General features: G+C 39.8%; 8 protein-coding genes across 14 annotated transcripts in view; 4 read left to right on the top strand and 4 right to left on the bottom strand.

Annotated features, from left to right (window-relative positions):
- Positions 1-2,195: 2,195 nt before the first annotated feature.
- On the bottom strand, positions 2,196-10,659 carry LOC132989374 (transcription initiation factor TFIID subunit 4-like). Its single transcript, XM_061056969.1, has 16 exons — positions 10,337-10,659; positions 9,461-10,183; positions 8,377-8,531; positions 7,838-7,957; positions 6,635-6,790; positions 6,374-6,496; positions 6,122-6,211; positions 5,332-5,559; positions 5,068-5,203; positions 4,557-4,671; positions 3,664-3,833; positions 3,434-3,564; positions 3,220-3,345; positions 2,956-3,012; positions 2,746-2,865; positions 2,196-2,647 (listed from the first exon to the last, which is right to left on the bottom strand). The coding sequence occupies exons 1-16, from the start codon at positions 10,575-10,577 to the stop codon at positions 2,480-2,482; spliced, it is 2,859 nt and encodes a 952-aa protein (XP_060912952.1). The 5' UTR covers positions 10,578-10,659; the 3' UTR covers positions 2,196-2,479.
- Positions 10,067-13,965, top strand: LOC132989375 (protein LSM14 homolog B-like). Of its 4 annotated transcripts, none has more exons than XM_061056972.1 (8): positions 10,067-10,201; positions 11,397-11,560; positions 11,644-11,773; positions 11,891-12,082; positions 12,239-12,322; positions 12,425-12,580; positions 13,046-13,178; positions 13,261-13,965. In XM_061056972.1, the coding sequence occupies exons 1-8, from the start codon at positions 10,165-10,167 to the stop codon at positions 13,412-13,414; spliced, it is 1,050 nt and encodes a 349-aa protein (XP_060912955.1). In that variant the 5' UTR covers positions 10,067-10,164; the 3' UTR covers positions 13,415-13,965. The 4 variants fall into 4 exon arrangements, with proteins under 4 accessions (XP_060912955.1, XP_060912954.1, XP_060912953.1 ...); XM_061056971.1 differs by lacking the exon at positions 10,067-10,201 and adding an exon at positions 10,655-11,299 and having other exon boundaries at positions 11,906-12,082; XM_061056970.1 differs by lacking the exon at positions 10,067-10,201 and adding an exon at positions 10,655-11,299.
- A 480-nt stretch (positions 13,966-14,445) lies between these two features.
- On the top strand, positions 14,446-23,377 carry LOC132989890 (calcium-responsive transactivator-like). 3 transcript variants are annotated; one of them, XM_061057817.1, is made up of 11 exons: positions 14,447-14,789; positions 15,584-15,660; positions 15,746-15,830; positions 16,094-16,226; positions 16,683-16,946; positions 17,805-17,969; positions 19,509-19,610; positions 20,141-20,233; positions 20,409-20,528; positions 20,620-20,747; positions 21,249-23,377. In XM_061057817.1, the coding sequence occupies exons 1-11, from the start codon at positions 14,721-14,723 to the stop codon at positions 21,273-21,275; spliced, it is 1,263 nt and encodes a 420-aa protein (XP_060913800.1). In that variant the 5' UTR covers positions 14,447-14,720; the 3' UTR covers positions 21,276-23,377. The 3 variants fall into 3 exon arrangements, with proteins under 3 accessions (XP_060913802.1, XP_060913800.1, XP_060913801.1); XM_061057819.1 differs by lacking the exon at positions 16,683-16,946 and having other exon boundaries at positions 14,446-14,789; XM_061057818.1 differs by lacking the exon at positions 19,509-19,610 and having other exon boundaries at positions 14,454-14,789.
- Positions 23,378-23,793: 416 nt separating this feature from the next.
- Positions 23,794-27,093, top strand: mtg2 (mitochondrial ribosome-associated GTPase 2). Its single transcript, XM_061057925.1, has 6 exons — positions 23,794-24,304; positions 25,513-25,660; positions 25,785-25,900; positions 26,012-26,230; positions 26,327-26,465; positions 26,592-27,093. The coding sequence occupies exons 1-6, from the start codon at positions 24,071-24,073 to the stop codon at positions 26,981-26,983; spliced, it is 1,248 nt and encodes a 415-aa protein (XP_060913908.1). The 5' UTR covers positions 23,794-24,070; the 3' UTR covers positions 26,984-27,093.
- Positions 27,094-28,620: 1,527 nt separating this feature from the next.
- LOC132989451 (uncharacterized protein SCO4629-like) lies at positions 28,621-30,530 on the top strand. The gene is made up of 5 exons (XM_061057099.1): positions 28,621-28,692; positions 29,147-29,270; positions 29,753-29,905; positions 30,103-30,285; positions 30,412-30,530. The coding sequence occupies exons 1-5, from the start codon at positions 28,621-28,623 to the stop codon at positions 30,528-30,530; spliced, it is 651 nt and encodes a 216-aa protein (XP_060913082.1).
- Positions 30,531-32,925: 2,395 nt separating this feature from the next.
- LOC132990014 (cadherin-2-like) lies at positions 32,926-39,753 on the bottom strand. Its single transcript, XM_061058020.1, has 17 exons — positions 39,611-39,753; positions 38,835-38,954; positions 38,585-38,731; positions 38,285-38,429; positions 38,012-38,184; positions 37,745-37,876; positions 37,472-37,654; positions 36,615-36,916; positions 36,366-36,508; positions 36,034-36,258; positions 35,668-35,895; positions 35,306-35,427; positions 34,933-35,016; positions 34,725-34,811; positions 34,466-34,522; positions 34,246-34,329; positions 32,926-34,139 (listed from the first exon to the last, which is right to left on the bottom strand). Exons 1-17 carry the CDS (start codon positions 39,644-39,646, stop codon positions 33,927-33,929), a joined length of 2,481 nt encoding a protein of 826 aa, XP_060914003.1. The 5' UTR covers positions 39,647-39,753; the 3' UTR covers positions 32,926-33,926.
- A 2,735-nt stretch (positions 39,754-42,488) lies between these two features.
- cdh26.1 (cadherin 26, tandem duplicate 1) lies at positions 42,489-53,032 on the bottom strand. Its single transcript, XM_061057787.1, has 19 exons — positions 52,936-53,032; positions 50,854-50,910; positions 50,270-50,362; positions 50,015-50,170; positions 49,765-49,912; positions 49,408-49,577; positions 49,158-49,286; positions 48,884-49,069; positions 48,488-48,756; positions 48,091-48,239; positions 47,743-47,973; positions 47,423-47,644; positions 46,357-46,475; positions 46,142-46,216; positions 45,261-45,326; positions 45,033-45,107; positions 44,023-44,061; positions 43,770-43,838; positions 42,489-43,268 (listed from the first exon to the last, which is right to left on the bottom strand). Exons 1-19 carry the CDS (start codon positions 52,960-52,962, stop codon positions 43,059-43,061), a joined length of 2,490 nt encoding a protein of 829 aa, XP_060913770.1. The 5' UTR covers positions 52,963-53,032; the 3' UTR covers positions 42,489-43,058.
- A 4,840-nt stretch (positions 53,033-57,872) lies between these two features.
- The window catches only part of LOC132989370 (dysbindin-like), a 63,543-nt gene continuing 60,467 nt past the window's right edge, over positions 57,873-60,948 (bottom strand). For both annotated transcript variants that reach the window (XM_061056965.1, XM_061056963.1), the window contains 3 exons: positions 60,427-60,576; positions 58,921-59,852; positions 57,873-58,440 (listed from right to left, as the gene is read on the bottom strand). In XM_061056965.1, the coding sequence (XP_060912948.1) occupies positions 59,542-59,852; positions 60,427-60,576 (461 nt within the window). In that variant the 3' untranslated portion in view covers positions 57,873-58,440; positions 58,921-59,541. The remainder of the gene's footprint in view (positions 58,441-58,920; positions 59,853-60,426; positions 60,577-60,948) is intronic.

Raw genomic sequence — 60,948 nt, 5'->3', positions numbered from 1 at the left:
GGTCCCTGTATGACCAAAGTGGGAGCTGTGTCCGCATCCTCGGCACAAAGTCAGACACGTTCCCAGTGCGGGGTTGGCCTCCGCCAGGGTTGCCCCTTGTCACCGGTCCTGTTTGTGATCTTCATGGACAGGATCTCAAGGAGCAGCCGGGGGGGAGGAGGGTTTGGGGACCTCAAAATCTCGTCTCTGCTTTTTGCAGATGACGTGGTTTTGTTGTCTTCCTCATGCTGGGACCTCCAGCAGGCATTGGGGCGGTTTGCAGCCGAGAGCGAAGCGGCTAGGATGAGGGTTAGCACCTCCAAGTCCGAGGCCATGGTTCTCTGCCGGAAAAAAGGTGGATTGCTCTCTCCGGGTGGGGAGTGAGTCCTTGCCCCAAGTGGAGGAGTTCAAGTATCTCGGGGTCTTGTTCACGAGTGAGGGTAGGATGGAGCGTGAGATCGACAGACGGATTGGCTCGGCGTCAGCAGTAATGCAGGCGTTGTGCCGGACCGTTGTGGCGAAGAGGGAGCTGAGCCTGAAGGCAAAGCTCTCGATTTACCGGTCGATCTACGTTCCAACCCTCACCTATGGTCATGAGCTATTGGTAGTGACCGAAAGAATGGCGCGGATACAAGCGGCCGAAATGAGCTTCCTCCGGAGGGTTTAGAGAGCCTTAGAGATAGGGTGAGGAGCTCGGAGTAGAGCCAGCTGAGGTGGTTTGGGCATCTGTTAAGGATGCCTCCTGGACGCCTCCCTTTAGAGGTTTTCCAGGCACGACCAACTGGGAGGAGACCCCGGGGCAGACCCCGAATGCGCTGGAGGGATTATATATCCTGTCTAGCCTGGGAACGCCTCGGAATCCCCCAGGAGGAGCTGGAAAACGTTGCTGGGGAGAGGAAAGTCTGGGTTGACTTACTGCGCCTGCTACCACCGCGACCCGACCTCGGATAAGCGGAGGAAAATGGATGGATGGACAAACGTGCCCGATTAGTAGCTGTGACCTGATACATCTACAAAAAGCAAATGTCAGTATGTTCTGAAGATAATCAGTCTTTCATTTGACAACAAAAATGTATTCAAATCAAAATAGTTAAAAAAAAGTTATAAAGTGGTTATGTTTCCATCGATCGACCTGTTCTTTAAAAGCTGATCTGTCAATGTGCCTCGTTCTTCATTTCATGCCGATATTTCCCCCAACATGAACCTCATCTTTCATTCATATAAAATTATGGACACACAACTTATTGACATGTTCTGATTCACATAAATCTCTACCATCTGTAACATCATTGGTATTCATATCTCCAAACCCTCTTTTTAAAAATCATATTATGATTACAACATCCCAGGTTTGATTTTCTTAAGATACACAAGGCAGAGAAAAAAAAAAAACAATTACACTATAATGTGTCCGACAAAGTAACCACACACGGTAAACATCCTCGCCTAAAGTGACTGGAACATGGCACACTCTTCTCTGTTATCTCTTATCGTAGGGCAGCGACAGCGGCTGCTGCTGAGAGGATGTCAACTCAGTCAGAAGTGGAATCTCTTGAAGTTGAATTTGACTTTGTCCGTCAAGACATGATTCTTGAAACCAGGACGATTTGTCTGCAGTAGAGAGGATTGGTAGGAAAGTATCTGCAGCCTTCATGTTCAATGTGCTAGAATCTGAATAAATGCGGAGTTCCTCTTTCAGGCATCGTGTGAGGGACTCTCACTGAAGGAGTGATACTGCAGCAAGTACTCAAACACCAACCACTGTGGTTAAATCATGCCCATAACAAAAAGCACCTTTTTTTTGGATTCCTATGAAGCAATGACAGAGAGAGAAAGCATGTAATAAAACAATAAAGCACACATCCTGATGTGGAGAGAGCCGTTAGAAAAGAGGACATTACGGCTAGGTTTCTGCTCTATATGGCTTGATTTGGTAAGAAGGCAACTCAGCACATGAGAAGAATTTCAAGGTTAGTCTCCGTAAAAAAGAAAAACTCTGACATTTAAACTTTGCAGAAAAATACAACAAACATGTAATATATTAAACTCTCAGTTAAGGAGTTAAGTAGAGAGTTTATGTAAAAAAATAGTTAATACTGCAGTTTGTGTGAAATCAGGCTCTTCATGTTAATCTGAAAGTGAACCGCTTCACAGAGATTGCTGCTGCAACACAGATGCAAGTAAAATGGCCCTGATCCAAAGTCCATCTAGTTCAGTTAAAAGCAGTTTTGCTTGTGTGCAGCAATGAGGCAGTGCCTGATTAAAGTGTAGTCGGGGGCGACTGGTCTCTAAAAAGGCAAAGCATCAGAGCCAAAAGTTCCTCCATCTTTGCCCCAAACATACCAAATTCCTGTGCTTCAGGAGGTTTTCCAAGTTCCAAGTGAATCTCTTCCCACTTATAAGTCAGGGGTCTACAGGAGGTACCTGCAGCAAGGGGTCTGAGCTGACACTCTGCATCCTTACAGCCACCGAGGGAGGCGAGTCATTTTACACCAGGGTGCTATTTGAGGAAGCATTTATAGAGCAGGTGTGAATGACTGGTCCCTCTTTCGTTCTCCATGCAAAAGAGCAGGTCCCTGAGGTTGACTCTGGTGATTCTCTGCCGTGTAAACTGTCTGGAGCCTGATCTGCTGGATGCTCCAGGCTGGGAGGGGCCTGATCCTGAGCCCTAGTGTGTAAGACAGATCACAAAAAGAAAAAGAAAAAAAAGATGTGACAAGTCTTCTCCTGCAAGTACATTTGAAATAAACATCCCATACTCCTCACCTCTGCGCTGGCACCCCTAACTGGAGAGTCCATTTTCCGTTTTTTCCTTGGGCCGATTGCTGCCAGCGCTGTAAGGTTTGCTTCCCTCTGTCTTATCTGAGCCAGCTCCTGCTGCTGCATCTGGAATACAAACATTAGCACACGGATTAATCTCATATAAAAAATGCCACACAGAGCAGAGTCACTTATCATTGCATGCACTTACTGTACCTCTTTGGCTTTCTGTTTAAGTCTGAGCTGCTCTGGGTCTTCTTGCCGTGACCGAGACTATGGTGAGGGAGAAGACATTTGAATGTGTCAGGATGATCCATTTAATCAATCTTTTTTTCATTCACTCTCTTATGAAGAAGATCTATTCTCTTTAGACAACAGTAGAGGAAACGTTACTAATGACCTTACTTTCCTTGTCCATGCAATTTGAGATAGTGTGCAAGATTCTCCCTGCCAATGATGAAGCGTGTTTTGTTATGTTACCTTGGCAGCCTTCAAGAGAATCTCCCTCTCCTGCTCTTCCTTCCTTTGCTTCTCTATCTGATCCAGCTGCTCGAAGAATTTAAGCTGTGCTCGCACGTCGCTGACCTGCTTGTACCGCTCGTCCTCCTGTGGGATGAATAAAGATCAAAGAATGTCATCACACTCAAAGGCAATGGGTCTCAACTGCTCTCAAATGCCTGTATTTACTAATCACCTTGAAGGTCATGTTCTTTTGCTGTGCTACTTGTGACACCTTTTCCAGCAGGTTTTGTAGCCGCTGCTGCGTAGCGTAAGAAATGTAGTTTATCACATCTGAACCCAGCTCGCTGACACCGAACTTCTTACCTGTAACAAAATGTGGGAAAAAAAAGATGGAAACAGTTATACATGGGCTTTAGTGGCAAAAAAAAAAAGGCAGATCTTGGAAGATTGTATTGATCTCACCGATCCCTAGGGCTCTCTGGGTGAGCAAAGAGGTGGAGAGAAAGCTCTCATCCTTACAGGAACGCGTCACTGCACCTACAAGCTCCGAGTTGGTTGCTAAGATGCGGGCGCTCTCCTCCGACAAGTTGACTCCAGCCATGGACGCCACATCATTGATATCATCATCATCCCTGGATAAAAAAAATGTAAAAGTCACAAGACATACATGAACATCAACTCAATATAAACCTTGTTGCATGTAGAAGGGAAATCTTTGATTTTTGGTTATTACAAAATAAATCCCAATACTTTGCTGTCGTCTTAAAACCCCAAAACAGATCATCAGTACTGAGTCTGACCACCCTGATGAGAGCAGTAAATAAATATGACATCTGACCAGTATGTTTTTATTATAGACAAACCACTATATACATTTTTACTTTTGCAGATCTGTTACTAAGTAAGAAGGAACACATTCCTCTCAAACTTCTGATCAGTCAATAAAAACCTTTATACCTTTATATTGATTTATCACAAAAATGACTTATCCAACAATTTCAGTACAGGACCGTGGCTACTCCTCATCGGTTTTAAGCAGATGGAATCCAAAGTTTTGATTTTCCGTTCAAGAAAAGTAAAAAAAAAAAAAAATTGTAAATTAATTAATTTACTTTCTGTCTTAGACTAATTATTGTTTCAACTAATTGTTCCAGCGCTGAATATATGCAACACAACTAAAATCATTTGAAATGGATGCAGTTCCATGGATCAAATATTTAAAACAAAAAAAACAAAACAGTCTTCTGGTGTTTTGAAAATATTAAACTATGGATCTTTAACCGTCTAAAACGCTGGCTATCTGGAGAACAGGACTTCAGATGCACGGGAGATATTCATCTGAAATGGTCACAAACCTAAAGGTTCCACCTCCTGCTTCCTTCTGCTTGTGATTCTGAGCAACAGCCAGTGCAGACTGACTGACTATTTGTACCACCCCCTTGACACCTGGAGCCAACGTCTGCTTCACTCCTGGAGGAAACAGAGGAACAGAGACAGAAAAACTTTTTTTTACATCTTTGTGTCAATTTAAGAGGAATTAATGTTAGTGACTGTAAATAATGTTGTGCATATTTTGTTAAAAGAGCAACATGATGGGAATCTGATAAATGATGCAATCACATAAAATATCCACAAGATGGCAGCACTAGCTTTTTTTGTTTTTCCTTGACATTTGCATTTATTTTAAATAAATCTGTCTGTCCACAGACACCCATTGGACATTTTATGATCTATCAAATGAAGAAAATAAACTACAACATTAAGAACATTAGTCTGATTTTACATGTCTATTGAGAAACAATAAACAGCCTACTGAGTTCATTGATGGGCGAAACAAACGAGTGTAAGTGACAAATAAACACACACCTGCGTGCAGCTGTTTGACCACCTGTGGCTGGCTCACAATGATTCGGTTGTGAGGCTGTCCTCTGAGCGTTACCATGGGAGACTGAGCTAGTGTCATCTGAGGCCTCAACACAGTGCCCTGTTGCTGGGGGACTATCTGTGCACATTTAAGGACAACTAATGAGAAACAGAATTAAAGCACAGCCCAAAATAAAAAATAAAAAAACCACTTCTGTGAGCATTGCAATGACTGAATTCAGGTAATCATCTAGCTTCAAAACTTACCAGTCCGGGTTTACTGTGTGTTGTCTGAGTGAGGTTGATGACTGTGGTTTTGGTTGCAGCGGCGCTGGTGGTGGTAGTGGCAGCTGTGGAGAGAGGAGGTCGGAGCACCACAGCAGTGAGGGCGGTGGAGGCTGCTGCGGTGGGCTGACTGCTGGGCTGAGGTGGCAGGCTCTGCTGGATGAAGGCCTCTGAGTCTGGGGTCAACTGACGCAGTGCTGGGAGGCTTCTCTGCAGGCGGAAAAGGACAGGAGGAGTTCAAACTGGGTGCATGAAACATGATGGGGAAATTAACCTACCTCTCAACTGACTCATTACAACAGTTAACATTGTTTTTGAGTTAATGCTCTCAATAGCTAGATTTGGGAGTCCCCACCTGAGGATAGAGATGTAATAATGCCACCCTCTCTTCCAAATGTGGTTCCAAAAAACACGATGGGAAAGGCTAAAAAAAATGCAGAGCTCTGGAGCAGTGTAACTGGGTTCATATGCAGAGTGTCTGAATGGGAGTGGACAGTTGTGATTGTTGAGGAGAGGTCCTAAGAAAGTTGTGTGATGGTGGGATTGCTACAGTCTGGTTGCAAATAAACTCAGTTTGGTTTACAGAGGAAGAAAGTTGCCTTAAGTTTGAATGTGGCACAGAGAGAGGAAAGTTCTTGACCAGGTCTGAAATCCAGCTGCAAGCAATGTCCTCCTAGGTTAGTGGACATGTGGCAACCCAACAAGGTCTGCGTTTACACGGCCTGAACATGCAGCATCATCTGCGTATCTGCTACTATGCGGCTTGTCTCACCTTGAGGAAAGGCACAAGGTACGGCTGTGGTGAGGAGTTGAGCTCCCGGTATAACCTACTGGTGAAATCTTCAGGCTCGAGCTTTGCTTCCTGTTTAAGAATATGCACAGAGACATGGATCAGAATCTAAAATAAGGAACAAAACAAACTGAAGGAAAGATACAAAAAAAAAGCCATAAAGATGCGGAGAGAGGGATCAAGTTTAAAACCAGAGAGTGAAAGGAAAGGAGATTGAAGAGGTGAGACATTCACCAGCAGGTTCTTGACCAGCTCCTTTACGTTGGCCGTGGTCTCAGACGACTGTTTTCCACTTGATGCCAGCTTGATCAATGTAGACAGAAAGTTTCGACACTTTTTTACGTTCTCCAGTGTCTCCTGCAACCACATACATACAAAACAAGATTTTATTTATAATCATGCACATCAGATATATAGCAGATATATGGTATCCTTATAGGTAGCTTTAAAAGATTACAAAGAGAACAGCACTCAAGGTTAGTAATTTTCTCTTACAGCGGTGACAGCTATTGGAGTGACAGGGGTCCCAGTGGCTGCAAGCGACCCTACCCTCTGTGTAACTGCTGTGGCTGCAGAACCAGGCTGCACTGTGCTGGGCGTGACGAGCGTCTGTCCTGGAGTGGTGGCACTTCCTCCCAGCATCATGGTGTTCTATAAAAGTCAGTGGATATGCAGTCGTGACATGAGGCTACGGAAAATGACAAGGTCAGAATAACAGTTTTGACATGTCTGCTCCAGGGGCACAGTACACAGGCGACTTTATTACCAACACATTTCCCCCCAGGCTTATAATATCAACAGCTGTTGATATTGTTACAAAATGTATAAAACATTAACTCTTGCAAACTTTTGTGACTGCTTTGTTCCCCCCCTGACTAAACTTTTTTTTTTCATTCACAATTTTTTGCACTCAATGTCATGATGAAAGACGCAGCAATGGAGGGCTAACATGTGAGGGTCGGGGAACAGGGGGACAGATGGTCGATGGTCGCTCTGAATCAGACGAAGGGCGGAGCTAGCTATGCACTGTACACTGGGATAAAAATCCATTATATCAATGAAGGACAGTTTGTGGGAAAAGTTGATATAAAAAAAAGCTCCTCAGTCATTTCAAATGATTCAGATCGGCAGCAGTATAATGTGTTCAAAGTCAGTGGCAACTACGAGTGGGAACAGTAAGTAATTAACTCACTACACCATCTGAAACAGAAGAAAACAGCCTAGTGTAAGAAATGTGTGGCACTGTATGTTTGCAGAAGACAGCAGTAGCCTGAAAACGCCGAGTAAAAACCATGTAACATTCTGTAAGCAGCATCGAATTGATCAAGTTGTAAATTGAATGCAGAGTTGTGTCAGGCCAAATGGCCAAACCCTTATCCACTTCTTCAGAAGAGAAAGTAGAAAATGTATCTACTTAACACAGAGGCTGTAAGTTTTTTTTATTACATCTTGTAAAACATATTTTATGATTTGAGAATATATTTAATCCAGAAGAATTACTCTGAAAATCTAACGTGTAGCCAATGGATAACCTGTTTCATTCAAAGCACATGGTTTGCCTGAGTTTAGTCTGCCAGTTAAAGTACGACGTCTTGACAAATAGGAAATTCAATGAAAGTTTTCTGTCATTTTGCTTGACAACATCATACACTGCACAGAAGATTAAATACATAAAAAGGTACATGTGGTGGAAGTTACCTGCAGCACCGGAGGCCTCTGCAGAGTGGTAGTGGCTGTTACGCTGGTTTGAACTGGTGAGGCTTGTTTAATAATGGTCGTGGGGGTTACTGGACGAGGAAGCAGAGATGTGCCTGGAGCCTGCAGATGAGAGAAATTTAGAGTTTATAACCATCAATTCTAATTTTGGGCAGTTCTATCCATCTCTATGCTTATTCTAAAGTTGATGCAAAAGTCTACAAAAGTTTAAGAAAAATAGTATATATGCAAACAAAAAGTATTACTGGTACATCAGACTGCATGCTTAAGTGTATCAGAATGACTTGGTTGTTACAATTTGTCACAAAAATATATACAAAATGATTGCATTTCTTTCAGAATAACAATAATGACAAAAAAAAGGGATTCAAAGGGCCCCACTCAGATCAGGAGAGTAGCTGTTCTATTAAATTAAGTGATTTTACACCTAAATACTGGTATATTATATCACTGCTCTGCATCACAACCTAACATCTAAGGTCTCATTTACAAAGTGTCCATGTGTCCAGCATTTCAGGTACCTTTAGAGAGTTGATCTGGAAAGGTGGAGTGCTGGTCGGGGCTGCTGGTCGTGGTGTCATGGCACTTTGGGACTGTGACTGAGCCTGCATCTGAGCCAAGGTCTGCTGGTGAATCATAAGCAGCTGCCCGCTCTCACTGCGGACCAGAACCATGCCTGCAAGAGGCAAACATCAGGGGGAGTAAGAAGTCAAAAGTCATGGCTTTTCTGTTCAACAACAACAATATACTGCATGTATGCACAGAGTTTCTAACATGAGTAGGTATGTATTATTTATCTGTAGGTCCATTGATGCATTGGTTTAACCTCAGCTGGGAGGTGACCAGTCAGGCCAAAATGAGTTAGAAACATGATGTCATGTAACAAGATCTTGTGAGTACCTCAGTAGAGTCTTTTTTCTGCTGATCATAATTTGTTTAGGCAAGTGTATTAGAAGACACAGTAACCTTGTGTCATAGCCAATTCTTCATTAAACAGGTAACTGGATGTGTGATAAGCACTGGGGCTTCCTCACATAGCGATACTATGGTCTACAAAAAAGACATAGTGAGTTACAGAGAGCTCTGACAGGAAAAGTAAGCCGCAAAAGTGACCTTTTTTTTGGTTGGCTGAGTTGTACATAAACATACAAATAGCACACATGCTGTTATTATTAATGGCGTGGCTAAATTCCATGCAGTTGACATTAATGTTTTTTTTATCAATTCTTTCTCATATAGAAAACCAAGGGTAGAACCAAGAGTTAGAAAGATAAATAAAGTCTAACAATTATTAGACAGAAATTGTAAAAAAAAAGACAGAGTAATACGAAACATAATGTTATGTTCTAAAGGAGAAATATGCAGTTTTGACTGCACTCAAGACTTTTAATCTGGTTTGCTGTTAGAAACTTGCCCATCTCTTATCTGTTATTTGTGGACTTTAAAGACAATCAACTATGCTCACTGCTGCTGTCTAAAACCCACAGCTTGTCCATAAACACAGGAGCACCTGAAACCTGCAGCCTGACGCCGCCCTAAGAGACAACCTCAATAAGTAACATGGGAGATAAAAAAAAATAATTTGTTAACTTTACTCAAGGTTACCTGGAGGGAGCTGAATGTTTTGGATGTTTGGGGCGTTTTGTTGAGTCTGAGTAAGTCTTGGGGCCAACACCTGGGGGGCAATAGCGCGTATTCCTGCGGGAGGAGGAGTGGCGGCGGCAATGGTTGACGGAGCTGAAGTCCTCAAGTTCTGCAGAACAGTAGAGCTCCTCATGGTCCCTGTAGCAACTTTGTGTCCACTTGTGTGAAATACAGTTTTTGAGGTGTCGATTTTGTTTACTAAAGGGCCCGTCGCGCCGGTGACAGTGACGGCTGGTGACGTCAGAACTGTCGCGGGGCTCCCTCCGCTTTGCGAGGTGTTAGTAGGAGTTTGCACAGGCGCCCTCACAAGAGTGACCGTCGGTTCACTTTTCACAGAGGACACGACAGCAGTCTGAAGACGACTCGTGGAAGAAGTTCGAGTAATAGTCGAAGGTGCCGCGTGTCCGTTGTTTACAAGCGTGACGGCGGGCTGAGAGCCGCCGTCAGCGGGACCTGCAGCACCGGGGAGATGACACCTCGTCGCCACGGCACTTCCATTCAAAGTTTGAAGTTTGACAACAGTCGTAGCATCGGACGACGCCGTTTCGACTCCGCCTGCTGCTCCCGTCTTGGACTGACTCTGACCGGCTGTCAAGCTCGGTCCCGCCGCCGATGTGGTCCCGGCTGCTCCATCCCTGTTAGAATCAAGGGAACCCGTACTGCTTATGACACCTCCATGCGCTCCTGAACAAATGAAAACTAGTGGGTATCGAGCAACTCTCCTTTTCGCATTAGTTTCAGGACACTCAAAAGTAAAGCCAAGTAAAAGTACTATTAGTTAAAGAACGTGATTAAAATCAGCTAATGTTAGCTAACGAGAGTGGGCAGCTGCCTTACCTGTTTTAGCAACCTCTTGTTGTGAAAGTCCCATTTTGCTGCTCTGAACATTTGTACACGCGTTGCTTAAAACAGCGACGCTGCCGACGTGATTTTCTGCAAACTGAGTTGTGGAGTTGGTGTTGACACGACCCGCTTCGGTCACACCGCTCTCCGAAGAGCCGACCGTGTCCCCGACTACTTTTTCGTCCGCCGCTGTGTCGAGCAAAACATCGCCCAGCAAATCGGAGTCCGCCGCCATCTTTTGCACAGTTACGCTCGCTCGTTAGAACGCATGCGCCGATTGGATGCGCCGTCAGTGACGTGGCCTCGGAGGCTGTGATTGGTCATTAGAATAAAAATAAACATTGGGAGTTCGGAGCTGCTGTGTCGAATCAACCATCGCCGTCAGACTGCACGGCAGCTTCTCTTAGTGGGACATTTGGCACAGCAATAGAGATTGTATATGTTCTGAAAACATGTCTTTGATTATTCACAGTATTGCTGCATATTTTTCAATTATTTTTCGTATCGTAGACAACTCAATAAGGCACAGAGTTTTTGCTATTAGTTGTAATAGCCTATCATTTCACTGAAGAAGACATTCCCCGCCGAATAATCACAACACCTTCGATTATAGCCTACTATCAGACATCATCAATCCAACACGAAAAGAGTCATCAAGACAGACGCCTGGTAGTTAATCAGATGAACAGGTGCGTTAGCGGGTCAATCAATGGGCGTGCTTTCAAGTCACCTGCGAACGCCATTAAATAGTTTGGGATACTGTGGACTGAATGCATGGAGTTGATTTGTGTTGTTTTAGACATTAAGCCACCAATTGTTCTTAATATTCTCCAGACATGAGTTTAGCAAAGCCTTGCATTGGCTGTAAAATTGGGTTAATTTCAAAAGCCCAAAATCGTTATGAGGGTATTTTGTACACGATTGATAAAGTGAACTCAACAGTGGTCCTTGCTAAAGGTGAGTTGTGTAGGCGTTTGCTTGACCGATAGCATCATTATTAAAACACTGTTGTCACTTAATAAAACCTTCTTTTTTTTTTTTTTTTTTCAACTAGTCAGGTGTTTGGGAACCGAGGGACGACCCACTGACAGGCCAACACCACCTAAAGATGATGTCTATGAATACATCACTTTCCGTGGAAGTGATATTAAAGATATCACACTGTGTGAACCTCCAAGAACTCACCATGGCCTTCCCCCAGATCCTGCGATAGTGCAGGTAGGCTTATACAAGAACTCCATGGTTTAGATAAACATGAAGTAGAATAATTGTGTCTAGATAATGTCTCTTGGATTGTATAGTCATCCCTTGCAGGGTCTTCTGGAGTCTACCCATCTTGTGGACCATTCAGTCCTGCAAGGATGCCCGCCTACAACCAGCTTGCTGCCAGCTCTCTTCTTAATCAGCAGTATGCTGCGGCTCTTGGCCTTGGTAAATCAATTAATTCAGATTTATTCCTATAAACTGACCTTTAACTTACTTGAACCTGGTAGTTAAGTTCTTCAAAGAAGGCTGTTGAAACACATCAGTCATTTATTGCATTTGCAGGACCTATACTTCCAGGTTTACATGTCCGAAGGGGCCCCATGGTGGAAAAATCTGTTCAAACCCTCCATGTGGACGGATCCAGGCAAAGGAGAGCTTTGACTACATCCCATGAACAGGAGCAGCGTTGGGAAAGGAGGCCCCCGAGGACCAGACATGAGAGTCCCCAGACCAGAAGGGGTACTGGAGCCACCAGTAAGTAAAGATAATTTTAGTGATTTTAAAGGCAAAAGAAAAGACTGTTCACTTATTCACCTGAAACTGAGGATTTGGCTGAGCTTTTTGCGAAATTCCAAAATTGTAATTATAAGCAATTCAAAGAGTCATTGTTAATGTTTTTTTAATTTTAAGGGAGGACAGGTCCAGGTTTGCCAAATGCTCTGCATGAGTCTTGGCAGCGGAATAATGAAAACAGGCCGCCACCAAGGAGACAAGGTGAGTGTGGAACACATGTTTGTTAAATAAATCTGAATTTTGTTGCTAGAAATTAACTAATACATGGTTAACAGTCAATGCTTTTAATACATATAATCTCAGGACCCCGGAGGCGCAGGAACCGTAGTAGAGGCCAGCTCATGGTGGCTGATGCTCCTTCTGCTATCCTAAAGTTTGAAGAAGACTTTGATTTTGATTCCTCAAATGCTCGGTTTATGAAGGAGCAGCTTGAGAAAGAGGACAAGAGGAATGAAAAGGGTTGGTTCAGCAGCTAGTTACCACAAATATACTAACATATTCTCATCTTTCTGATGCAATTTCTATGTTTAAAAAGTACCATTTCATTTAATGTCATAGATGATGTTTACTCCCACTTGAGGGTAAACTCTGAAAAAGTTTTTGGCATTGCTCAGCCTTTGCATGAAAGGCTTATTCTAGTATCAGGATTTGGTCAGTTGTTTTGTTTATTGTTTCATGCTCATCTTGTTTCACATGTGCAGAGATTTGTTTTGCAATTCAGCACATATTTTCACAGCTATTTAAATGGGTCACATTTCTATGAAAGAATATTGCTCAGTAAGTTAGGTCAATATCTAACATAAGATCTGGGCTGGGATTCTATAGAACATGAGTTTAAAATATGTGAATTTGTCTTCCTTCAGGCCATTCGTCTACTTGTATTGCAAACTGTTTAAGACACTCATTACATGTTTCTGTCTGCAGATGGAGATCATGAGGTGGAGGAGAAAGAAAAGGAGGAATTGCACTTGACTACAGATGATCATTTTGGACCAAAATGCTACTATGACAAAGCGAAGTCTTTCTTTGACAACATCTCGTCTGATAAGAAGTTCAGGTAAACTAGTGGCCTCTTTGATTATCAATAATGTACACTTGCACATGGCGCTACAGGCTTGTGCCCTCTTCTTGTGCTTCAGACTAACATGGGCAGAGGAGCGGAAGCGCAATCTGGAGACATTCGGGGTCCCGGGACGGTTCCTGAGAGGCCAGGGCTTCAGAGGTGGATACAGTGGACGTAGAGGATGGGGAGCTTCTCAGTCTGCTTACAGAACTGCAGGTGGGCGGCTGTGAAGGTCTGAGTTTGCTATGATGGCACTAAAGCAGACCTGTCTTCAACCTATTGCCCTTTGTATATGATAATCATCCTATAAGCTCTGTCACTGTATAAAGAAGGGTCTTTTGTTGTTGTTGTTTTTTCCCCTCCTTGAGAAGTTATCCTGCCCCTATATTGCCACTATTTTTATTTGCCCCCATCAATTGGACACAATTTGAATATAAATGCATAGGATGCAAGATGGTCCACTTTGATGCCAATAGTTATTTCCTCCCTCAGAATATTTGCCAGATTTTTTTCTTTTCAGTTAAAAGGGAAGGGAGTATTTCAGTTAATTTGTTTTTGCTGCCATTTTGGTTAATGATATAAATATGTGGCTTTGCCTCTTGGGAGTTCCGAGGCTTATTTGTACTTTTATTTGTGTGGGTGTTGTATACTATAGACATTGTCAAATTCAAATGAACTAAATTAAGTGTATTTGAAAACTCAAAACTTGTGCATTGCTTAATTCTGTCATATTGAAGCAACAAGTGAGAATAACGTTAATAAACTAAAAATTGCTGATGAACTTGTCGAATGCTGAGTGAATTTTTACAATACACTGTTGTATTAGTGTGTGAGGTGCGCAGGTGAGAATTTAAAATGGGGGTTGGCATTCACGCATGTTCTGTTATATCCTATTTGTACTTCATGGGTATTAAGTTCCCTTATCTATAGGAAAAAGGTGTCCAGTATGTAGACAATATCAAAAGCTGAACATTTGGGTTGCTTTAGGTCTTTTATTGAAGGCTAGTGCTGGAAAAGGCTGCAGATGTCCGGTGCATTGTGCTATTGTAACAAATGAGACTTGACTTGGTATAATAATCTAGCATTCAAATCTCTATGAAGGTCCTTACAAGAAGTTTTGCAGCCACACTTCACAATTGCTCCAACGATCAGCCTGCACAATGTGGACTGATTGGCTCTTGTGAATCAAAGGATGCCCCGTCTACAGAGATGGAAAGAGGTAGGCTACTCACTGTCCGGGTCATACCAATATTGGAGGGAGAGGGGGGATTTCCCCTCTCGTGAATTAATCCATCTGTCATTAATTGCACGGAGATAATAAATAATCCTTTCAGAAATACGGCAGGTTATTTACCATTTAGAGAAATCGGTTTCTTTATTGAAATGTCCTCTCTTTATGACGGAGAGATGACACGTCCTCCCCCCCCTTCACTTTTTTTTTTTGAAACGGACATTCTATATAGCCGAATAGAGTGCTGCCCTCATGATTATAAATATTAGAATAAAAGAAGCGCCTTAAATTTCCCATATGACAAAATGTCGCTGGCATTCTCATCGGCTCGCCCCAGGAGTAAAGGGGAGGTGACACCGCAGACCATTCAAAAGGTAAGAATGTAAATATTTCACGGTGTGTGAGATGAAACATTGTTGTCTGGATGGGAGTGTGCGGTCCGCCGCTAGTGCAATATGAAAGTGTAGCCTGTCGTGGTGGATATCAGAAGAAATGGCAACTTGTATTGTAACGGTACAGTCAATTGAAGGTGCGAATCAAACAAAGCCATTACGGTAATTAGGTCTTAGAGCGCTTAGCTAGACGCTTTTTTTCCCCACGCTGCTCTTGTCCTGAAAATATTACCCGAATGTATTTAAAAAATACTGGCTCGAGGCTTTGTAAATTGTTTCCAAGAAATTTGAACACCATTGCTGTGTTTGGTGCCATCGTCAAAAAAAAAAAGAGTCTCATTAGGTAAAAAAAAAAAAAAAAAGGGTCACCTGTTATGCCAAAAAGCAGAAGTTTAGTGTAGAAAGATGGATGAGGGAAACTGGGCAACATATTAAGACAAAACTCTGAGATATATACAAAGCTGCTGCAATAATCCCCGACTGACCCGAGTATTTCAGGTAGACTTTAAAAAAAAAACCGCACTGAGACAAGGACTTTGAAACAATAGCCTGAATAGAAACGGAGAAGCTGCTGCTTTATTTGGCTCCTTTATGGAAAAAAGAAAAAAGTGACCCAGATAAAAATGTTATTAGGCTGGCTGAAGTTCTGAGAATCCAGGGCAGCATCAATTCAATGTCTTAATAGGACATTTTAAACGGTATAATTCACTATGCACTGTGACTCAGTGACTCATGCACACACTACATTACTAAAGTTGTGACGTTGTTTCCCAAAGATGCTGGATGAAAACCACCATTTAATACAATGTATAATGGACTACCAAAGCAAAGGAAAGACAGCTGAATGCACACAGTAAGTGTCCTTTTTTTATTCTATGTAAATGGATCATTCTGGTAACAAAATGATGCTATGTTTTATTTTCCATTTTTTTTAACAGGTATCAGCAGGTCCTGCACAGAAATCTTGTTTACTTGGCCACAATAGCAGATTCCAATCAGAACATGCAGTCATTACTACCTGCTGTAAGTCCTTTTGCAAGTCAAAAACATTGGATTTCAATGATTCACTTGAATTTGATTTGTTGCACAGCCTCTCGCGACACCTTTTAAGAAGCAAATATTCTGAACATCTATTTTGAGAGCAGAGTTTGTGGCAGACTGTTTTACATGTCACAGAAAACACACGCTTAATTAGTCTATTGATAAATATATACAGGTAGGCCAAACGGCAATTAGGAAAGTTTACAAATATATCTTTAATTGACCTAATATCATTTTCCTTCTAGCCTCCATCAGCCAATATGTCTATAGGTCCTGGAGTGATGGGGCAGAGCGGGTCACATGCTCCAAGCAACCTCAACGACAACATGGCACCAGGGCTTCCTCCCACATCAGTGATGCAGAGCCAAATAAGCAACGGTATGATCTTAACTCAAATGTGGATCTCTTTAGGTTAACTTTTGCGTTTTCTTTATTTTCCACTAAATCCAAAGCTTCATGTGCCCACATACAGCTCCACCCGGTTGTCCGCCCCCCCCTGCCTTGAGAGAGCTTTTTTGGAATCTGACTTTGCTGCATGTTTGTCTGCAGACACGATAACATGTCTTGTGTGTCTTTTTCCTTTGTTGTAGTACTGCCTGCGAGTATCTGCGGTCGTATGTCCTGTTAATGGTCGGGTAATCAGATTTGTTGGCAGCTACAGCCATTTCTACTGTTTTGCTTTCTTATTATTTTCTCACATTTGTATCACTCATAACTCAGTCCTTTTTTTTACAAAAAGCTTCCCGTAATGATGAACTGAATGTGGGTCTATGATTTACATGCACCACATGGAAGTATATGCTGGCTGCTCTGACTGTGCGTGTATGTCGTCAGGCCCCAGCCATGCCCCCATGCAGCAGCAGCAGCAGCAGCAGCAGCAGCAGCAGCAGTCTGGTCAGATGCAGTCGTCTGTTCCCTCAGCATCCCTCAGCAGCTACAGTAGCCAAGCCTCTGCCTCCGGCTACACCCATGCTGCACCCTCCTCCCAGGGCAGCACGCTCCAGGGCCCTGGGCCAGGCTATGGCTCTTGCTCCTCTTCTTCCTCATCTTCCTCTTCCTCCTCTTCCCACAGCAACCTCAACATGCAGTCTAACCAAGGTGAGCCAGGAATAGGGGAGCATTTCAGTCAGGAAGACGTCCACTTTTCTGTAAAACTTTAGAACTGAGCACACCAGTGACGCAAGTTTTGTCACTCAGAGAATGAAATGATGAGTGTAGGCGGGCTACCCGGGTTTGAATACGACCTGTGGCTCCTTTCCTGCCTGTCATTCTCTCTCTACCCAATTTCTGACCGTATTCACTGTCGTATCTCTTTAAAAAAAAAAAAAAGGGATAAAAACCCAAAAAATAACCCTTTAAGAAAAAATAAACGAGTGAATTTAAGGGTGAGGTAGAATCCATAGTGTAAAAAGAATGTGTGAATGTGCTTATACCAAACACGCCCTCAATTTTGCTTCAAACATTTTTCTAACACACATATTGGCCCTCATCACACCGTTGATTCCCTCCTCGTCCAGCGCAGCCCTCTTATAAATCAAACACATTCAGTTCATCACAGAGTTATCCTGCCTCCTCCACTCTTCGTCCTGGTTTAACCTCTCCTGATCTTTGACCCCTGGCCCTGAAATGCAGCCCTCCTCTCCTTGGATGTCCATGCATATTGACTGTACCTCTGTTTATGCACTAACTGCTTTCACTTGCTTTATTTGCATTTATACTTAAGAGTGAAAACTCTCTTCATAGAGATTTTTCTATGACCGACCCCTGACTGCTTTAAACCCATGATGGCTTTACCCTGTGCACAGATTGCTGCGGACATGTTTTATATTTGTTCATTTATCAGTTTAAGGATGCACATTTACGCCATCTCAAATCTCAGAATCATGTATTTTCTGTTTTGTGCATGCGTATAATAATGTATGAGCTCTCTCCCCAATAATCCGAACTCCTATCCAGTCACCATGATGCACCAACAGTCTGCCACTCCGCACTACTCCTCAGCCCAGGCAGGGGGGCAACACTATCAGGGACAACAAGCCATGGGCATGATGGGTCAGGGCAGTCAAGGGAACAGTATGATGCCTCAGAGGCCCATGGGATCCTACCGCTCCTCACAACAAGGTAGGTGGGGACACTTCTTCATGCTAGTGAGGTTTGGCAAAGGGCTCAGTGATTTTGTTTGTGATTGTGACTATATCATGGATGTGTGAGTAGCGTTTGGAACATCTTAGACTGAAATTGTCAGCAGGTTTTCTGTTCATTTTGACTCACAGTTTCTAGAATGTTAAAATTTTGCTGAATGCATGGTACTGTAGTGAAAGGAAGAGTGGTGTTAAAGGAAACCGGTCCAACCCGGCTGCCTCCTGCAGTGTGACTTTAAGAAGCAGTCTGGAGATGTATCTTTCTTGTCACATTTAGTTTCTGTCCTTGTAAATCACTTTTGCTGTGTCATTATGTGCCTAATAATAGCTCCCCGCTTGTCCTGCTATGCCTTTGAAGGGTGAAGGCAATGCACATTGTAACTCAAATGTATTAAAAAAGAAGGGATACTGTTTCCAGGGCAACAGGCCATGGTTGTAAGTCCTCATTCGCCTTGCTGCGCTATTATCCTTGCATGACTCGGGGGAAGTATATCCAGGTTGAAGCTCTGGGGAAATGCTCCTTGATTAGCTGTGGTGTGTGGTATCGGTTGTATGAGAAGTTTTCGGATATGTTGCAAAGATAAGATATAACAGTTCATTAATGACTTTCTCTGTATTTGGAGACTCTTGGGTCACCTGTGGTTTTCAAAAGACGTGAGACATTTTCATGGGTCTTTGATGAACCTACCAGATAGATTTTTTTTTTTCTGTTGGGTTTTGATCTGAGTTGGGTTTTTTTAGATACAATTAGTTGGGGAAAAAGGAACGAGTGAAATCTGAAGTTTCTGCACACCAACATCAAGAAGAGATTGTTTTCTCTGTCGTAACTGGCTTTTTCTTTTCTTTTCTAATTGGTTCGAATTGCTATAATTTTAAATGCATAGAAAGTAGAGCTGTCAAACCATGACATTTTTAATTGTGATTAATTGCTTAATTTGACTAGTTAATCACTATTAATCACATATTGAATCCGCTGTTTGAATTTCCTCTATTTCACATTTAGGCTTTTATTGTTGTCTTAAGGTGAGAGTACTTTACTTGCTGTTTGAATTCAACCTGCTTTTATTTTGAAATAAATTAAGGACATTCTGGTAGATCGAAGGTTTCGACTTTAACTTAACCACGGAAAAAGGAAATGGTTAAGGATCAAAAATGAAATGGACACAGCTTGAAGGAACGGTAAAAGGGTGAAATGTTACTTACTTTTATATACTTCTAGGATTTCGAAAAAGTAAATGGAGCCATTAAAAGATCGAAGAGTGTTGTGCTTTTCCATCACTGTGAGGCTTAGCCACGCTTTGCCAACAGGGACTAAACAGAATGCAATTAAACGCGATTAAAAAACCTTATTCATTCATTTTAGACCTTAATTAATTGCGATTAATTTGTAAATGCTGACAGCCAAGGTAGACAGTTACTACAGATGCATTTCTACCTCAGTGTCCTGGCACGGCCTTAACTGAGCGTCAAAATTGGTCCAACCAAGTGTTTAACAATCCTGGTGTCGCCTGTCTTGCAGGATCTGCACAGCAGTTCATGGGACAAGACGAGTTCTACGGAGAGCAGTATGGACACACTCAGAGCTCCAGCGAGCCCATAAACCAGCAATATTACCCTGATGGTAATCATGCACATCCATAAACTACAAACACACAGCTCCCAAACACACAAACTCCCATTACAGACCATTACATTCCCTTTTAGCACTATCCCATAGGTCTGAGCCACATTTACCACAACACTGAGGCTTCAGCTCTTCCTCCCAGTCATCGTCTGTTGCCTTTATTGTGGGAGATGAAAAGTTTTGAAAAAAGCACAAAAGACTGCTATTGGTCTTCATTCTGTTTCCCCCCAGTGTGTCTGTGTCCATACTGTCCCCTTTGGTGTGCCGAAATTTCAGATTTCAGAGCGTGCTATAACAGCATGTTAAGGAGAGAGTGCAAACTACCTCCAGGGTGTTTCTTGTGCTTTGTGCATAATGTAGAAGTTAGAAGCCTTTGAAAGTGTCGCCTGTTATTCTGTCCTTGCATATGCATTATGTCTCTTTTGGTTTCACACTATTTATGATAGTTTCTATTCTGCATGAAATCTAGAGGCTTTATTTCCTGTGCAGAGGATTTTTTTGTACGTCTTGAATCGTGTTCTCCACAGGTCATGGAGAGTACGCGTATCAACAGTCTTCGTATGGTGAGCAAGGCTACGACAGGTCCTTTGATGACTCATCACAGCATTACTATGAAGGAGGTAACAGTTTTTTAAGATTGTAATTGTCACTCAAATATCGTGCATTTGTTCTCTTTCTCTGTCCACGGTGTTTGGCTAAATGTATCCGACCCTACCTACATTAGAGTGTAGTACCACCTCATACTGTATGTTTCATACTGTGGATGATGCATACCTGCTGTGCATATGCCTCCAGGTAACTCTCAGTACAGTCAGCAGCAAGCTCAGTATCAGCAGGGCTCTGGCCAGCAGCAGCCCTTCAGCCAGCAGCAGTACTCGTCTCAACAAGGCTACAGCGGGCAGCCACAGGGATACGGTCAGAACAACCCCTTCAGCCTTTTGTGTTCATAGACATTAGCACAACAAGAAAGAAAACCCAACAATTGAGTCTGTTCCCTCTGCTACAGGTTCTGGACAAGGTGGAGCCTCACAGTATTCTCAGTATCAGCAGAGTCCAAGCCAACAATACGGATCATACCGCTCCTCCCAGGGAGCTCCTGGAGCACAGACGCAGAGGCCCTATGCCTACGAGCAGGTACATCAAATAAGATCATACAGCCAAGGTTTCTATGATTTCTTTGAAACTGACTTTGTTATACACCCATCTAAAGAGAAAAAGTAGAAATCACCAGTTAGTTTGTAAGTTAGAAAACTTTAATAAATAATGTTGTTGATATTTTAATGAAGGTTTTCTAAGATTTTCTTTCCCTATGCTTTACATTTTTAATGCTGATGATGCACAATGTATACTAGAGCACACACACATACAATGTATGTAGTAGCTAGAAGCAAATATTAATAGGGACCTATTACTGTAAGTACCCCTTATCTTTAAAACCTTTTATTTGTATTAAACCCGAATCTCAAATATTGATTGTGGATCATACTCTTTCAAACCCAAGAGTGTTGGGTTTGTTACTGTTACTTGATTCAGTATAAACCAACATTAAAGCTGATGTGCATGTGGGAATCATGGGGAAAAAAAGGACACCATGTTTAATCTTTTGTCTTTCTGTAAACATTTTTTACATTGCAGGGTCAGTATGGAAACTATCAGCAATAAGACACCACAATGTTTTCCATTTGGAAGAAGTGAAAAAGGCAACGATTCAACAGTGACCGACTCAGCTGTTGGGTAGAAGATCTGACTGCATCATATTTATTGTCCTGTCATTAATATTTATTCTAGCTAAGAATAGATCATCTAGTCATATGTGATGCTAACTTGATTTTTTTTTTTGCTTAACACAGGGTTGTAGTGGGTAGCTGAAGGTGTGAAGCACTACTCTTGGTCCTGACAAATATTCAGGCTGCTTGTAGAGTTAAGAAAGTTCATGTAAAACCTCCATAAGAAACAAGGGGGGCAAAAAATGAAGCAGTGAAGCCTCAGCAAATTGAACCTCCGTATCCTTCTTTCGTTTATGCCTTTGCCTTTCATTTGCCTATATCCCGCCTCCTGCATTTAATGTTTATTTTTAATTTACAAGGATCTGTGCTGGTGCACAAAACAGGTCAGTGGATCCTAAAAGCAAATAGGAAGGAAGGAAATATCCCTTTAAGTTGATCTAATTGACTAGTGAAGCTCAAGCTGAGACACTGTTATAGTTCATGGTAAGAGAAATTGATTTAATAAAGGTGAAATCATTGGTTTTAAACCTGACTTGATCAGGGAGTTTGTCTGTGTTAGTCAAAAAGTGATGTGTTGCTGTGTCTTCTAACATTTTGTGCACTCACTCTCATGTCTTACAGTGTTCATAGACACATCCAGAATTATTCATGTGTATTATTATCCATGATAACCATACACCAAGGTGGTATGTTTGACATTATGTGTTCATTGGAAATTGCTTTGCAAAGACGTATTGTTATTGTGCAGAGATTGAGAGTTTATATAAATCTCATGCCATTCACTTTACACACATAACATCATGCCACTTTATCAGCACTTTATTTTGCAGTGACAGTGTATGTATCGTCTGATATTTTGAATTGTAGTGTAATTCAGGCTGTCTCTAACAAATGATCCTCAAGAAGCCAAAGTATGACAGGGACAGAGCAGTATCGGGTCCTGCACCTCAACTTCCGTTTTGTGCAATACACTCAGTCAGTCATGTTGGACTTTGATCTTATTATGAAGGCACAATGTTTCTCATTATTTGCATTTTCTTGACAGAAAGGCCAGATATATGCTAGGGCTGGTTTATTTACGTTGTTCAAGAGGTCGACGTTTTCAACCAATACATCAAGTTTGAGGAAAATATTTTCTATATAAGTGTGAATTATGGATTGATTGTGTGAAGCTTACTTGTGTGTTTATTTCCAGTAACATTTTTAAACATCTTCTGTATTAGATTAAAAAAATATTGTTAGAAAACATAACTTTTTAAAAGTTTAGAAAAGGTATTGAAGGTTAATGTTTTAGATAAATGTACATGTACAAGCAAACCTGCCTTATTTAACACACATACATTACATTTAACATTTATCTATCTCTCTGACTATCCTCATCTGTCGGTCTGTCTTTTTTTTTCTGAGGAATCTTTCATTAATTTATTTAGACAAAAGAAATAAAGGCTAAAGCATCTCTGGACCTTCATGTAACACTGTTAGTTACAGTTTAATAAGCGTATAAAGTATTCTGTGAGAGTCCAGCTTTTCCATATATTCCATTTATCTTATCTCAAATGGGTAAAGTAGCACAATGGTTGCAGTCATTTTGCAGGGTTAATCAAGTATAGATGTCTAGTGGCTGTCAAACAGCTAAATAACTGTACCACTCAACAGTGACAATCACATGCTTTTTTATACTGCATTCATTTTGTATCTGAGTTGCATTCTACTGTGAATCTAACATGTATGACACGTTTTCACCTCTTCTATGGTCTATAGTATGTCATCACTCATGTGGGTGGTACGCCTTGTTCATGTTTTTATGTGTGTGTTTGGGTGTGTGTGTTAGTGTTTGTGTGTGTGTGTGTGTGTGTGTGTGTGTATGTGAGAGGAAGAAAGATGGACAGAGAGAGAAAGACAGTATCTGAGTGGGAGGTTTGTTGCCCATAAACATAAATATGAATGTTACATATCTATTGTAAGACTGCATTGCCTGATCTTTTCTGATGTCTTTTGTTACTGATTGTGATATAAAAAATAAAATGATATTCACCTTTAAAAGTCTGCATTTTATTTATGTACAAGGGAAGATAATCATCACTTGTTTAACTTTTATGTTTTATTTTTTTAAATGGATATTTACACGAGTCCTTTCGCATCTCATATTTCTTAATTGGATTATATCAATAGAGAGGTACGGAATTATTAATTAAAATGTAAAATAATCATTTTTATTTAACACTGTCTGTCGCTATATATGGAGACAACTTAAGTTATTCATTGAAATTGTGTTAAAAAATGAGTGATCAAGTCTTATTGCGTCCCAAAAAACAATCATTATTGGGAGATTTATTTACCTTTTACATTCCGGCACAGAAGGTGGCGGTAGAGGACCAAGTGGAGGCAGCAAAATGATACCGTAACGAAAACTCGCACACAGATTGTTCCTTCCCGGGTTCCGTAGTTTGGTCCATGAATGTCTACAGACCGTAATATTTACAGTCTACGCTACAGACTTATATTTTTGTAGGTATGCTTACAGTAGGTAGTGACTTGATAGTTTTAAACGGTACTTTAGTAGAATGGTTTTCTATCGGGAATATAACTTTTAACTTGGACAACTCATTTTTGAGTTATTTTGCCGATAGACTTAAAAGTGTATTGAAGAAAACTGTCGAGGTGACATTGTCGACCCGTCGTGAGGTAAATGACTTCAGTCAAAAGTAATGTGAGTCTGTTAACTCTACAATGTTAGCGTCAATGTGGACAGCGAGACGTCTCTGTGGGCTTTCTCCGGACACACGTGTAGTAAACATATTGTTAGGCCAGGTGGTTAAAGGAAACCACTTAGGTTGTTCTCCTGCACTGACAGCGTGGAGGTGGAGACCCCCCGGTGGTACCAGAGGTGTCAGCACCTCTTGTACACTTTGTGCCAAAGTCCGAGGGAACCCGAAGAAGACGGAGATCTCTGAGAAGAAGCTGGTGTGTGTTATAAGTGACTTTTGTCATCAATTTCACCTGTTATGTATGAAAACGTCAACTTTGATTTGAGGATGGTGTTAGTCCAGTCCTTCATGTTGAGTCTTCTTTGTAATATTGGAAATTAAACTCAGGACAAATATGTGTCCAGTTGCCTTCAAAATTACTTCAATTTTCTAAATGATCATGTCTTCCACAAAGTATTATTAAAATAACTATTTCGCATCATGTCACATTTCAGCATGTCAGACTAAAAACAGTCACTTTAAAGCATTTTGTTTAAGCCGGAGGGTCAATTCCCTGAATTAAGATCATTGCAAGCAGAAAGTGATCCACCGTCAAGCTGTCCCTCCTGGGTGTTAAATCAACAAGCCGCCTGTTAGTCCCCAAAACACCATTAAAAATGTCTTCGCCCCAGTTTACTACATGGGAAAAAATGTAAAACAATTTAAGGCCAACACCTGCAGTTGCAATGTTTTTGTTTGAATTATATAATATGGTCCAAAAAAATCTCGTCAAAGCCTAGTCTTAATTTTGCTATTTTTTATTTTTTATTTTTATTGAACCTTTATTTAACCAGGAAAGTCCCATGGAGTCCTGGCCAAGAGGCAGCAAAAGTTACAGTCACACTCACAACATACAGACAGCAATTAAAATTATAAAAAACAATTAGCAATTAAAATTACAAAAAACAGTTAGCAATTAAAATTATAAAAAACAATTAGCAATTAAAATTATAAAAAACAATTAGAAATTAAAATTATAAAAAACAGTTAGCAATTAAAATTATAAAAAACAATTAGCAATTAAAATTATAAAAAAACAATTAGCAATTAAAATTACAAAAAACAGTTACAAGTAAAGGAGGTCGTCTCAAGTGCTCTCAGCCTGGATTTAAAAGCATTCAAAGAAATCAGTTCAGTTATTTTCCAGTCTTTTTGCAGCATGTTCCATGTAGAAGGAGCAGAGTAGACGAAAGCCTTTTTTCCCAGCTCTGTGCGGGCAAATGGAACAGACAGCAACAACTGATCGATGCTATCATGTATTACTTGATAACATCCATGCTCTACTGTAGTCTATCCCTTTTTAAACCATAAAAAAAAACTCCCAAATTGTGTGTTCAATCCATCTCTGTGTTGTCTTGTATAACGTGCAAAACCATCAGTGTTTCTTGAAGCTGTCTTATCGGTGTTTCTTGTTTTGGCCCGCAGACCCGTCACTTTAAAGACCACCGTTGTGTGAAGCTGGTGGCCGGCTCGGGTGGTAGAGGAGCATGCAGCTTTCACAGCGAGCCCCGAAAGGAGTGGGGTGGACCAGACGGGGGTAATGGAGGAGATGGAGGAAGCATCGTCATAAAAGGTCAGATCAGTGCAAGGAATACGCTTCGATTCTTGCGTGTTTGCCGTGCAATACGTTGCGATTTTTCTCATCCCGTCTTTGGCACCATTTATCGAAACTGTTTTTCTTGTTTGTGTGCGTTCAGCTGACCGTGTTGTCAAATCCTTGGCGAGAGTTGTCCCGGTTTACAGAGCAGAGCACGGGCAGTCAGGAGGCAGCAAGAACTGTTATGGCAAGAATGGGAGTCCAACCTATATTTATGTGAGTCCATTCCTTTGATCATTCATGACAGGAAGCTTATGAACACTTTTGTAAAATGTCTATTCATTAACCTGTTGCATGGCCTAACTTTGATGTTTTCCCACTATAAAGGTACCATTAGGCACGGTGGTGAAGGAAGAGGGAACGACAGTTGTGGACCTTTCTGAGAATGGCCAGGAGTATCTGGCTGTATTTGGAGGGTCCGGGGGGAAAGGTAATCGTTTCTTTTTGTCAAATGAAAACCGGGCACCCATGACAGCAACCCCAGGACTGGAGGGGCAGGAGCGGGTCCTTCATTTGGAGCTCCGTACTATGGCCCATGCTGGACTGGTGAGAAAAGGCTGTTTTAAAGTCAAAAATAGTTTGTTGCCACTTGCCAACCGGCCCCACAAACGGACTGTTTGTTTTCTAACCTTAATTCATCAGGTTGGGTTTCCTAATGCTGGGAAATCCTCATTGTTGAGAGCCATCTCCAATGCCAGGCCTGCTGTTGCTGCTTACCCTTTTACAACACTCAACCCACATGTAGGGATTGTCACATACAGGGATCATGAGCAAGTTGCAGGTAGAATATTTAAAAAATAACTAATACATATTATAAATATTATTTCATCTGCATTGTTAGGTTGCATTACTCTAAATATTTCCCAAGTTTAACATATTTGCTTCACTTTTACCTTTCTATATGTAGTTGCTGACATCCCAGGCATCATCAGGGGAGCCCATTTAAATCGAGGCCTTGGAATCTCTTTCCTGCGTCATATAGAGCGCTGTCGTTGTCTCCTCTTCGTTCTGGACATGTCGTCTCCTGAGCCCTGGACCCAGCTCCAGCACCTGCGTTTCGAACTCGACCAGTATGAAGCTGGTCTCTCCCGGCGGCCTCAGGCCATCGTGGCAAACAAAATGGACCTACCTGAGGCCCAGGAGAAGCTGAAGACTCTACGGGACCTTGTTAGCCAGCGGGTCATCCCTGTGTCAGCGCTAACGGGACAGAACACAGAGGAGCTCATCCTCCACCTCAGGGAGCTGTATGACGGCTACCTCAGAGAGGAAGACCGTGGTGAAGGCAAACCCACCAGATGATGGAGAAAGCTTTTTCCTCTTGCTCTTATTGACTTTTACATACAGTAATATATACTGGACAATAGAAGATGTATTTAAAGTTTGTATTGAATAAAAAAAGGAAACTTGAATGTCTGTCTGCTCTTATGAATGCTGGGCAGAATATTGTTAAAAAAATACATTTTGACATATAGCATGTTAAGACAAAGAAAGATTCCCCTTAAAAATGTTTGGAGTATTAAAGGCCTGTTTACGCGCCACCACCTGTAGAGAGAAATGAAGTCCACTGAAGGAAGGATATTTGTGCAAAAAGATACACGGAAGCGGCGCTGGTGGTGCAGTGGTTAGCGCGCGCCCCATGTATGCGGGCTGTAGTTCTCCAAGCAGGTGGCCACCTGTGGCTCCTTTCCTGCATGTCATTCCCCACTCTCGCCCTGATTTCCAACTCTATCCACTGTCCTCTTTCTCCATTAAAAAGGCACAAAATGCTCAAAAATAAATCTTACAAATAAAAGATACAAAGGAAGTTTTTGAAGAAAGTTGAAGATTCACTTGGTAATGAAGCTAACATAATTGCTAAATGAACCAGCAGAGGGCACCTGTAACATCTTTTTAAATTGATAATATACATTTTTTTTGAATAAATGAATCCTTGTAGAGACCACACATAAGTAAGTATTGTAACCCTTACTCACTGGCTGTAGTTCAGCTCAAGCAGCAAATTTTGCTCGTTTGATTTACTCAACAGATGCACACATTTGAACATTTAATTCAGCAGGCTGGACACAAAAAGAAAACCGGAGGCAAACTGTTGTGCTTGTGCTTTCATTCCAGAGGGGAGGTTTGTTTTGTTTGAGGCTGAAAAACAACATGCCCTTTGACCCCATGTCAGCATTTACTGGCTTGCTGCTCTTAACTTGCTGCCCAGCCTTACATTTTTTTTTCATGGTTGTTGTTTTTTTCCAGCAGCCCCTAGTTGATGTGTTTGTGGTGGAAAGGCTACTGTGGCGTATTAAAGTCATTTGTATAAAAACAAAACACTTAATGTAAAGGTAGATTTGAGATAATAATGTTGTAAGCAGTAATAATGCAGCCAGTTACAAGACAGTGTAAATGAGAGGAATAATAAAACTGAGTCCCCTAACCTGCAAAGGAAAAACAGCTTGGTAATGTATTCTGGGTAACATAAGTATTAAACACCTGGGAGATTAAATGATTCAATGATTAAGTGGATGGAAGAGGGACACTTAAAGAAAACAATTTACTTTAGTTAACAGAAATGAAGATAATGAATAAGAAAGTTCAAGAATAAATGGTCTGAACCAATCTACAATTTAACTCAGGAGGTAAAAAGTTCAGTGGAAACCAGCCACTGTAGTGGTCACTCAGCCTCCTCCCCTCAGGCTGACAACGCCTTTATCGATTCTGCTGCGTCGCATATTTTCAATCAGTGAACCTTAACATGAATGATGTAAGTTTGCTCCATTGACGTTATGACAACTGCTTTATTTAAACTTCAGACTTGACATGAAATGTGATGAAAATGTGTTTCTGAGGGAGCTGGGCTGCTATGATGTTTTTAGATTGTTTTGTGTGATGTGGCTTTTGGTAGAAATGTTTGCCCCCTGCCTCTCTCCACAGTTGAGCAGGTGGAAGGAATGGATGAAGAGCGTGAGGAATGGGCCAGAATCCTGTGGGACTACCTTTGTCTAGATCAGCGTCTGGAAAAAGTATGGACTGTCATGTTGAGGATTTATTTATTTTTCAAACAGGTTCATATTTATTATATCAATTCACTTTTATTAACAATTTGACTGCACATCATGCACCATGAAAACAGTGTATAGCTGCATTTTCACATGTTGGCCACTTGGGGCAGACACTTTAAGAAGAAAAAGCCATGAAGTGCCTTCACAAAATTTTAAATATAAGGCAGATACACTAGCAACATTATTATGACATTTTAGCTTCTTTAATAGCAAGAGACGACCGTTTATTCTGATAACAAAAGAGGGTTGAAAATTGTCTGCTTAAAATATGTTAATACGTTAAAACTTTTCGACGTAAAGGTTAAGTCTACTATTGACGTAAATACCAATGAATTAACATTTTCTATCATTTTTTGATTTAAGTTTACAAAATGAAATAACTTATTATTCGTTGACAGTAACTTTTTGTTCTCAGAGTGATGTAATAATCGGTCTCGGGTGTCATGACCTTCGGGTTGCTGAAAGTTCAGCGGCTCTCTTTTTGGAAGGATGGGCTCCCCTGCTGCTCTTCACAGGAAACGTGGGCAAGCAGACTGCAGGTTAGTAAGAGCACATGCCTCTTTGTTTATGCTTGTTTGTTTGTTTATTTTAAACAAGAAGCTTAACCAAATGCATAAAACATAAAATGTATATCGCCTAAATAAAACGGGGAAATGCAAGCAATTTAAATTGGTTTGTATTGTCATATTGTGATGTATTTTCAGTTTCATGCTCTGTATTGAAACTATGTTAAATTGCATTGTCCCTATTAAATAAATAAATTCAAAGCAAAGAGCACTGAGCACATAATTACGCATACATATTTTCATATCAAAAAGTATGTGATATTGTCTGCCTTAACGAATGATATTCTTTTAACAGTTAAAATGATCTAGTTTAATTTCTTCTCTTGGATTCAGTTCAAGAGAAAAGTTCAACATTTTGATTCCTGGAGCAGCGATATCTGTTCTTACTTTACTTTTCATGCACACACAAACAATCACATCTTAGATCAGTATTGGGCAGTTTATATTTCCAATAGGTGTGTGGACTAGACCAGAGGCTGAGGTTTTTCTGGATGTAGCGCTGCGGATGGGGGTTCCCAGGATGAATATCTTGTTGGAGACTGAAGCCACAAACACTGGGGAGAATATCCGCTTTTCTCATAGAGTCCTCAAGGAGAGGAACATCCCAGGTGGGAGATCCCTAGCTGTGCTTGTTAATAAGTGTTAAAGCATTTTTCATAACCCAGGGAGCAGCAGAATATATACACCTTGGTTAAATCTGAACCCTTTACCTCAGTTTTTGTTCTAATTATCTCAATTTAACACAACAGACCCTTTTTCATCTTTTCATTTGTAATATTTGTTGTTTTTCCCACCTTCTCCGCAGTCTCCAATGTAATCTTGGTGCAGCAGCCCTTCATGGAACGAAGGGTATATGCCACTTTCATGCGTCAGTGGCCTAGCCAGGGAGAGCTCATAAATGCCATTGTGACTTCACCCCAGTTAAGCATCTTGGATTACCCTCATCCAACTGTGGGCACAGCCTCTGATCTCATCTGTTACATGCTGGGTACGGTCTATCGCTTATTCTTTAGTGCCGTGTTGGGTGTGAGAGAAATGGACTGCTGTAGGCTTTTGTGTTCTGTTTCATGAGTGTGCTACTTTAACAAAAAACATCTATGGCCATGTATTCCAGGTGTGGTGGAGAGAATTAGGGACTATCCTAGTAAAGGCTTCCAGGTGGAACAGCAGCTCTCTAGCAGCGTCCTGTCTGCATACAACTGGTTCCTCCGGGCTGGTTACTACCCCAAGTAAACAACTCGCACAGTGGTGCTATGACTGCAGGTATCAGTTAAAGTTAGCATGGTGATTTCCCCAGAGGGTTCATGCAGTTATGTTTGTCTTATCACACTATTGTGTCACTGCAAGTGAAGTACAATAATTCAAGATATATGGCTTTAAATTGTAATGCATCTTGGATTTTAAACTGAAGCTTAAGATCTCCCTTCACATATTTATAAGATCCCCCCCAAAAATTCAACTTTGCTTACAGCCATGAGCAACAAATGAAATCTCAATCAGGCTCAACAAATGACACGCAAATAACGAGTAAGCAAAGTCAAGTTCACTTTCCATGGAGTAGTTAATGATCTTTATGTTAATAAGGTAGGTGTTGCTTCCATTTTAAAGACCTTTCATATATGTATGTATACATACAATCTTAAAACAACAAACAAAAAGTAATTTGGTGTGTAGATCATGGACACTGTAGATTAGCAATATCACTGTTTAACCACAAGGAGTCAGTGCTCCATAAGAAGACAACATAGGTTGATAATTAATAACTCCATTGATCCCAGGAAATCAACAGGAGCAGACTATCTTGATCCAGTCTTTTTAAAGCTTTCCTCTCCATTTATTACTGAACACATTACTCATATTTGTATTATTTCTATTTCTTCTTGTATACTACCCACTATCTGGAGCAGGGGTGCCCAACCTTTTTTGAACCAAGATCTACTTTTACAGTTGCCAGTCTGCCAAGATCTACCAGTTCACGGCTTACAAACGCATTTAATACGCACACAACAGACAGAAAATAATTCCACATATAATAAATTACAGTTCTGTGAGTCGCAAGAAATAGTACAATAAATTTACTGACACATTTTTTCTTTTATTACTCTAATCTTAGGGTTTATTTTATTATTAGGTTTGTATTTATATCAAATCTGTTTTTCCCTCTAAATTAATTTAGTTTTTGCAACAAACAACTTTAATCTGCTCAATTTATCCACTCATGGGCACAGACACAAACACAACGACTAGGCCTCGCGTTTTGAAAAGTTCCACTTGATATAATGTTATTTATAGTCCATTTTCTTTTAAACAGGAGTTTTGCTCCTCACGGCTCCGTTCCCCGTGCGCTCTGTCTCTCTCCCCTGCTCTCTCTCTCTCTGTCTCTCGCACTCTCTCTATATCTCTCTCTCATTCTCGCTCTCTCGCACACGCAGCAATTTTATGAATAAATTAAAAATTAAATTAAAAACAGGTCGGAAATGTACTTGGACGGCCATAAATTTACTAGGGCGGCCCGCCAAGGTATCTCTATGTGTGGGAAACACTGATTGTTTCTATTTTACAATTGTATTTTATAGTGACTAAACAGCGGTCGACTGCGGTCTACTTGTCGAACGCGGTCGACTGGTTGGTTACCCCTGATCTGGAGACTGCTCAGGTGACTCCTTTAGTGGGGAGAAGAGAGAAGACAACAGTTACCCTAATAATTGTCTTAAATATCGAAATGATCTTGTCTGTCAAAAATCTTGCAATCACTGGTAAATAACCAACAAAAAAAAAATCTGTCAATTTATTTTCCCCTAAGCCCTCATCAGTCTGGTGTCAGAGTGACCCATGCACAGTACCACCTCTGCTGCCACATTAGTCGTTAATGATATTGATCCTAAAATGGACAAGAAGAGGCATTATGCTGCTGTTTGTTTGACTTGTCAAAAGCTTTTGATAAGGTTAATCACTGCCTTCTTATTCAGACGCTATATTAGGTTAATATATTAATATATATTAATATGTAATATTTGGTTTGATTTCACTGCTTGTAAGTGGTTCCAGAACTATATTTCTGATAGGTTACACGGTGTAGAGGCTGGAAATATTCAATCTGAGATTCTACCTTGAACAAAATGTGTTGCGCAGGGGTCAGTTCTGGGCCCTGTATTGTTAACAATTTATATCAATAATATTTCCTCCCATATAACTGACTGATTGTATTTTGTATGACAAAGGTGGTTGGTCTACTTTGGCCCAGAGGTGTGATAAACACCGGTTTCTACCCATTATTGGACATACCCCATCTTATATCATTTCTGTGCTGAACTGGTCCACTGGAACCTACCCAACTCGCTCTACTGACTGTCTAATGCTTGAAGTTCCTCGGGTTCATTCTGAAATAGAAAAATAAATCTTTTGCTTTTTTTGCTTCAAACATGTGGAATCTTTTACAAAATACTCTTAAGAGCGACACTCGTCTTTCTCTGAAACAAATCCGATCAATTATCTCAAATTGTTTCCCCTCGGTGTGATCGTTTTCTCGTTTTATTATATTATATTTTAATTGTCGCAGTTGTTATTGTGAGTGTTTTGTCACAAGCTTTTAAAAAGTAGACACATACACTCACACAAGACACACATATACACACACCTTTTTTATTTTTATCTCCACACAAAAAAAACAACAAAAAACTGGCTTGACAAGTTGTCAAATGGTGATTGCAGTGACTGTGGAATTATGGCTCGGTAGCGTTAGTTATTATCTTTCTTCCTTAGAAGTGTGATGTTTACCGAGAGACACACCTGCCTTTCTGCCAGTCACGTACAAACACAGAGGGGATTTTGGCTCGCATTACATGTCAGCGTTTCCAAAAGCCTGAGAACTTGTAATGCACAGTTTGTAGTTGACAGGCTTGTTTGTTATTGTAACTACAGCAAAGGCTAAAACATTGCATGAAAAACGTTCCCAAAAAATAAACCTTAAAAATACCCTGCAAATAAAAGAATAAACATCCATCCGTTCCTACGTAGGAATATTCAATGTGACCCGTAGTAAAATAAATATCTCAAACACCTTATGTTATTCTCTGTGAAAGCAACATTTGTATATAAAAAGAAAAGAAAGTTTTTCCTTGTAACTAAAGAGTAAAACACAGCTGATTAACAGCTCTAATCCCTCGTCATTTTTTGTCTCGATACACAGTGTTATACTAAAGAATACTGCAAATGCATGGACTTTAATCAGTTGGCCATAGGCTTCATTGCCACTGTTCATGTGATGCAATGCAGTAAATGTGGAATATGTAGCAGAACGTATCTTTTGATAGCGTTATTAAAGAATGAAGTTGATGAATGGATTAGTCAAGATTAGTATTTAACAAAGACTTTTTGTGTATTCTATGTTTAAAAACAAACAATTGTAACTTAAAAGTAATGTGATAGGCAGCGATTTCTCCAGTCGGGTTGTTGCTATTCTTTTACTCTATACATTCATATCAAGTTTTCTATGTGAGCTTTAAAAAGATTTCTAGAGAATTTAATCGCCTAGCTCAGAATCAACAATGTCACACTTAACACATTTCTCTTACCCCAACAACTGTAGAAGTTGCTCTCAGTATTGCTGTCTCAAGTTTGTCCGTTGCTCTAGAAATCTGTGCGACTAGTGTTTTTATGTGGACTGCAGATTGAGGCCAGATGAACAAATCTTGAGTCCAGCTCCATGTCAGGGTCAAAGGGTATATCAGGGATTGAGATGGCATCGAGAACATCGTTGGGCTCTGTGTTTTGCTCTTCAGCATACGCATGAGGAACATAATCAACCAGCTCCTCTCCTGGTGCTTGCAGAGTGTACAACTTCTGTAGTGGGGGGGGGGGGGGGGGGGGGGGGGAGCAGAATTATACTGTAAAAAAGAAACTTAACAGACAAGCTTTGTGGGTTTGATTCAAATATTATTTTTCTTACCTTTTTTATCACTTTAGGCAGAATTTCCTTTTGAATTGTAACACTGGTTTGTTCTGCAGAATATTTCAATTGACGCCCTGAACTCTGGGAAATCAGAAGCATGGATTATAATAGTGGCACACTTAATAACTACAGGAGTCTTAACAGTCTTTACAGTTAAACTTTAGGAAAATAAAAAATGAAATCGAATTAATTTTTTCACAGGGAATGATATACGTACCCTGTGCATCGAGAGGTTCTTCTGCTGTCTTCTCATTGATGATGACACCCCCATGGACTAAAAAAATATACATTCAGTGAGGAAAACTGGACATTGAGTCAACTTTGGAACTTTCATAAAATGCTGCATTATTATGTATTTAGCAGAAAGACGGTGCGTGTGTGATCGACTATCTTAAGATTGATCAGTTGTTGGTTGTGGTCTTTGTAATCATGAATGAAGAATAGAAAAAACAATTAAAACGTAAAGATTTCTGTACATAGTTTGGTAGCTGTTGTAGTGTTCCAGTTTGGGCTCTGGCCTGCTGGGCTTGTGACACTGAAGAAGTTCTTGTCTTAATCATTGGCTGTGGGAAAAAAAAAAATGACCAATCAAATTTTGACTAGATAAAAAAAATAATAATACAAATAGGTAGAAAAGCAAAATGGTGTTGTTTTAATGTTTATTGTATTTTTAAAAAAACTTACTTGTGGTGCACTACTTGTTTGGACTTGAGATTTTCTTTTGATTTTCTCCTCATTTTGACTCTTCACTTTGTATTTTGACTTCACCTGTTGAATAATTTAACAAACTATGAAGCTTAATGCAACAAGTCAGCGTTATTTTTCATTATTTGTGTGTACAGTTAATCACACGCACATACACACACACACACACACACACACACACACACACATATATATATAGATTTAGTATATGACTGAACATTTTTAGCATAGCTTTTGAGTGTAGAGTTCATTTCTATAAATTACAATGCAATTCTAATCAAATAAACACATTAAAACAAATGTAACATTAATAATAACCAGGTACATGTTATTGTGTAATGAAAGTAAATACTTTGCAGTCATCTCCCGGTGTCTCAGTGTTGCAGATCATGAGTTGCTGTCCTGAACCCTCATCCTCTGCTATCTTGTCCTGCTTTTTCTTGCATGATATCAAAAAAGCTAAAAGGAGAATGCCTGGAATACAAAGACAACACAGACAACAATCAAATTAAACAGCCAATTCATCATTAATCTGAGGAAGAGTTCATGAAAAGATATGGATTGAGTTTGATTGAGATTATGTATAGCAATTTCACACATACGATAAAACACAATAGATAAGTGTAAAACACAAAATTGGTAATTTTATTTGAACTTTGGGTCTAAAATATATGGCCGTTTTATTTGTGGTAGTAATTTAGACATAAGTCTTACCTGCAACCAGTAGAAATGCCAAAAAAAGGACCCCAATAAATGTGCCTCCAGCTGCGGCGCCAGTAGATTTGCGCACACGGCAGTTTGGTATTTCTGGGTTTGTGCATTCACACACAGTAACTGACAGGTTGTGGACAGCAGACTTGAGCTGCAAGTCCGACACTTCCAGCGCCAACTCATAGTGTCCAGAGTGAACTTTGCTTTCTTTGACCAGGTTCACAGAGTACCCTGTACATGCAGCGGAATTAATATATAATAAGCTCCAGACAGTAAAAACATCTTAGAGGTTGATTTGACACAAGTAAGACTATTTTTTACAGGTTATAGGATTTTTGCCACATTTGAAAGGATGATACAAGAGCTCACCTTGAGCAGGATCAATACTCCATTTCCCCTTAACATCTCCAAGCAGCCTGTAGCTGAAAGGCCCACTGTAGACTCCTTCATCCAAGTCAATGGCCTTGAGGATGGCCTTAGATGGTTTATCAGATTGGCAGACGTCGATTGTGTTTTCAGGTAGGTATGGAGTGTTGTCATTGTCATCAACAATATAAATGGTGAGGGTAGCAGTGCCTGTCATTGCAGGTACACCTGGCCAAAAGAAACAAAAATGTACATTTCAGCAATTATATATTATGTAAATGTACAACATTTTATCAATAACAAATACAGTGATTAAAATCCCCTTCATGTCATACCATTGTCAACAGCAATTATATTGACAATGTAGGTGTTGTTTTTCACAAATGATGACTCTCGGTCGAAAGGCATTGATGAGGTAACTTTTCCATTTTTGGGGTCTACTGTAACCCAATCAGCTGGATCGGCTTCTTTTTTGAATCTGAAAAACAGTGATGTGTTGTGTTCGATATTTTGGTGTTCTCAATGACATACTAATGTATAAATTGGTTGTAAAATACACATGCACTTTTGTTGTCAGGACTTACACTATTTTGTTTGCAGCTCCTTTCTCATGGTCTTTAGCTGTAAATGTCACCAGGTGGCGTCCCTTCTCAGCGTTCTCTTTCAGCGAAACCTTTTTGTTTCTTGGGTGTAAGACTGGGGCATCATTGACATCCTCCACATGCACTGTCACTGGATAGGGGGGTTGGCTTTTTTCTTTGTTATCAGTCATTACAACCCAAAGATCGTCGGCTTTGCGAGTCTTCACTTTGCAGGAGTAAAAGGGCATCTCATTCTCTACGGTGATATTCAGCTTATTTTCAGAACTGTCTTCATAGTCCAGAGGCTGCAAAAGATGTTGATCAAATGTCACAGCTTCTTGTGTTACATTTGCAAAAAAAAAGTCAACCACAAAGTTACAGATTTTTTTCTCTATAAATCCATATTATCCATATTATATTCCACATTTCCCCTTTTCAGTCTAATGCCTATACGCTTTTCAATAAGAGGAGGTCGTCACTGTGTTCAACTCTGTGCAGGAAAAAGAATGAAATACGATGAAGTAATGTTTATACCTGTGGGGAAATTCAGAGGGTGTAATTCCGCCTTAGCGCTTTTGTAAAAGAAACGGCGTAGCATAGTTGTTGGGAGTGAAGTGAACTTTTGTTTGTCATTGTCATATTTTAAAAAAATCCGTACCATAACAGGATGTAGAAAAATTGACAATGCTTGATATCTTAAAGACAGACATCAAACTGGGGCATCTACATAACCATATATTGAGGAATTCAAGTACACTGCAAAGTCTGAATAGTAGTTCCTTCTGTCTTGAATTAGTTTTCATACCACATAGAACTAAGGTTCCAAGATATTATGGTGATGTTGTGCGCAGACAACATACCTTTTCCACAACTAGTAGTCCGTCATTCGACTCAGAATCAGTAATGATTTTGAAGTTATTGTTGGAGTCTCCATGGATTTTATATTTGGCTTTCCAGGCATCTGTACCTTTGCTGTCTTCATCTTTAACGTGCAGACGGAAAACAGTAACATTCTCCTGTCCTTCTTTCACTCTCCCTAGACCCTGGGAGACAAAAAACATTGTTTTTAATGTAAAAGGGACCAATAGTTCTTACATTTATTTTAAGTTTATTCAAAAAAAAAAATTGCTCACCGTTTTTCCTGTGATTTTAGGAAAGTGGTTATTTCCATCTTTTATATGGACGATGACAGTAGAGGAGTTGGAGAGCTGATAATTTTTTCCATGGTCTGTGGCCACCACAGTAATGGAATATTTCTTCGCAGTCTGATCAATTAAAAAGAAAAAGTCTCATTAAAAAACAACATTTAAACATATTGAAGTTACCTTCATAGTTACATAATTAGAGACTTGGAAGTTCCAAGATCAACTGATTTAACGTCAGGTAGCTACCCCTCTAACCTTGTGTTCTAGACAGCCTCTGAAGAAAATGGTTGCAGTTTTAGTAAGACTTGATGGTTTTAAGAAGAACTTCACATTCTCATGTTCAGGAGTGACTTTGGCTATTCTGTAATCAAATTCTCCATCCGTTCCACTGTCTATATCAATCGCCTTAATGGTGATCAGGTCAGTGCCTGCCAAAATCAGATGAAAACAGATTTTGTCATTTTGTTACAAATTTAAATTTTGATTCACGTAAATTGTTGTTCCGTAATAGTGCCATGAGCAAGTTACCTTGTAATGTTGACTCCGGTATGATAACATTGTACACCTTTTGGACAAAGTTTGGTGAGTTGTCATTCACGTCCACAATTATTATCTCAACACCGAGCTGTGTGTCCACTTTCCTGGTATCCTTCTCTACTGCCTTGAATGTTAGCTGTGATGAGAGGCAATAATTGTGAAATAATCAAACCTTCAGACATGCTTCACACACAAACGCGCGCACACACACACACACACACACACACACACACACACACACACACTATTTTGCGCTTTCAAGGCGATCAGTGTGCTTTCAGGTTTTCCTACCTTCAATAGCTGGAAAGCCTCGTAGTCCACAGGCTTAAGGACTGTAACCTCTCCTGTTTCTTCGTTGATTTCTAAGGTGCCTGCGGGTTCTTCTTTAACACCCTGGCCTTCGATTTGGAAAAGGGTGAAGTTCTTAGCTATTTTAATCTGCCGTGAAAACAGAACAGCTGTGAACTTTGCAACAACCTTCCTGCATCTCATAATCTGTGCTTTACATATCCATGCATTGTAACTTTTGTTAGATACTCACTGTGCCCAGTCTTAAAGGGAAAGGTCCTTCACTATTTTCTTGAATTTTAAAGGAATTAATGATCCAGTCTCTTTTTTGTCTCTGAAGAATTTCTGAAGATGACTTGTGGACTCCCAAACACTGCAAACGAGACATTATAGTTACAGTGGATTGTTTGTTAAGGGGGCTTGTTTTGGATGATATGATTATATTATTGACAAATTTGTTAAAAAGATCTTAACACAGGAAAAGCCTCAAAATATGTGCATATAATGTGTCTTCCAGTACCTGAATTAACAGAGCAAATTTACACAAAGATGCAGAACTTGCATTTACTGCATTGGTTGTCATAATAAGTGACTCATATTCACATTTCAAATTCAAAAGATCTTTAATTCTAAGGGCTTGCATTGTGGACAACCTTAAATATTTCCAAATACTTTACAACTCAAAATCTATCTCCTTCATAATCTGTTATTTTCTTTTTTTTTATTGATATAAATTGACGTTCTGTAGGTTCAATGAAAGAAAAAAAATAAATAATTGCAGACGCCTTTATCCAAAGCAACGTACATCAGAGACTAAGTTCAACTAAAAGAAGGATCTAGAATAGAAGGAAACAACGTCAGTAAGTTCCAACAAACAGCTTTAAGTTTGATCATACACACGTGCTGACAGTCAATGCACAGAAATGCAAAACATATGTTAAAACAACCATCAATGTTGGTGTAATTTAATTCAGAAGTAAGCACTAACGCTTCCATCAAGTCAGCCCGTCTCCAAAGATGAATTCTTACCAGCATCATGAAAAGGCAGAGGTGTATTCCCTCCATGGTGTATCCAGATTATAAGGCTAATTATTATCTGCACAAAAGTAGATCTCAAGCAGCTGAGTGGAAGATCAGCTGAATGCCAACGCAGGCTCTGGCAGCAGTATACACCTGTGAGAGGGAGGGCACGTGTCAAAAGAATGACGCCCTCATGCTATGGGTTCATAACAGCTGGGCGTGGGCAAACTATTCAAAGTGTTTGTGAGTGCAAGTGTGCTGTGGATGTGTGTGTGTGTGTTGTGTTTGCAAATTAACATGTATTGTTTGCAATCCATACTCTTTAACAGAAGTATGATAAGAACTTTGTTTCATTTTCCAATTCACATTACTTCACAAGAGTTCAGTCATGCATGCAAAACAAATATGAGATTCTTGTAGAGGGGAGAACATGAATCAGTTACACACTTTAAAATGCAAAACATAAACGTAAAGGACACCATAAAAATCTCCAAGGAGCAAAATTATTTTTTTAATATATTTTTTCATTATCTTTATTAATTGTCATTCTTTCCACCACAGGGTCTACTAACAATGTTTTACCAACCTAAATAACAACATAACATAACTTATTTTAGACTCTTAAAGAGTGGTATCAGGAGGCGCTGGTGGTGCAGAAGTTAGTGCGCACGCCCCATGTATGGTGGCTTCAGTCCTCCAAGTGGGCGGCCCAGGTTCCAATCCGACCTCTGGCTCCTTTCCCGCATGTGATTCCCAACTCTCTCTCTCCCTGATTTCCGACTTTATCGACTGTCCTATCTCCCCAATAAAGGCTCAAAAAGACAGAAAACAAACCCCTCACCTTTGGTTAAGGGATCTTGTGCTGCCTCTGAAACGGATTCTGTTGTGTTTTTCTACAGCCAGTTTGAAACAAATATGTCATTTCAACCAAAGTTTTACAGTTATAACACGTATTTTATTCCTGTGCAGCTTCATTCTAAAAAACTGTACCTTTCAATATACTATGTCAAGTCAACGCAGAAGGCAGTATTTGGTAGTATTTCACGCTCCCTTGAGCCTCGTGATGTTCATCAGTCTTTCTGGGTTATTTTGTGGTTGGGCCTTTGCAAATATTTTCTTTTCTTTTAGTTCATCATAAAAATCTGGTTCATGCATCCTCCAACCAAAATGATGGCATTATGATGGCATTGGAAATATGCTGACTGTCAACTGAGCGAGTGATACTCCATGAAAAACTTGCTAACACTGGCCTCTTTGTTACATTCGTGAGCACCTCAAAAGCAACTCCATGCTGAAATGTGATCTTTGGGTTTCTGAAGTCTGTAGTTTGTTAGAATGGAAAACTGTTTAAATAAAACTTTGGCATAAAATGTGAGCATTTTTATTAGGAGAAACTATTCTTATTATAGAAGTATCGTAGAAAATCCTATAGCACAGTTGAATCAGCGCAATGATGTAAGACACTTTATTAAAATGTGGATATAAATGTACAGGTCGTGGCTCAACGTTGCTCCCTTAGAAGAGGCGAGATCGTATTTTAATCAGACTAAGCATGCCTTTAACTCACCAAAAAGAAATAAAGAAAGCATACCACTTCAATCATTTGGCTCAGGAGGAACCCCTGCAGCGACTTGTGCATGTTCCAGCAAGTGTATACTAAATGCCCTCATTTTGCTGTCAGGTAAAGCAGCTGCAAGGCCATTTGCCAGGAACCAAGAAGAAATCCATTCTCAAGAAATACTAACTGACTGTAAAGCCCTTCAGGGAGATTTCAAACCTGTGTTATAACCTTCAGAATGCTGTTTAGTACATCACCTTTCTTTGAATGACCAAACAGGGGCTTCTATATTTTTCTGTGGATGGGATATAAATATTGGAGAAAAAAAAAGTGGGATTACAACCTACACACTTCCCTGTAGCTCCAACCTAAAACAGTGATAACAAAGCCTTTGTGTCAGATTTCCATTTCCATAATTAAGAGATGGTGTTACTTTGAATCACTTTAATAATGTCAATGTTATCAGTCTTTGTAATCCATTTTGTGTTTTGGCGCTTGCATACATTTGTGTATATTTGATGCACGTTCATTTGTGTCTGCCTGGGTTGTGCATGTGGATCAAACAAGCTGATTTATATCAGAATGATATGTTACTCTTTGCCACACCTTAACCTGATATGGCCTCCCTACATAGTACTTTCAATGACATGCATTCATCAAGAAACAAGTTCTTTCACTTCTGCTGACAGGCTGAGGGGGCAATACGTTTAACTTTCAACAACAGCCTATGGAGTGAACATCAAACCTGTAAAAACACATGTCAAATATAATCTGAAAATTGTTTTTGCATCAACACGCAGGGTTGATGATACGATCTAGTCGTGTCACAACCACTTTGCAGACATGCAGGCTTCACAGCATACAGTACCAACACTGTAGACAACCCCTGTCATTGGTTTTAAAAACAATGTCCAGAAATGAGCTCATGTATGTGACATTTTTATCTGGGATTATCACTGTAATGCAATAAAGTATTATCCTATCCTATCCTATCCTATTATGGGAAAGAAATCATTGATCCAACTACCCTTCTGAAAGACTGCATCAATTTCATTTCTGCTAATACATTCTGCTAATAAATACATAGACTTAAGATCAGGCTAATATCATGCTATATTGAACATTTTGAACAAGGTGTTTAGTTTGTAAAGTTTTAGTTTTCCTTGATTTTATTTTAATTGAGTCCATTTATTGATCCTATTTGTAAAAATATCCAACTTGTAAAACGATTTCACCCCGTCTTCCCCAAAATTATATTTAGTTTTGAAAAGGATGCATGTTGAAGACCACTGAAACAAATGCTCATAAGAAAAACAAAGCAAAACAAAGCCATGAAAAGCAAGTTTAATCCACACCGCCATATGAACAGAAGATTAACAACCACAAGGACAAATGCACTATCCAGTCACTATTGAACAAAAAGGATTTCTGACAAGTCACATTCCTGTCAGTCCTTTTTAAGATATCTTCTAGAGCAGAGTGTAAAGATAAATGCAGACTTTTAAAAATCCAAATAATACTGCCACGAATAAACTTCAAAAGCTAGAAATGGTGTGCTGTCCAATGCACTGTGATGTGGCAGCAGTCGCTGCCAAGGAAGTGAAAAAAATTGTAAAAAAAACACATAACCATACACACCCAGTCCCTGCCAAAACCTACGTTTTCAAAATTACCAGAGCATAACAGTTAGTGCAGTGCTTTAACTCAAAGTCCAAGCAAGCAAGTACAAGTACAACTTCTTCTGGATAATCCATTGGATACCAATCCATAATATCATTTAAATTGTTAAGTACAAATAAAAAACAATCCCTCCAATAGTAAAGTCATATATGTACATCTCAAATGTGGAGCAAAAATAATTGGTCAACATAAAAAAAACTCAAGATGCCTTTTGAAGCTTTAGCTCTTTTCTTGAATTGTCTGATGCATGATGCCTCCTAATGTCTTGAACTTCGGTCCCAAATCATTCAGAAAGTTCAGATCGTCTCCATGGTTGCTGAGAGAAAGCCCATCCAGAGACTGGGCTCTGCTTCCTTGTCCCTCATAGGTGTAGTTATGGGGTTGGTACACTGGGTGGTCTGCCTGGTTTCCATTAATGGTGTGCAGTCTCTGAGGGATTGATGAGGCAAAAAAGACTTCTTGGTCATTTTGTATTAAACAAAATCATACCTCAACAAATCTATATAGACAGTCAGCACCAGAATCAGAAATGCTATAATCATTCCAAGGTGGAAACTTGGTTTGATCCGAGCACTTAATCTTTTTGATGCCTTCAAACAGATGCAGTGATAAATTAGTGATTTTGTTTAATATATGGTACCATATTTGAGCTTTAGGAAGTTTAATTAAAGGTCTTTTGCCATATGTTTTTCCTGCTTGTAGCAGCAGAAACTGGAGGCATAAATGGCTGTAAAAAATTAAAAAATAACAATATGCCTTTTTGCATAATATTGTCGGGCACAGCACTTTCTTTAAGAGTAAATGAAAGATTCTCTACTATGTGACTAGCGGACAACTTGTTCTACCTCCTGAGCCGCATGCACCAAAGTTATTAGGCATGCTATATGTTAAATCTTTCATAAGGCGTTAATATAACACAGAGTTTCTTACCCTGTCAAGGTGACCTGCTATGTGTTGATTTGACCTCCGGCTGACAGAGTGGTGTCTCGATGAGCCTCCCTGTTCACAAAGAGAAGGATTGTGAGCTTCTGTAGCCAAACTGTGATGGGAATAAGCTTTCCACTGTTGAATTAACATAATGTTCTTCACATACTAAACAAACCGGCATAGCAAGTTGTATGCAATGCAGTCAAAACTTACCTTCTTGTTGAAATATGCTAACTTAATGGTGCACACTTCCTACCTGGTTGGTGTTTATCCTGTTTGTATTCCATTCAGAGTACTGAAATGAGTGAAATTTAAAAAGTAAGTACCCCCACTTGACCTTATCTGACAAACTCTATTTTCATGGAGCTATTAACACTGGAACAAGATTTCCCTCAAAGACAGCAAGATAGATAATTATTTAATATAATAACTTTTTAATCTTTATCAGGATCCAGTCAATTTATAGCAATAAGAGTTGGTTAAAAATGACAAAAAAGCTTTCAGTGTAACCCAAATAATATTCACTGTCTAAGCATAAATGTCAGTTATGCCTGGTTAAAAGCTGTATTTTTTATGGGCAAAATAACAACAAAAAAAACCCATCACAATTCAATAAACATCCCGCTGCTTTGGTGGCGGTGTATGAATGGATTAGTGTTGTACTTACTCTCTGATGTACATCGATTTGGATAAAAGCGTCTGCGATAAAAGTGAACTGTAACATTGTACACTGCAGTGAAACCGTTTTGGATATCTCCTTCACTTTTACTGCCAAGTTCACACAGCATTTCATTCAACATTTGAAATAAAAAATGTTTTATTTTGGAAACCATTTTGCTAGCCAGAGGGAGGGGGAAGCCTTTGGGCTTACTTCAAGCTCACTCACACAAATCTTAGGATGTGGTTAAAATGCCTTGATTGGTTTAGGGTGATGTGCCTTAAACCAATAAAGCCATTCTAACCACATCCTTGGCTCAGTGCAAGTGAGCTAGACGTTATCCCAATGGCTTCCTAGCTGATATATTTGACTTCAACCTTGGCTGTACCTGGAGTTTACTTCTTTACCGCAGTGAGTACAAAGTATTTTGTATAAAAAGGGGTTGCTAGTATAGCTTTAAAATCCAGGCTGTGGCGCCCCCTTGTGTATTTAAACAGGCAGTGTGCCGATTGAAAATTAACCTAAGAATGCAGTGGACCTTCCAAATGACATGTAATAATCAGCAGTGAAATGTAGCAGCTATTGTAGTCACAGCTGAGGTCACTCACCATGTTCTGACCTCCTTGGCTCCTAAGAGTGTCTCTTTGATGCTGCATGGTCGTTGAGCTCATGTGACTGTTAATCTGTAAGAGAATGACATTAAGGTCAAATCAGGGAGCGTAGTAAAGGACAAGTACAGACACGAACCACTTAGCAAGTTAACTTTATTATTTGGATTCATCCTACTGCTTTAAACAGGCCTCTAAACCTTTTAAGTCTTTGTCCCTGTGGCTTACCATGGTTTGTCCATAGCTGTTGTATGTATCCATGTCCTGGATCATTACTGGAGCCGTTTGGGACATCTAGGAGAGTCGAGCAAAATTTAAAAGCAACCTTACAATCAGAACCCAGTAAAAGTGGCTGTGTGTTTGTGTTGACAGCATTTACCAAAAATCTTATCTTGAAATGTCTGAGAAGGGAAATGCAGCGTAAGGCCGTGTTCACACTTGACTTCTTTTTTTCCAGAAAAAAAGCGCTGCTTTCAGCGCCTTTTGAGCGCTTATGCGGGAGTGTTCTGTAACCATAACAACGGGATCTAGTCTGCGGTGCCGGCCGGAGCACAACGCATCAATTTAGCACAGAAAAGAACAAGCGGGACGGGAAGTCAGACACCGATACAACATTAAAACATCCGGTTTATTTTCAGAATAACACCCTCCGTTTTGACGGTTCAGAAAAACGACCGTTTGTGTGTTTGTTTACGTGTTTATAAGGACTGAAAACTGGAAAAGGCGCCGGGCGCAGCGCTTTTTAAAAAGGCTTTTCCTTGCATTGTGTCATGCTACTATTAAAGTTAAACCTGTTCGCTACTGGTTTATAAGTGTTGCACAAACCCTGTAATTTATGCCATAAATGTGTGCACGCCAAACATCTCAACCACATCTGCCCATCTGTCATCACCCCAGGTAGACGGACAAAGAAAAGATTATAGCTGTCATTCATGTTTCAGCAAGATTAGGTGTAACCTTTTCTGACAAACTCTGGCTGTTTTCTTTATGTAACTCCTGTGTTACCTGAAGGAATACCATCAAAGCTTAACTGAAATAACTGAAACATCTAAGGCCTGCCTCTAAAAAAAAAGGTCACCCACAAATAGGTTGGGGCAGAGGGTGAGTACCTGTTTGGTGCTCATTTTTATACTGTCTGTCACAGCCTCATTGCGTGTTGGTGTCAGAGGCAGAGTGGGCACAGCCTGGCAGAGAAGAGAGAAAAAAATGTACACCCCACAAACAAATAAATACATATGAAACACATTGTGCATAAGTACAATATTATAGCATACTGTCACAGACCTACTTTCTTTAATATCCACAGACAACATGTCAAACAGACCTTGCATTCAGAGCCTCCTCCTTCTTGGTTGTACTTGATGAGGGTCTGGTTACCCTCGTCCTCTGCAGTGGGGATGGTGAACTTCTTCCCACACTGACACATAAAAATGAGTAGCAGTACTGTAGACACACATCCAAATAGAAAAGAACAGAGGTCGAATTGTATGTTTTCATAAGAATAACACCTGAGTAAGATAGGTGCTGGTTGCTTGAATTGGAGAAGGTCTCTGAACTGGTTAGATAGAGCTTGGTGGGAAAAGAATGAATCTTAATTAATAATCATCCCTTAATATCACCATTGAGGAGCCAACGAAAAACTCCACTATGGCTCTGCACTGTTAGCTCGTTGTGTACTATTACTTGGCCAAACTTTTTTCACTCATTACAGTTTGCTCATTCACTGCAAATAGCCATATAGCTGGATGTCACTTTTCCTATGTTTGAATCACAGTATAAACATTTGTTCGTAACTTCATCCAAATAGCAGTGAAGTTTACAGAAATGGCAATATTTTAAATTTGTATTTAATGTAATTTCTAATACCGTTAAGATGCTCACAATTATGAACATAAACCCTATATCACAATATTTAGTAGTTTACTGTGGATTTTGGTTTTCTCTGGCTTAAAAAATACTAGTAACTGGTCTTTTTTAGAAGTATCGAACATGTTATTAAACAACATCACTGTATGTGTGTGTGTCTAAGTGTGTGTGTGGAGCTCTGGCTGTTTCTCTACACGTCGTGCTTCCGCTATCCAGTAATGCAATTTGAATTAACAGACTGTGACTTCAATATTTTGAAATTATTTATAATTGTCTGTTAATGGTTTAATCCAGCTGTTATATTGGTATTGTTGAAGTGATAATATTTTCATATTCCACAACTTTTAATGACTGATGATGGAAGTATGAGCATACAATCCTGAACAATTTTATTTTTTGACTTAGGTTAATTCAATCTACCTGTACTTGATAATTTAATGGTAAAAAAGGGCACACATTTTTGCAGGTTTTCTGAGCGTGAACGTAATGAATTGGTTCATGTTGCCTATGTTTGTCACACTCACACAAGAATAAGAGGAGTCCTACAAAGATCAGTCCAATGCCAGGGGCCCCAAGGCTGGATGAGAGTGGCTCTTTGCCTTTGCAAACATTCTTCTCGCCACAGTCACACACCGTCACATCCACAGTATCACGTCCAACCATGTTCTGTTGGTCCTGAATCAGTAGGGGCACTGGATAGTTACCATAGGGAAGTTGTTTCAGGCTAACAAGGCCACCTTCTTCTCCTGGTGAAGTATGCATGTAAAGAGAAATGCATTTTTTACTTTTTGTTTGGAATAATGTAATATTATGTTTGTAAGGAGGGTTAACAGAAATGAACTACCTGTGGCAGGGTCGAATTTCCATCGCTGTGCCAGATCTTTGTCATCACCCCCCAGGGAGAAGGTAAAGGGCCCACTGTAAGGAGCGGCGTCTGAGTCATTGGCTTGCACCATGACCTTGCTAACCTTATTTCCACACATAACAACACCTCTGTTGACCAGCTGAGGTAGATTGTCATTAATATCCCCCAGGTGGATCCGGACAGTGCATGTACCTGTGCCTTGAGGCTTACCTTAGAACAAAGCAAAGAAATAAAACATCAGTTCATTAATTTCAGCACTTAGTTTACTAGTGCTCCCTTTTATTGCGCTTTCTTCTTTATCTACTGTAAATTTGAGCGTCTTCATACCATTATCTGTGGCACGAATGAGGATTTTGTAAATGTTTGTCGTGTTATCAACAAACGGTGACTCTCTATCCATCTTCTTAGTTGATGTGACTGTTCCAGTTTTTTCATCAATGGTTACCCAGTCAGCTGGATCTTCTAGCAGATCAAATCTAATATAAGGAGGAGAAAAGAAAGTGAAACAGAACATATAAGGCGAAAACACTGAATGTCAATTACACATCCAAATTTTAACAAATTTTGAACCAAAAATTACGGGTTATAGTAAACATTAATTTTTTTCCAAATATCAATACCAGTAACCGCTTTAAAAAAAAAACAAACAGCATAGGTCAGGCTTTATCATATTACAGAAATAACTTCAGAGAACATATAGTACAAAAACATTGTAGACATCAACCTGATCGGGTTCCCCTCTGCATCATGAACCGTCGGTGTGTGCAGCACCATTCCTGGCTGTTCCTCTTCCTTCTGGTACACATCAACTGGATCTTTGTCAAACACTGGTGGGTCATTCATATCGATCACCGTGATATCAATGGTTACTGAATCTGGAGTAGGCCCTTCTCCTTTGCCATCATCTTTATAATCTTTACAAATAGTTAAGGGTTCTGCATTCTTTACTCCAACCTTCAGCTTGGCTGTGTTTGTCTTTTCATAATCCTTTTTCTGTTAAAAAAAAAAAAAAAACACGAGTCAGTACATGTGATTCTTTTCTATATTAATTATAAAATAAGTTGGACTTGACACACTTTAAATTAGTTAAGATTCTTTCAGTGTGATAAAAGCAGATTACCTTGATGACACTCAGAATTCCCTCATTAGTGTCAGGGTCTGTTTCAATCTTGTAGTTTTCATCCTCATTTCCTTCCATGAAATAATATATGGCATTCCAACCTGGAGTTTTAGGAGTGTCTTTATCCTCTACCCCAATTCTCAAGATATCACCCTTGATAGACGCTTCTTGCACCTCACCACGGTACTAGATATGCAGAACAGTTTCAATTTTACCATCATGCATCAATCTGAAAACAACAATGATTAAAGTGAAGTATAAAAACAAAACATACCTCCCTGCTTTTGAATGTTGGTAGATGAGTGTTTGTGTCAACAATATTGAGAGTAATGACAGCCGTTGAGGACTTCATTTCTTCTCCATGATCATTTGCTTTGACAATAACTTCATACTTCTTTACTTTCTGAAATATTTATAAAAATACTTTTTAAACATTTTTATTAAGAAACTGACAAAGCAATATTTGCTTCTTCGTGCATTAACAACCTAACCACTGTTGTACGTAGGAATCACAAATCACTCACATCATAGTCGAAACATCCGTCAAGGGTGAGTCGGAACTGTTTGCTATTGATCTTATGAATACCAATCTTGGGTTGCGTTGGGTTCTGTGAAATCACGCTTACGGAAATTTGCGAGTTAGGTGTGTTCTCCTTGTCTATGTCATTAACATACAGTAGCGCTGGCAAGTATGCTTCAAGAGGATGAGGAGAGACAGAAAAGAAGAGTTCATTTGTTAAGAAAACAAAGAATGGTAAATAAGTACTCAATATGATTATATGTTTGATGAGTAATATTCAGGGACTGTAGGAAAAAAAAAGTCTACTAATCTGAAAAAAAAAACATACACATTTTGAGTTATTTAACAACTGTATACTCACTTCCACGTGTACTTTCCTTCACCTGTTCAGTCATTTGAGGAGGGAAAAATTGAGGCGCGTTGTCATTGATGTCTTTAAGCTCCACATCAAAAGCTAGTTCCTCGTCCAATCGGTTTCCTGTGTGTTGGTGTACGATGTCAAACTTGATCTGTTGGGATAGTTTCTCATGTCAAATGATTTGTACAGGCTAAAGATCAATACAGAATGAATTTGTCATTGTTATTAGTTACTAGTATACATGTAAGCTCACATGAAAGGGTTTTGGGTACTTCTCTCTGTCCAAAGCTCTATTGGCAAAAACTTCTCCGGTGTCCTTACGGATCTCAAAAACTCCGAGTGGCGGCTTATCCACACCCATTCCACTTATTCGGAACTCGTGGTGGTGCCCCGTCATGTTATTAAACATCTAGTGTCAATACACAAACCATTGACGATTATTGTGTCCTCCTTTGATTGAAGCAAAAATCTAGCCACCAAAATGATTTTATGCACAAAATTATGTCACCTTGGAAATTAGTTTTGGGTATGGTCCTTCTTCCTCTTCTTCTAATTCAATCGTGGACAAAACCCATCTTCTTTTAGAGCGCACTAAAAGCTCCTGTTTATACCACAATGCAGATAATAGTTATAATAATAATAACTTTATTAATACAGCACTTTGCAAGTTACAAAGTACTTTACAATTCAAACAGGGCAAAACTGTAAAAACAAATACACAAATAGACAAATAATACAAATAAATAAAAGCAAACAAACTTTTAGATAAGACCCAAAATCAATAAAACCCATACATCAATACACACATTGGAAAGAAGCACAACAAAGCCAACGTAAAGAAAAAGCCTGCTGATAAAAGTAAGAATGGTGGAATAAAAAGGGACCCACAATAGACCCCTGGGGGCCCCCACAAGATAGAGCAGCACAGGAGAAATGAGCATCTCCAAGCATTACCGAAAAAGACCTGTTTGACAGAAAATGTCCAGCACAAGTCCAGATCATATATTCAACAAATAATAAAGTAATCACTCATTTTATCCTACAAGAAAACAAATTGGAAGTGATTAGATTTTCCAAATAAGGAATAGTTACCCTTTTGGCACGCCTATTGTATTCAATGTTGGACTCAGCCAGGGCTGTTAAAGCAACCTACGACAACAAAGAAACTGATTAGGGAGACTCAATCTTGGCATCACAGAATACTGTAAATTCGTTTATAATCTAAAACATCTCCCATCATGCTTCACGTGCACCTCTTAAAACAAAACAATATGGCTTTATTTTAAGTGAATATTAACAACAATTCACAAATGGCTGTTCAGATAAACTACAGAGGTTACTAAGAAGGCACTTTAAAAACAAAAATCTGAACATTAAGGAGCATTGCAATTGAGATATATTATTATCTTGTCATTAAGAGTAATTTTGATCTTCAGTGCTTTTGGCAATTATTTATCACCAGGGTTGTGCTTTATGCCTTCCTTTATATGATTGTCCCTCCACCTGCGCCACTGTATTATGTTTCTGAGATAACATATATAGAGAAGTGGCCATTCACCAGTTTCTATACCCACTCATCCTGTTAAAGGCTTTAGAGAGGCAAAGCAAATTCAGGAATTCATTGGGCTGGAGGTTGATTACATCCCCTATCAAGCTGTCCTTCTGTAACAGGGAAAAACACACAGGGAAGCATTTTTGTCACCTAAAAAAAATTAGAGCTACACCCAAACTTTTTAATGGTGTATCCAAAAATGTTTGAATGTAATATGACGACTTGTATTAAAGTTATACTGTAAGGCTTGTTCCCTCCTGATGAATTCAGTGTAAGGCTGCCATAAAACGTATTCTTATGTTCTTATTAAGATAAGATAGAGATATATATTTATTGTCATTGCATGTTATACCTCTGTTGGAGCAAGGCAGTTGCAGCATATAAAATATGTACACATACACCAGCACACACACGCACACACACACACACAAACACAAGCCAAGTACATCTCACCCATTCCCACATACACATTCATACCTGTAAAAATTTGTAAAAGAATGTAATAGATACTCTAAAAATAAAAATATAGGGCAATGAGGTTAAAACACGACAGTAATTGCACAGAGTCTGTTATTGCACAGAGTCCATTATTGTGTGTGTGTGTGTTTGCAGCAGGTCCAAAGCTCTGGGGAAAAAAGCTCTTCCGTAGCCTGTTTGTAAGTGTGTTGGAGGTTCTCAGTCTACTTGATGGGGAGGGTGGTGAAGAGGGGGTTTACCGGGGTGTAAGGGGTCCTGCAGGATGTTTGTGGCCCGTGTGAGGAGATAGCTTTAGTGGATGTCGATCAGATTGAATGTTATCATAGGTTTTAAATTTTGGCTTTTAATTTAATTACATTGATGGTAATTAATAAGCGTTAGTTTAGAATACTAGTCTGCTGTCAACTTGTCCAAACTGAATGCAAAGGCATATCTTGACACTCTTTTTTTGATTAGGTGGAAGTTGTTGTAGCATTAGTTAGCTCTGGCTAGGCAGTTACGAGTATGTAACTACAAAGAAATGCCTTTCTAGCTTGCCATGCCTACCCAACTAACAGTACAGCCTTAAGCTCTATGTATAAACAGGAAGAACTGTCTTGCAGCTTGACTGCACAAGGTGGGACAGCAGTGGTAAGTTAGTTATTAAAAACACAACAGGGTTTAAGAATCATGGGTGGCAACTAAAGAACAGGAAACCAGAAATATCAAAACTTAATTCAATCATTCAACTCAATGTATAATGTGTTTCTTGGTTGAGCTTTTGCATGTGGTGGTGTTATACTATACAGGGTGCTTCCATAGTGTAATGTTAAGAACTGGTTTTACTTGATGTCTCTTCCATATGCACTTGCCTGCAGCCTTTTAACCTTTAAAGTAGAAGCAACTTGGTGTTCTCGCCATGTTAAAGCCCTGTTATTCTCCTTGTATTTCCAAGTTGACAAGTTTATCATAAACAGCAAAACTTTCCCTTAACAGCTTTATTGAAACAATAGCTAAGCAGTCACCTTTTTTTTTTTTTTTTTTTACTTTTAATGTTAGTTAGTTGGAACAGTATGACACTATTTTATGTGTATGAATTTCAAACAAATATATGAATAAATAATTATTAATACAAAACTGTAGAAAATTCAGAATGTCATGCCTACCAACAGAAGCAGTGAAATGGACCTCATCTTGGTCCTCTCTGCCTGATATCCTCTGTGGGAGTTCTCCAGCACAGTCAAATACAGCCTCTATTATAGTAAGCAGAAGACAACCCCCAACTGCCTTGAGGCAAGCAGGTCGACGTCTCAGTTGACAAAGGGTCATTTGTTCATGCACAGGTATTAGCAGTATAACATTTCAGCCTTGGCTTTACTTACACTTGCCTGCCTATTTACTTTCATATCAAACTGGATTTTTTGATAGAAAATATTCATGTGGACTTTTATTGATCTTTCTGACTGTGTTGAAAAAACAGGCTCAGGTGTACCCTCCAACTCTCTAGCTCAGGTTACCATGTCTTATTTATGTCTGCCCTGCATCACAGGCAGAGGGCAGTTCAGTTTTGTGAGTCCATTGGGTCTTGTCTGTATTCTTCAATTTTTCCTTCTTTGTTGTTATTGCACATCATTATAAACTGAGTCATTGAATTTAATTCAACACTAGAAAGCAATTACTTCATTATTTTTTGTAATGAGCACAATTGTGCTGAGTTCAACAAAAGGCAAAATTCATCAGAAGATCTTGAAGTCTCTTTGTTTTGTCTTGGGCACTGCCAGAGGTCATAAACTTAAGTTGTAAGGAGTGAAAAGACTTCTTGAGAAGTGCATAATAGAAATTAGATATTATTTCGCGATCCCAACATCTCAATCAGGTCACCTCCCTGATTGAGGATTGTGGTGGTAAAGAAAGAGCGCTGGTTGTCCCATACTACAGTGACAGCAGCAGAGAGGAAAAAATGTTTGACAGCAGCAAGAGGATTGTCTGGTGGACAACACAGGAAAATCTGGTTGGTTAATACTTGAAGAGCTAACACCGTATAGAGCTGCCGTAACAATTCTTAAAACCCAGAAATGAAATAACATTTGAACAATTCCAAAACCCCTGTCTCAAAGTCAATGAGATTTTTTAATTGGTTTTCAGTTTGATTCCCCCAAAACAATGTCCCCGGTAAACACAAGCTGTAGATATTATTTAAAGTTTTTTTCTATGACATAAAATGCAGCTGGAAGTGCCCCACTTGTGAATTTTTGCAATCATTTTGTACATCTAACTAGTACTACAGAGTAGTACTACAGAGTTTGTCACTAAAATCAAACGACATCACGCCGAACATTCATCTACTGGTCATCTCTGAAAAACAATCATTAATTAAACTCGCAATTGACACAGCCATGACCACTCACTCGATCAGGTCAGGCAAAGAAGAAAGTGTTTCATAGAAGTGGTAAGAGTGTTAAATAAAAAAGTTGGATGCCTGGTGTGGGAGGATATTGAAGTAACTTGACCATATGATTTACTTCCTTTATAGCCTAATATCAGCATTTGACTTTTGCTGATTGCGTTTATGCTTCAGAAATTATGAAAGTACAGACCATTTGTGAAGATTATCTTGCTGAAGAAAATGTCTAATTGTCAACTTGTGAACTTTTTTTGTCACTTATTTTCAGCAACAATCCAAAAACCGATGGGGAAAAAAAATCTTTGATCAACTTATTGCAGAAGCGAGAAGTGGAGATAGAGGGATGAATAAGGCATGACAAAAAAGTCTTCCTGCTTGAACTTGGCATACGGCAAGGACAGAGTAGTTCAGTGTTTATGACAATAGCACACCTGTATTTACAAAGGATGGATGTTATGTTTGGAATGCCTTCAAATACCTTCACAGCTCCATACAAGTGTTTTAGACACGGTCATTGCTGCCCTTTTTATTTCCTCCTGTCGGTCTAATAAATATCACAAGTCATCAACTTGGACTGACTGCAATAGTTAAAACTTTCTTTTACTCTGAGTTATTTTTAAAGCCACTGTACCAAAGAAGCTTCATTCCAGGGTGAGTGGTGTAATGTCTGAGTAAAGTCCTTGAATGTCTGGTATGTTGCTGTCACAGACCTGAGAGCAGGATTTATTTTAGTTACGGCACTGTTCATTGATTTGCACATCTTTTACGTATCATGTAGTTTTAAACAAGTTGAAATAAGACGGGTAGAAGCAGCACCACTGTGTCGATGTTTGTTTGTTTGTCTATCAGTCTGACTCACAGAGCATCCCTGCGGGGCTGTCTGCTGCTGAACAGAGGGCAGGTAGAACACACTCCTGATACTGATCTCACTGGGAAGTTGGCATCGAGTCTACATGGACAAACCCCCAATAAACATGAATATAAGAACATATTCAAAACCATGTCTGTCTTGCTGTCAATTTATGTTATTCATCTTTTGCACATAACATCATGTTCCGCCCCTCGGAAACACTGCCTCTAAAGAAAATGTACTTTCTAAGTATGAAATAATTTCATTACAGTTCACTTCCCTCTCTAGTTATTGAAATAAGATCACATAAAATGACCTTTTATGAAGTAAAAATGCCTCAAGTTTTACACAAGTCAGTAGAAAGATGTTGAAGTTTTAAGATAAATAATAGCCTGCTTTGTCAGTCACTGAGTCATTGTGGCTAGATTGTATTGTGAGAATACAATACAAAATAATTCCTCAGTGACTCAGAAGCTGTTGTAGGTACACAGCAATAAAACTCTTGGCAGAAGACTGAACAGAAAGCTCCTCCCTCCTTACATTTAAGTTGGCATGGGGCTTCTATTAGATTATTTTGTTTACGCACACCTGCAAACTGTTGTTTTAGCCTCAAACAGGCCTCTCACCAACATGTAGATCCCAGTAGTTTTAAAAAAATACATTTTAAAAAAATATTCAAAACTGCCCTACATCACAGAGGCAAATTCTGCAGCTGTGCCTCCGTTGTACTTTTCTGACAGATTAATTACTGGTTACTTTACTGATTGAGATGTCTCTCAGTAAATTCTGATATTATTGTATCACATCCAAATCAATTGGGAGTCATTGGTTTTATTGGGGAAAATGCACTAAAAAAACAGTAGTACGTAAAGTAGAAGATATATATGAATTAAAATTTGCTTCACATTTAGCATATGCAACATGAAACTACTGTTACCATACACATAGTATATTTTTAAAAAATAATCATAAAACTAGAATTGAACTACAAAATAGGCTATTCTTTATATATCATGAGTTATTTCACATCTGGTAAATATTAGGTTGTATATCTCTCCTTTACAAGAAGATCTGATTCTCTAGGGCTACGATTCAATTTTTGGACAATTCATTCAAATATAAAACGCTTTGGTGCACATTGATTCTGTACCATTTGGTTTGATCTGATGGAAATTGATAATTGAATCCAAAATAGCTTTAAAACCAGGCCATTGACCGGTTCGTAGCCTGTTGTTACTGATCCACGGCTGTGCAGACCAGTTCACTCAAACGTTTAATGTTAAGATCAGTAACCGATCCGGATCCTTTTATCTTCACACCTCTAGTGCATGGTGTATTTCCATCCTAAAATGATTAAACCCAGATGTTTTGTTCTTTTACTTTCTTGACTCAAAATGCGCCAGATATCTTTTCTTGCTTATGAGAATCACTGTTAATAGAAAGTCATTGAAGCTCCTTGCATGATTTGAGTTCAGTGGCTGAATCCTGACCATAGACTGTAAATATTATCGGCGTCTGAGTGACGTCAGCCATCTGTTACGGCAGGGGGCTCCAGAGGCTCATCGGCAGCAGACTCCATGGAAATCCTGTTTCATCCTAACTTTCAGTCAACCTAACGACTGGCTAAAAGCTGGAGCTTTGGCTGGTATTAAGTTTCCTGACAAACCATCACATCGTGCCCGCCTGACAATCAGGTTAACTACTACTATTTTAAAAAAGCACCCCTTGTACAGTTTGTGCCAATGAGGATAACAACTAATTAGACCATTTTGTTTTTTTGTACCAGGCTGTGAATGCGTTAATTTCTGCGGTAAAAACTGGCTTTTTGAATGAGGTGGTGTATGTGACTTCTGGGGCTCTTGGATACAGCCTCAAGCGGACCCTCATCAAACTGCATGGTTTTTGCATAGATAGGTTTGCTCTGTTTTTTTTAGGTATGCACAATTAGTTTCTGGTATGTGAAAATGTGTTATCATTACCAGTTAACAATTCTCAACACGTTTATTGGCATGTTTGTCCATTTCTATGATGACAACGATTATTATGTGACAGGATTCACACCACCATAAAGAAGGGATCTACAGGGAACAACAAGTTGTCTGAGGAGGATTGTGGGAGGTGAATTCAGTACTCTCAGATCCCATTCTCAATTTAGATTTATTCAATTTAGACTCACATTAGATGACTTCAGAGGCAAAAGGAGTGTTACTGGGACAAAATGTACGAATGATAAATGAGAGATGTCAAAATGATACCACTGAAAGGAAGGGATTAACTGTTGTTGAAAAAAACATGCAGGTTAAAGTAAACGTCAGGCAAAGTTGTAAAACTAGAAGAACTTGAAAGCTTAATGCATATAGAGTGGAACGGCTGCCAGGACCTGTCAGTACTGCTCATACTTTTGACATACATGTAGCTCTAGGCCTACCCTGTGTGTAGGTACATTCTTCTCTCCCTAGCACATGTATTAAAGGGAAACTATATGATGGTAAGCTTGAGAACTTGATACATGAGCTAAAGAGCAAGCTTGATTATACACTGTTTAATCCCCCCACACACATACACACACACACACACGCACACACACACACACACACACACACACACACACAGAGACAATCTGATTGAATCCTGCCTCCCCTTAAAACTGCCTCAGAAGAAAATTCCTTCTGAAGCTATTTTTGAGTCGTCCTGTTCATTCCTGTTTGGATGTCTTTATGGGTACCGTGTGAAATTCTCATCTTATCTTTAGAAGTGACAGAAGGAAAGATTGTTGTCGTGAGGAAAAAAAACGAAGCAGTGTAAGAGAAAACCAAGTGAAAAATCAGAACACACTGGCAAACAAACAGTTAACCCAACTGTAATGACTCCTGTTACATTTTAATTCCATTTCTCATGAGCTTTACAGATACGGGAAGCGTTGAACACCATGAAAAGGTTGTTTTGAACGATGCAGTTGGCTCAACTATTAATACATATTTTATTGTTTACCATCCCCACCCTTGTATACGCACACCCATATCGTTAATCATCCGAACAAACACTTAGACACACACAGAAGAAACATATAAATCATTTCAGCTGATCAGGTGAACCCTTATTCAACTCCTGTCACATGTACTATAGGTGAAACTTGGCATCAAGTCCATGGGCCACCTGCATAGTTCAGTCAAGTATCGCTTTGAAGCAACCCAACTGAAAAACGAATAAATGAGTCACTGACAAACAGGAACAAAATGGCATGCATTTACAGACACAGTTCCATTCATGACACTGTAAAGAGTCGCACATGCACGCGGCGGTAAAGTCATGATACGCTACATTTTGTCAACAAAATAAAGCTCGCCTCATGGAGATCCACTGGAAACACAATAGGATGCATAATTCCAGCAGTTACGGTATCTTTGAGCCTTTGGACTGTGAGCTGGATCGCTGTTTAAGCCATGCAGTCAATATTTATGGAGTTAATGTATTAACTTAGGTTTCGGGAGCAGGACCACGCCTAAAACAACACCTCCAATTACCTGACAGCCTACTTAACACCTGGTCACCTCACCGCACCCCGTTTGTCTCAGATCCTTCTACCCACCCTCCCTTCCCTCCTTCCTCATCATTTAACCCTCCTTCCTCATCCCTTTCCTCCTTCCTTATTTCTTCCCGTCCAACTCGGCAACACGCCTCTCCCTCGTCTCTCTCATTTCAGGTACAGTCTGGGGGCCGTAATAAGTTCGGGTGGATTCAAACCCGAGGCGGAACCCCCCCACTCTGAGTCTCTCGCTCGCCCGATCGACCTCCCAGACCAGCCTGAAAGAAGACGGCCATCTCACACCTACACCCCTCTCATACACATACATCTGTCAATATATCTTACAATCCACATTAAATGTTCAAACTAACTCTGTTGTGGCGTGGTCCTTGCTAGTGAACTCAGTCTCAATCCAAAGCCATTTTCAATACCATAGAGCAGGTGTTGTATTCATAAGGGGATGCTATTTAATCTCAGTGCCATATAAGACGAGCAGCATCCAAGGTACTAAGACTTTAGATGCAGTTATATGCATTTGAATTCCTTTATCCACATTTCACTCGATGTGGCTTTGCCTGGTTCTGTCCTTCTACTTGAGTAAAGAGGAGATGCACTGCAGTCTTCAAATAGCCTGTGCTTTCAAGTGCACAATGGGCATGAAAGGGGTTTCCCTCAGGCGGTAGGACGACAAAAACTTGAGCTGACAGTTATTCTATTTTATTATTTTAACCATTAAAGGTAAGTGAATGTGAGAGGGATGACTCGTCTAGTTTGCTCATGAATGTCATCATTGCCAAGATATTCAACAGTCACATCAAATAGAGTACTTTAGTAGGAACGTACTTTAATTAGGAAAGATGTACTCAGGAAAACATTCATAAAGACAGCAAATCATGGCCGGGTCTGCCAAGCTAGGATTTCCTCCTTAAAAGGGGACTTCAGAGTGGCAGAGAGATAGATTCCGTGTATCTAAATAGAGTCAAGTTCAGTCTTTAGGAAGATTTTGTTCCGCGGCATCTTTCCTCTTCGTCTTCCTCCTCTGTTTCTTCATCCCTGGTGTGAGGAACAGATGTGAGCAGCAAAGTGTCGGCATGAACTTCTTCATCATCGGACTGGATCACGGGTGTGTCGGCTCCACCCTCGCTGGTATCGCAGGAGCCAGATGATGTGGAGGACATGCGTGATTTAGAGCTGCGTTGCACTTCCTGTTGCCGTTTTAAAGTCGCCCGCTCCCTGTAGACGACCTCTGCATCTTCATCGTCCTCCTCCTCTTCGTCTTCTTCTTCTTCTTCTTCTTCACCCTCTGAAAAAGAGGAAGCAGTAAAAGGACTTTTGCACCTGTTCTGTCAGTGCCTATTATTTCAGCAGGACGCACCTGCATTGCTCTGTCTTTCCATGGATGAAATGAATATGCATGGATGACGCGTATAGATATTCCGTTTACAAACAAGAATTCCTGGTTGAAGACTCTCAATTGTCTTCATGGAAATACAATTATAGTTTATTTTATATTGCTTCCTTTAAAAAAAACCAAAAAAAAACAGTGGCTAAATAGTTTTGCAGTTGACTCATGGGGGTGAATTTTGAGACCCTAGTTTACTAATCCTATAAGACTAAGGATTTCTGTTTTAGGGACTGACTAAAATCACTTCTGCATAAATATTCATACAAAATTAAGAGGACATTTTTTGAATGAATCTCTTTCTCAATTAAAAAGATTAAAAATAATGAAAAAAAAAAATATTTTTCAGTCTTGATGTGTTGGGTTAATTGTACGAATTGTTGTATGAAGTTGCTTGATGTGTAAAATCTGCTTGTGGGTGTTGTTAGAGAAGTGGCTTTATGAAGGTAAAGTGGCAGTAGGTCAATCTTTTCACCTGGTAATGGAGATGCCAGCTGTCCTTCATCTGCACTGGAGCCGGAATTTAGGAAAACATCGAGTGCTTCCTGGTCAGAGATGTCCATCAGGTCCATCTGCTCCAGAACATCCACGTTCACCTCCATAGAGGAGATACTTCCCATGGGGGCTGCGTACAGGCAGAACAACATTCATTTACAATTTTAGGTCATTTGAAGAATTCCAAACGCTTGAATATTTACATGTTGTCCTTCTAAAGTTTATCACAGGGCATATAATTCTTAGTCACTAAACCTGAATCTGTACTTTTAGATTTCAATCTCTTTGTCAATTTCTGTTATTACAAAAGAAAAAGCACAACAGTAAAAAACATTTCAAGACATTTCATCTTTCAATTCACAAAGCACAATGTCCCAATTTGCCTGCAGGTGGCAGCCTCCATCCTAAGAACCTTTATTCAGATAAGTTAACCCCCCCCCCCCCCCCCCCCAAATAAACTTTAATATTGAAAAATCAAAGAGATCTCAGGAGGGGCGACAGA

This window comes from Labrus mixtus, chromosome 15 (genome assembly GCF_963584025.1).
Source record: "Labrus mixtus chromosome 15, fLabMix1.1, whole genome shotgun sequence".
NCBI lineage: Eukaryota > Metazoa > Chordata > Actinopteri > Labriformes > Labridae > Labrus > Labrus mixtus.
The sequence above is the reverse complement of the archived record's forward strand: the minus strand, read 5'-3'. Positions and strand labels throughout refer to the sequence as shown.

Coding starts and splice junctions, on each gene's coding strand:
- LOC132989890 (XM_061057817.1), top strand. CDS start 14,721: ATGTCGCTGGCATTCTCATCGGCTCGCCCCAGGAGTAAAGGGGAGGTG. Junction 14,790..15,583: donor CACCGCAGACCATTCAAAAG/GTAAGAATGTAA, acceptor TGTTTCCCAAAG/ATGCTGGATGAAAACCACCA. Junction 15,831..16,093: donor TGCAGTCATTACTACCTGCT/GTAAGTCCTTTT, acceptor TTTTCCTTCTAG/CCTCCATCAGCCAATATGTC.
- cdh26.1 (XM_061057787.1), bottom strand. CDS start 52,962: ATGAGGTCCATTTCACTGCTTCTGTTG. Junction 48,240..48,487: donor GCAGAGGGGAACCCGATCAG/GTTGATGTCTAC, acceptor TCCTTATATTAG/ATTTGATCTGCTAGAAGATC. Junction 46,217..46,356: donor GAGGAGGCTCTGAATGCAAG/GTCTGTTTGACA, acceptor CTTCTCTGCCAG/GCTGTGCCCACTCTGCCTCT.
- LOC132990014 (XM_061058020.1), bottom strand. CDS start 39,646: ATGGAGGGAATACACCTCTGCCTTTTCATGATGCTG. Junction 38,430..38,584: donor AGGCTTTCCAGCTATTGAAG/GTAGGAAAACCT, acceptor CTCTCATCACAG/CTAACATTCAAGGCAGTAGA. Junction 35,017..35,305: donor CACCGGGAGATGACTGCAAA/GTATTTACTTTC, acceptor ATTATTCAACAG/GTGAAGTCAAAATACAAAGT.
- LOC132989374 (XM_061056969.1), bottom strand. CDS start 10,577: ATGGCGGCGGACTCCGATTTGCTGGGCGATGTTTTGCTCGACACAGCG. Junction 7,958..8,376: donor TCCAGATCAACTCTCTAAAG/GTACCTGAAATG, acceptor TCTCATCTGCAG/GCTCCAGGCACATCTCTGCT. Junction 3,013..3,219: donor TTCTCTTGAAGGCTGCCAAG/GTAACATAACAA, acceptor CCCTCACCATAG/TCTCGGTCACGGCAAGAAGA.
- mtg2 (XM_061057925.1), top strand. CDS start 24,071: ATGTTAGCGTCAATGTGGACAGCGAGACGTCTCTGTGGGCTTTCTCCG. Junction 25,661..25,784: donor AGGAAGCATCGTCATAAAAG/GTCAGATCAGTG, acceptor GTGTGCGTTCAG/CTGACCGTGTTGTCAAATCC. Junction 26,231..26,326: donor CTATGGCCCATGCTGGACTG/GTGAGAAAAGGC, acceptor TTAATTCATCAG/GTTGGGTTTCCTAATGCTGG.
- LOC132989451 (XM_061057099.1), top strand. CDS start 28,621: ATGGATGAAGAGCGTGAGGAATGGGCCAGAATCCTGTGGGACTACCTT. Junction 29,271..29,752: donor CGTGGGCAAGCAGACTGCAG/GTTAGTAAGAGC, acceptor TATTTCCAATAG/GTGTGTGGACTAGACCAGAG. Junction 29,906..30,102: donor CAAGGAGAGGAACATCCCAG/GTGGGAGATCCC, acceptor CCTTCTCCGCAG/TCTCCAATGTAATCTTGGTG.
- LOC132989375 (XM_061056970.1), top strand. CDS start 11,179: ATGAGTTTAGCAAAGCCTTGCATTGGCTGTAAAATTGGGTTAATTTCA. Junction 12,083..12,238: donor AAGGGGTACTGGAGCCACCA/GTAAGTAAAGAT, acceptor TTTAATTTTAAG/GGAGGACAGGTCCAGGTTTG. Junction 12,581..13,045: donor GGACAAGAGGAATGAAAAGG/GTTGGTTCAGCA, acceptor TTCTGTCTGCAG/ATGGAGATCATGAGGTGGAG.